Source organism: Microtus oregoni, unplaced genomic scaffold (assembly GCF_018167655.1).
Source record: "Microtus oregoni isolate MIOR12 unplaced genomic scaffold, Mior012 000046F_ref0000063, whole genome shotgun sequence".
Taxonomy (NCBI): Eukaryota; Metazoa; Chordata; class Mammalia; order Rodentia; family Cricetidae; genus Microtus; species Microtus oregoni.
Genome location: NW_024543220.1, coordinates 6,143,355 through 6,215,443, shown reverse-complemented (window position 1 = coordinate 6,215,443; position 72,089 = coordinate 6,143,355).

The window sequence follows — 72,089 nt, the reverse complement described above, 5'->3', positions numbered from 1 at the left end:
AAAAATAAAGTAATTATAAGTATTGTAACTGTGATTCTTGTTAGGTAACTGTTTTGTTATATGTAATTTTAAAATGATAAGGTTAAATCTTCTTTTTTGTTTAAACAAAATGGGGAAATGGTGTGGGAGGTCCTTCTGTTTATGTATAGCTTTTATTGGTTAATAAATAAAGAAATTGGCATGGCCTACAGGAAGGTAGAAATTAGCTAGGTGGGGAAAACTAAACTGAATGCTGGGACAAAGAAGGGTGGAGTTAGGGAAAAGCCATAGAGCCACCACTGGAGACAGATGTGCTGAAACTTTGCTGGTAGGTCATGACCTCATGGTGATGCACAAATTAATGGAGATGGGTTAAATTAAAATGTAAGAGTTAGCCAATATGGGCCAAGCAGTGATTTAAATAATTTAGTAGCCTGGCAGTGGTGGCACACGCCTTTAATTCCAGCACTCAGAAGGCAGAGGCAGGCGGATCTTTGTGAGTTTGAGACCAGCCTGGTCTACAAGAGCTAGTTCCAGGACAGGCTCCAAAACCACAGAGAAACCCTGTCTCAAAAAGCCAAAAAAAAATTAGTTTCTGTCTTATTATTTCAGGGCAGAGCAGCCGGGAACAAAACAAGTAGCCTCTTCCAACATTTTACTTTTAATTTTATCTTGAATCCATTCCTCCAAAGATGATGACCTTTCCTTTAATGGTCTAATTATCCTTTTTCATAGATAATTGTCATTTTTAAATGCCAGAGATTCATTTATTATTTGTCTAGCTTCTGAATTGGGTATCATTCCACTTACTGCTGAAGCTGATCTTTGTAAGAAATCCATAAAGGCTTTTTTTGGGCCCTATATAACTTTAGTAAATGACTCAGTTTTCTTTCCTATTTCTCCAATTCTGTCCCAAACATTCAAAGCTGCTGAGGGGTAAAATCCAGAGTGTGGTCATCATATCCAGTTTGCCTTTCTAAAGTAGAATAACTTCCTTCTACAATTTGATCGTGAGAGATTTTCCTACCCCTCGCTTTATTAAATTGTTCTATAACCTTACCCTCTTCTCTGAATGAGGTACTCCATTGTAATTTTGAACCAGGCTCTAAAACACCTTTAACCAATTCTATTACAAACTGATCACAAGATTAACATTTCTTTTACAAAAGGTGCATGCATGCCATATGGGACTATTGTTTCATTGAATCTCCTTAAGTCTAACATTGCCACGGGAGTCTAGTTAGCTGTAACAGACCTTCTACCATTTGGCAATTTTTGTAAGGTTACTGGATATACTAAGGTTGTTTGTTTGAATACCTCTTTATTCTTATAATGGAACACTGAAATTGGTTCTCCTTTAAATTCCTTTGTCCAAATTTGAATATCTCTGAAATTTTTTATTATATTTCTTAAGGCCTGTATTTTAGCACTCAGATTAACCAATGTTTTTAGTGATAAGAGAAAATGATAAAGCTGATATTTACAATTGACATTATATAAACCTCATCTAAATTATATATCCTCTCATTTAATTTTCCCATTTTTAAACTGTCTAGCATATTATCATACAGAGACCCAAATCCCTCCATTTTAATGTGCTTTCCCATTTTTTAATGTGGGGTGAAAAAAAAAAAAACCTTTCCCTAAGAATTTCTTATCTTGCCTAAGCTACCAATGATGTTGATGAAGATGTGAGGCTTATTACTGCTGTGTAGACCAGTAAAAGCCTGACTGGATTTCAAGGTAGCTACCTAGTTTGTCAGCAGTGGGAGGAGGGGTTCAGGGACAGCCCAAACCACATGAGGAGAGATGGAGAGAGAGAGAGAGAGAGAGAGAGAGAGAGAGAGAGAGAGAGAGATCTGGCTGTTTGAAAAATGCAAATGGGATTGTTGGGGGGGAAGCACTGTGGCAGGGGACTGCCTCAAGGCAGGGCCAGTCAGTATAGGACAACTGAGTCCTGTGGAATTCAGAGTCCTGGTGCTTCTGGAATTTCTCTGTTTCAGAGAAGTTACAACAGGAAAATCCCAAACTTTATCAGAGACTTGGGGAAATTAGAAAAAAAAAGCCTGGAGCCCCACGTGCAGCTCTGGCCTGTGCTAGTAGCCAAATGGCTTTTTCATATATTTGTGTCCCACATATTAGGCTCCAAATATAGTTTGAATAACAAAAACCCAGAAACATATTAGGGTTCAGTCTGAAGACCAAAAAAACAATGCTACCAAGCCACTAGTGAGCTCGTAACTTTATGAAATCCTTAGGCTGAAAAAGAGCGAGTTCTTGTCTCATCCCACCTTATATTTCTCTCTAGTGCTGGGATTAAAGGTATTCAGCACTACCACCCAGCCTCTATGACTAGCTAGTGTTGCTGCTGTGGTTAAAAGTGTGTGCCAGCACCACCTGGCCTATATGGCTGACTAGTGTGGCTGTTTTGTGTTCTGATTCCCAGGCTATTTTTAAATTCAAACATAAATAAAATATCACACAAAAGATGATCATCATCTCCAGATAAGTATTAAACAAGGCAAACCAGTAAAGGGATAAGGAGATGAGGGTGCCTATATTGGTTTGCCATACAATTAGGATCTTTAGAAAATACCTCATTAAGAATGTGACATGTGTTGAGCTGGAGAGATGGCTCAGTGGTTAAGAGCATTGCCTGCTCTTCCAAAGGTTCTGAGTTCAATTCCCAGCAACTACATGGTGGCTCACAACCATCTGTAATGAGGTCTGGTGCCCTCTTCTGGCCTTCGGGCATACACACAGACAGAATATTGTATACATAATAAATAAATAAATAAATAAATAAATAACAAAAGAACGTGATATGTGGAGAAAAGGAGTTAGACTGCTTGCAGACCTGCTCCTTTCTTTGTTCCCCGAAACCTAATCCCTAGGCTTATCCCAAGGGCTGTAATAAAATTATAGCTACAGCTTTCTCTCATTCCTCCACACATCTCCTAGAGATCCCAGAGACCAACCCTTTCTAAACTCAATCCTCATCCTCATTTTTCTACCCTCGTTCCAAATCTAGCAGACATCCCATGATAAATAGAGACTGCACCTGCAAGAAAATTGGTAGGCTGCTGGCAGATATTCTACTCTCTATGTTCCCACAGACTTAATACCCTAGTCTTGTCCCTTGGGCTGAAATAGAATACCAAACTGCCATTCCTTACTCCTGCCAACATCTCCTGTGGATACCACAAACCATTGATTCCTATCCTCTTTCCCTCAATATGTTGCTTTGTCCAAGACACCAACTCCAGCGGGCACTCCCTGCTAAATCAAGGACAGCTCTTCCCAAGACAATAAATAGAAAGAAGACAAAAACAATACATCTTCTGCTCCTGAGATTCAATACCCTCACTCTCATCCCCAGTTCTGTAGCAGAAAATTTTCTGTGGTCTCCATTTCTTTTATGACTTTATTCCAAGCAATAACAAAGACCATCTCCTCCAACCTTTCCTTCCCCAAATCATCCCAGTTACTCAGTCTCCAACATCAGCAGGCATTCCCTCTGAATATACAAGGTGACTAGGCCAAGTAAACAGAGAGCAAACAGCCACCAAAAATCCATTCCTAAAAATCCAAATAGGAAACAGAAAGAAGGAACAAAACACCCACCAACAAAGACAAATCTAGAAATCAACACATAGATCTTAAGTCATTCAAAACCCAGATGCCACAAGGCTAGTATAAAAACACAAACAATAACAGGCAGGGCAATATGACCCACTAGAGCCCAGCTAGCCTACCACACCACAGTAGGATTTGAATATTCCAGCACTGCTGAAGCACAAGAAAAAGACATTCAAACTAATTATATGTAGATGTTTATAGGTCTTTAAAGAGGAAATGAGTAAATCCTTTAAAGAAATCCAGGAAAAAACAAACAAATTTTTGGAGGAAATGAATAAATCCCTTTTTAAAACACAGCAAAACAAAAGCAAACCCTTGGGAGGAAATGCATTAATTCCTTAAAGAAAGCCGTGAAAACAGAAAGAATTTCAAGAAATGCAAAAAAATTCTTCAAGTCCTGAAATTGGGACTAGAAGAAGAACAACAAAAAACAAACAACAACAACAACAACAACAAAAAAAAAAACAGACAAAACAAGTAAAATTATGGAATTGAAAAATTTAAGGATTTAAACAGGAGCTGCAGAGGCAAGCTTTATCAAAAGAATATATGAAATGAAAAAGAGAATCTTAGCTATTGCTGTTGTAATAGAAGAAATTCACATATGAGTCTAAAAAAAGCATTAAACCAAAAAAAAAAAAAAAAAAAAAAAAGAACTTCTGGGAACCAAGAAATCTGGGACCCTATGCAAAGACTAAACTTAGGACTAATAGAAGAAATCCCGTTCAAAAATAATGTGGGATTCCCCTCAGTATGCTGTAAATATGTTTTATTGCCATTTGTTAATAAAGAAGGTGCTTTAGGCCAATGGCTTAACAAAATATATCCAGTCTGGAAAGGATCTATATAGAAAGTAGGTGGAGTCAAAGAGACACCATATAACTGCCACAGGAGACAGATACACCAAAACTTTACTGGCAAACCATGAGACTCATGATAAAATATAAAATACTAGAAATGAGGTAATTTAAGGTATAAGAGCTAGTTAGAAATACATTAAAGCTATTGGCCAAACAGTATTATAAATATAAATTTTATGTAATTATGTTGGGTCTGAGCAGCTGGGAATGGATGAACAGTCTCTGCCAACACAAAAGTCCAGAAATATTTTAAACAGAGTTATAGAAGAAAAATTTTATAACCTAAAGAAGGACATAACTATAAATGTACAAGAAATATACAGAACAAAAAACAGATTAGACCAGAAAAAAGTCACTTCAACACATAATAATCAAAACACTAAACATACAACATTCAGTCCGGAGTCACTGAACTCCCACTAGTCCAGGTGAGCTGCTTCTGTGGGTATCTTTATCACAGTCTTGACTCCTTTGCTCATATTATTGCTCCACACTTTCTTCCACTAGACACGGGAAGTCTGGCCCAGTGCTAGCTGTGGTTCTCTGCCTCTGCTTTCATCAGATGCTGGATGAAGTTTCTATGATGACAATTAAGGTAGTCATCAATCTGATTACAGGAGAAGGCCAGTTCAGTTATGTTCTCCACACTGCTTAGGGTCTTAGCGGAAGACATCCTTGTGGATTTTTGGGAATTTCCATAGTGCCAGGGTTCTTGCCATCATCCCCATAATGGACACCTCAATCAAGATATCTCTTTCCTTGCTCTTCCTCTCTGCCTTTCCCCCATCTCAGTCATCTAGCTCCCTCATGTTCTCCTCTGTCCTCCTCTTCTTTTTCCTTCCTCCAATTTGTATTCTACCCCCATGCTCCCAGTTTTCTCAGGAGACCTTATTTGTTATTCAGAACAAGATTATCTGCCTAGGAACAGCACTTTTCACAGTGGACTGGACCCTTCCACATCAAAGATTAATGAAGAAAATATCGTACAAATTTGCCTAAAAGGCAGTCTTATGCAAACATTTATTTCAACTGAGGTTACATCTTCTCTGATGATTCTAGCTTATGTCAAACTTACAAAAGATCCAAATGTCACAGTTAGATACAGTGGGTGAATAACTGACCATATAAAGTGCTAAAGACAGTGCAATATAATCTGGCTCTATACCTGCAGCATTCCAAACCCATAAGGATTGAAAACTTTTTTGAATGTTTGATATACACAGGTTCTTCCTACCCTTGGTCTTGGGAATCCAGTTGCCATAGAGGTATTTTAGCCTTTTTTCTTTATAGCTCTACTATGTTAAGGCGACTCTTTCAAATGGACCATTGTTCAGTGCATCAAATCGTTAAAGAATACAATAAAAGCATCAAAGCCCATGGTTCTTGTTAAAAAAATAATCTTAAAACAGTAAGAATAAAAAAAATGAAATAGAATAAAGATATTGTAAAGTTTCTAAAAAAGTTGCAAATGCAGGCATGTTATGATAAATTACTGAGAAATATCATCCCATAATTTGAATTGCAATGTACAAACAATGACTAGAAATCTGCTGAAGGAGAGAGCCACTTGTTGGGTGCCAATTTGTAGTAGGGAGGCCGCTCATTAGTTCCTGGCAGCTCAGACCCAAAATAACCACACAGAAACTGTATTAATTAATTCACTGTTTGGTCCATTCGCTCTAGCTTCTTTTTTTTTATTTATTTAAATTTATTTATTTATTAAGGATTTCTGCCTCGTCCCCGCAACCGCTTCCCATTTCCCTCCCCCTCCCCTGATCAAGTCCCCCTCCCTCATCTGCTTGAAGAGCAATCAGGGTTCCCTGACCTGTGGGAAGCCCAAGGACTGCCCACCTCTATCCAGGTCTCTTAAGGTGAGCATCCAAACTGCCTAGGCTTCCACAAAGCCAGTACGTGCAGTAGGATCAAAAACCCACTGCAATTGTTCTTGAATTCTCAGTGTTCCTCATTGTCTGCTATGTTCAGCTAGTCTGGATTTATCCCATGCTTTTTCAGACCTAGGCCAGCTGGCCTTGGTGAGATCCCAATAGAACATCCCCATTGTCTTAGTGTGTGGGTGCATATCATATTTGGTTTCTAGCCATAAATAAAGGACATTGAGCTTATAATTCATGTTCCTAGAGAAGCTAAATAAGAAGGTGAATCCAAAGACAAACACATAGGCATCCTCATGAATATTAACCTTCATCAGGCGATGAAAGGAGACAGAGACAGAGACTCACATGGAAGCACCGGACAGAAATCTCAAGGTCCAAATCAGGAGCAGAAGGAGACGGAGCACGAGCAAGGAACTCAGGACCACGAGGGGTGCACTCGCTCTAGCTTCTTATTGGCTAACTCTTACATCTTAATTTAACCCATCTCCATTAATCTGTGTATCGACACTTGGCTGTGGCTTACCAGGTAAAGTTCTAACTAGTCTCAGATGGCTCCATGGTGTTTCTCTGACTCTGCCCTTCTTTCTCCCAGCATACAGCCTAGCTTTCCCCTTCTAATTCTGTTCTTCCCTGCCATAGGCTCCAAGTGTTATTTATTCATTAACCAATTTAAGCAATACATAGACAGAAGGACCTCCTACATCATAAATCAAACTGAAGTAAGCCATTGATGTATACAATAAGAAGCAAATATGGTGTAATTACAAAAAATTATTTGTTAAGTAGGGGTTAAGTAGAATTAAGTTTTATGCCATAAATACACCCATAGGGTTTTCAGTTATGAGTTACAATTGACTTAATATAACTTCTTCCAGTTTCATAAATTTAAACAGAAGTATAACCACATAATGCATGATGGAGCCAAATGAATTTTAGTACTGGGATTTTAAAGATAACCAAGCCTATGTGATAGGCTATTAATAAACTGTATACTAAAAAAAAATCACAAGGAAAATCATAAACAGCAAATCCAAAAGAGTGAACAACAAACAATATTACAATGTTGGGACTTTACTAAATTTTGTCTTCCTCTTTGATGTGCTTTAATATATTTTTTTAACAATGAGTATTTTAAAAAAAAATTGTAGCAACCAGAAAAACAATAAAAGCAAATTTTGTTATACAAATATTATGATCAACTCCTTTAGCCTTTCAAGCTATTATCTGAATCATTTTAAAAGCCATAACCAAAATTCACGGGCTTCTTTAAAATACAAAGGCCAGATTCTTTTTGAAATCCTCCATGTCTCTAGTTGTTTGTATATCCTTTGATCAAGGTCTTGTACTGTCTCTGAACCCATCTCTTTGTTTTTATCTCCTGATTGTGTTTTGACAGTTTTATTCCATAAGCTGTCTTTCACCTTCCCAGATCACTCATTCTATTTCTTTCAAGACTATCATTCTCTTTTCTGATACCCAGCACTTGCTGAACCTGTTTTTCATATCTGTCTCCTTGTACTTCTTTTAAGTATGATATGTCCTCTCTTATACTGCTGTACTGTCTATCTTTCCACTAATCCAGAGTATCATTTTTTCTGCGCCTACATTCACCATCATATCACAAAAATAATCTGCTCATGCTACTAGTAAAATAATATTTAATTACATGCTTTTGAGTATGGAATATAAGGTAGAGAATGGAAACTGGAGACTTTACAGAGAGTGACAAGATAGCCTAAGAGGAAAACCAATCAGCAAAGAGGAGGGTTGAAAGCATCCTGCTATGGATGACTAAATCCAACCACTGTCCCAGAAACATGCACAAATATCCCACATATTAAGGTGTGCTACCTATTTTAATACTACAACTAATCACATCCCTGGGTGGCTATTTAAGATGCTAATGAGACATAGTAGAAACCATTTCACAGAGAACCACATGCAACAGAATGTGTGGAAAAGCCTATACTATGTAAATAAGCCTGAAAGCTTCTACTAAATGACATAAAACTCCCAATGTTTGTGTTTTAGGATTGTTTGAGCCACAAAGCTCTTTTTTCGCTTAGCCTGAGTCCTCCCTTAAAAGTTCCCCACATCTTAGTAAACTGTCTCTGTTTCTTTTGCAGCTGTGTGTGTCTGTTTAATTCCTTGTTAAGGTACAGAAAAGATAGTAACTTTCTGTGAGTTCCCGTCAAACTCTGACATCCATTTATTCATCTTCTTGGTAGTTCTACATTTTGGCCTTCCAAGCAGCAGAGCTAATCTTCTGAGGTTTAGGAATCCATAGAAAAGCCAAGCAAGGAATAACATTGCCCAGTTCAGTCTGTTAGGCAGTTTTCTCTTTGTGGTTGCAATGAAACACGCTTCCCCGATGTTTTATGTTTGTTCCTAATTCTTTAATAATTCATCCACTAAGTCTTACCATGGTTCTGTGCAAGAGGAAAGTTATGACATTTTGTGATAGGCTTCTCTTTATTATATTTTTTTTCTACCTTTGAAGTCATCTTTAGTGTAAGTAAAAAGAAAATCTTTGCTTAAAACCAGCAAAGTTGTGTTCTGATTTGTTTGATAAGCTTTAGGCTTAGCTTTGAACATCTGATCCTCCTGAATGCTAGGATTACAGTGGGCCCCCTATCAGGCAAAAACCAACAAATACCTCATGTCTTATTGCACTGTTGAGTCTGCTGTGAAAGCAAATACAAATTAAATATAGGGCACTTAAAATAGAAAACATATTTTTCCCTGCTTTAATTCAATTTTTCTCTACCCTCACTTCTCTTAAAATTGTAGCTTTAACAAATTCACTATCGACTTGTTTCTCCTTTGAAATGTATATGCATAAATTTAAAAAGATAAATTAGCAACAGGGATGCTTCCTCAAGGCTCAAGGATCTAGGTTTGAAGTGTCCTGTAGATGAGCACTCCTTTCCCTGTTTTCTTGTACACAGAAACTCAGCTGCTTGTTACTCTAAATTGCCCTTAGCCTGTTAATAAAGTTGGAGAATTTTCTTTCATTTAAATGGACCAGGAAAATAGAGTGATTACACAAAACCTAAAGCAAATCTGGATGTGTGACAAAAAGCACAATATAGTCTCCTGAGTGGAGGACAAGTGACCTGCTTCCTTGAGGACACTTAATCAGTGAGCTGAGGTTTTTTTTTTTTTTCATGATTGAATTAAAGGAGAGAATTTTTTTCTTTTTGATTTCTTGAGCAGATCTCTAGTAAAGCACACTGCCTTAATTATTCATTATTAAAGTAGTTTTCTTTCTTTTTGTTTCTGTGGACAGGTTTTCTGGAGGTGGCAGCAGATTTTGTTTTTAAACATGTTTTCTCAACAGTGCCAAATGGAAATGCATACATCTTTAATTGAATGAATAATTTTATTTACAAATATGATCAGATAATCAGAGTCTATTATTCATGATAGATTATAGAGTTGAAAAATGTTTCCAAACTGCTTTTACATTTTACTTTTAAAACAGCAAGATAATTTATACTGGAGACATTTCAGAATTAGCTAACTTTTTGTATAGCTACTAGCAGTTATTTCTGATAGCTCACTGAAGACAGGCTAATGGTTGAGTTGTCAACACATACATACCGATCTACATGCACACACATGTCTACAAGTATGCATACATGTGTGTATAGATTTCACAACAGTTTTAACATCAGTTTATGCCAAGTACTGGCTACTCTTAGATTTTCTGTATTCTAAAATAAAACATCAGATATTCATTTTATTTGCCAAATAAGAATGTTCTTTAAAAGAAAATCATCAGACCAATAGTGCACATGAAAGGGTTTAGGTTCACAAGTCAAGGGAATGAGGAGTCAGAAATGAATTTGTTTATCTACATGTAGATTTCCTTCAGCAGTATTGAGACAAGTTAAGCCTGGCATTTTTTGTCACTGCATATTTACATAACAAGCAGAATATATTAAGAATAAAATCCTTTTGGGCATCCACATGACACCTGGCTTTCTAATTTGAATGCACATGCATCCACACTAACTTTTTATTAAGAAAAATCAAAATGGTTGGTGATTTATTTTCTCTCCAGGTGTCATGCTCCTTAGGCCAGGAATCAGAATAGATTTCAGGGACTAAGTGGAGAAAGGCATGACATCTACTAAGAATCTAAACATATTGGAGAAATCAAATCACTTAACACCTTTACAATAGGCTCCCAACCTGAAAAATGAATAAAATTTTGGATGATTTGATAGGAAGAGTAAAATAAGGACTCTTAGCTTAGAGAAGAATATGTCTGTTGTGCAGACACAGAAGAGGGAATATATAACATGGTACGTATACAGTTACGTTTCACTCACCGAAAAGAAGAAGGACATTATGAAAGAAACAGAGATCACTGAGTAAAAGTAATAATTAATTAAGATATAAGCAACAGTGGTATTTTGGGGGAAGTATGAAAAAATGAGAAAGTGGCCCTGGAGAGTGAACAGGACAGGACAGTAGATGAGTAGTGACTATGACTGACATGAGCATTCATGAGCATATGCAAGCCCTTATCTTAGGCAGTGAACACTCACTTAAAAAAGGTAGATAGTAGCAAGTTAATTCTGATTTGGAAGGTAACAGAGGCAGGCTAGACAGGAGTGAAAATAGTGTATTTTTACAGTCAGCGTCAACAGCAAGTATGCAAGGTACCGAAGACAGCAAGAGTTTGATGTATTTGAAACATGAAAGAGGGAAGATATTAGTAGAAGATAGCATGTGAGCTCTACATGAATTCCAAAGGAAAGGGGCGTGAACTTCCTTGTGTAGCAGATCAAAGGATAATTTGATTCATGCCATCTATCTTTGTGACAGTGGTTTTCTACTTCATTCATTTTTGAATTTTAATATTAGTCTACTTTCAAATTGTTTATATTTTAATAGTTCACATAACAAATGTTACCTTATTTCATTTGTATTTTATTGCATTAATTCCTCTAAGGACTGTTGATTAAATTTAACAAAAACCTGTTCATTTTAAAAATTAAGTGACTGTTAATGATAATATTAACATTTTGTTCTCTGTTTTATAGATTGTTGTTTTTAATTTTTCTATTGTCCTTCTTTCATAATTCTCTGTATTTACTTTTATATTTACAGTTTTCCTCCAGTACGTTCCCGGGTATGGTTTTTATTTTATTTTTAAACAAAGTTTATATAATTTTTTTTTAAAAAAAATAAAACCTTTTATGTAGTTGTCACAGCTGGAGTCTGGGTTTTCTGAAGGGAGACTCTGGTGTGCGTTTTCACAAGATGATCACTGAATTCTCCATAAGAGGATTTGGTGAATACAGTCCTGTTTCAGAGGCTGGGGATCAAGAATTCACAGGTCTTGGAGGTGGCATCAAAAGTCACCTTGAAGAAGCTTCCCAGGGTGGCAGTGCAGCCACCGGCTATTGTGCAAGTTCTAATGCCAATGAATTTGCCCACCATGTGAGAGCACACAGGCAAAGGGGATGAGCTTCCTTCCTTCCTGACCTTGTGTAGGCTTCCAGCAGAAAACATGGTCCTGATTAGGCTTGGATTAAAGATCTGGATTAAAGGTGTGTATTCCTATTTCAAAAATCCAGGTTAAAGGATTAGAAATAGAGCTTCTCACTTCAAATCCCTCAAAAGCGTGCACGCCTATTATGATTTTTACTTAATTCCAAATGTAGTTAAATTGACAACCAAGAATAGCAGAATCTTCACAATAAGAGGTTAGTGGGAAAAAATGGGCATCAGAACTTATTTCTTTGGATTCCGGCATATACAAGCAAAAAGATAAAATACCCAAGTTCCTGAACTAAGAAACAACTGGATTTTTGGGCTGTCCGTTCCAGCCATTGCTGAATTAGCTGGATGACAGCTTGTAAATCATTCTAGTAAATATCATACATCACATGAGCTTGTGTACTTATGTACCTATATAGGTATATACTGAGAGAGAAAGCTTTGTTCTGTAAATTATGTTAGAGTACACTAACAGTTATCTGATATCAAAGAATTCTCATGTCCCACTAATGGGAATCTAACAGTAGTGTGTCCATTAAGAGAGTGTCATGGCAACACAGATGAGCAAGTCCCCTCAAGCCCATGAGACTGTCTCTGATGTATGGCTTGTGTTTGTTCAGGTACTCAGCATACTAAAAGAATGAGAAATTGTATAACAATTAAGTAAGTTAAACGTGACATTAATATTGCATAGCCAGTTTAGAAGTCCTTTAGTATCCACAAACCAAATATAGACAGCAGGGGTACAAAATATTACAAATGTGGTAATTAACAACAATAGAAATAAAAGAAGCAATTTAAAAATTCACTGAGGTTTAATTAAACTAAAAGAAACACAAGAGAGCATAATTAGGGTGATGACAGAGAGACTGTGAAGGATTTAACATACTGATGATTGTGGTGGAGGCCACTGCTTGTAGATTATGGAGAGGCACTGATGGAGGATAATTTCAGAGCAACGACATGCAAGAACATTTCCTTTTACCTTCATGGTGTAAATTGAATATAAGGAATGTGTTTTGATATAATGGTGATGTTTTTAGATAAGCAGGGGAAGAAAGTTTGAGGTAAAATTAGTAGAAGGCAGTAAGTAAATATAGTATACTTTCCGTGGACTTTAGAAATGAAGAAGGAGTTGAGTGCAGGTGAACTTATAGACAATGAAAGCAGCTCCCTGACGGAAGTCCATGAAGGAAGTTGAGTACTGTATGTAAGCGCTAATGAACACAAAGAAAGTGCATTCTTCTGAAAGATCTCAAGAACAGTAAACCTTGTGGTATTTGAAGTTTATGAAGCACCCTAAATTTCTCATTAGGATCCTGTAGCATTTTCCCTTTTGTTGCATGTAACTTCAGGACTAAGTGGATATTTTGTGTTACTCCCATTTTATTTCCCTTGAGACCCTGGAGCTATTTTTTAGAGTACTAGTTTGCCCCTTGTCATCTTCTTACTTTGCACTCACTATACAGTGTCTGTCTCTGTGGTTAGAATATCTGAATGGTCATATAGAGTCTGGGGGTGAAACAGAATAGTATACAGCACTCCATGTTATAAACTTAGAGAGTCCGTCAAGATTGCAAATAACTACTGTCCTAGTTCCCAAGGGAACCTGAGGTGCCCACTCTAGTCAGAGCATATTCATAGGAATTCCTCATTTCAAAGTCACCATGACATGAAAATGAGTTCAGGCCTGCATGCAACCCTAGAAATTTATATCAATTTACCCACTTTAGGGGGAAAAAAAGAGCCTAATTGTTTTCTCAAAAATGATGGTCACCAAATTACAAAGTCCCACAGATTCTTTCTTACGATTATTTTTTTTCCTAGGAAGATAGAAGGGAAGTTAAAAGTCATTTGTTGTAGAATATTAGCTGAAGAAGTGTTCTATTTGTTCATGCTGTGCAACATTTGTTTATTGATGCAAAGCTGTGTAGCAGTCTTTATATTGCATTTGCTTAGCTCTCTGAAGCTGTGTTACTTTGAATGTCTAAAACACCTCTTTGGTCTAATAATGTGCTGAACTGTCAACCGATAACTAGGCAGGAGAAAGGGTAGATGGGGCTGGCAGGCAGAGAGAATAAATAAGGGGACAATTATGGGAAGAAGGTGGAGGGAGAGGAGAGGAGGACAGCTGGGACCAGTCATCCAGCTAGAGAGTAAGCCAGGGAGTAAGAAGTAAAGAAAGGTATAGAGAATAGAGAAAGATAAATGCCCAGAATCAGAAGGTTTTTTTTTTATTAAAAATGATATTTTAAGTTAAGAAGAATTGGCTAGAAACAAGTCAAGCTAAGGCCGTGCATTCATAGTTAAAAATAAGTCTCTGTGCATTTATTTGGGAACTGGATATCGGGTCCCCTAGGGGAATAAGTCAGAACAAAAATAAATAACAAACAACAGTCATTCCTGCAATCTAAGCTAGATGGATGAACAACTTATGAAGAATTAATGACCTAGAGTCAGCTTAGAGAGCAATTTAATTTTTTCAAGCAAAAATACTGATTTTTGCCTACTAATAATACCAGGTGTGTCTTTCATAATGTGGAGTGGGGATCAAACCCAATCACAAAGTGCTTGGATACTCCCATAACAGTCATGTCACTCTTGTATCAGAGAGCATGTCTCACTGGCATAGTAATAACTGGAGCTCACACAGTTCACATCTGGTCAAAATTAATGACGACTTTTCTCCTGCAGTAGAGTGCACAGCACCTTCCACTATGATGAATTCAGGCAGTAGGGATAATGGTTTACGTAGTGGCCTGGATGCAAGGCCATAGCTTGGGGGAAATTCTGTTCCCTCAGACAATGGCTCTGATGCTGCCACTTAGGGTAGTCCTGACTAAGTCTATATAGCTTTAACAAAACTCAAGAATAAAAAGCTAGGATGAAAATCTGAAAGCTTAAAGAGTTAGAGTAGCAACTGATGATCTTTCTTTCCTTGCTCGCACCCTGGAAGTCACTCCCTTCCACAGGGCTCAATTTAAAAAACCCTAAACTAAGCTCTTCTTGCAACTTCTTGTCAACCAGTTGCTAACCCTGCCTCTCTCAGCCCAGGATAAGTTTATTTAATTAATGCAAATTCAACACATCTTTACATAGTTCTAATAGATGCAACATGAACATAGTTAATAGATGTAGCATAAATGAATGTAACATGTCTTTGCTTGGTTAAACAAATATTTTACAACAGGGTAAGCCACTAGAATTAGTTGATGTTAAGTTGCATGGGAATATTTAAGGCTGTTATTTTATTAATATCCATTAGAAAAAGAGCTAGAATCATTTGGATATATTCAGTGGCCACAAACACCACATTTCTTTAAAAGATGAAATAACGCACAGACATTTTTTCAAAAGTATAAGAAACGGAAAAAAAAAAAACCCACAAATGAATTTGTTCTAAATTACATATGCCAGTATGACACACACCATGAAGTAAATTGGATGTTTGCAATCTCTGAGATATTTTGAAGTCAGAACCTAAACTCAGTGGTCTTCTGGTAACTGTTTAAGAACAGCTCCATGGGAGAGCTGAGTTATCGAGCTTGCCATTTTCTGCAGTATAAATAATCCCACCATGAATTGCGTTTGATTTCAGACTAAGGATATGCTGCCAACTGCTTCCCAAAATTCATGAATATTTAACAATTGATTGTTGTAACATCTGTCAATCAATCTTTCTATCCCATTGTGAATCTCCAGAAATGACATTAATCTCTAACATGCTGGTTCCCATTTTTAAATATAAAGGATCTTATTTACCAGATGTGCATATTATCTTTTTACCATGTGTACAATCAATGTAGAATCTAGCTTTATATGAAGTTTTGTGCTGGAATGTATCTAACAATGTACAATATTTATGGAATATTTTTCTTTTAATAAATACCAACTTTATCATTTAATAAGTAAGAAGCAGATAAAAGAATAATGCAGATTATAGAAAGTCTTTTGTGGAGGCAGATGTTATTGACTTATTGTCTAAGAATGTCAAATGCATAGTGAATTACTCTTTTTATGTTGTTGCTATAACAGCTAGGAAAGGTAATGATTTAATACACCTTGAAAAGATGTACTAATAATCTTTTCAATAATATAAATTTCTTTCTGTTTTGTAATTTCTTTATATGGAATTACTCTATCAGAATTTATTGTATTTATACTCTCAAATATGTGCAACATCTGATGTCTTATCTCAGTCCCGATATACTGAATGAAACTATTATTAGTTTTCAAAATTATTGTAGAAATTCTCTTTGAACTGCATTTTTTTCTGCCACTGAATATGATGAATATATTCAACTCCACTTGGAGTAGAACAATAGTCTGGTCATGCTTGTGTGATTACCATAAGTTCAGTGCTTGGCCGAACAACTTAAGGCTCTGACTCAAAATAAAGCATAACAAAGCTACAGATGTTGCTGGATGGGGGAGTGTTTGCCTACCACACAAGAGAAACGGTAAATGGTTTAATTCTGCAATATATTCTCAGTATACAAATGACAAAACAGAGTTTGTACAATGTTTTAAAAGCATTGTCAATTCCTACTATCAGACTTTATCCCTTAAAACTTACTTGTTTATTTTGCACATTTCTTAGAAAAGTTAAATCAACGTTGTTCCACTCCCAGGTACATTCTTTCAGCAGGCATTTCCGTTATTTGTTTTGTTTTTATTCTAAGCTTATAATGCTGCATCCTTAATTGTAAATAATTAAGGTTTTGTCTACTTCTTTTTCTTCAAAATTATCTTCTCAGTGGTTTTTGTTTATATTTCTTTGATCTTCTCATCTCCAGCCTACTTCTTTTTCTATTTAAAGTAAAAACACTTAAAATTTAAACTTTACATTTCTTACAAAGAAAATGGTTTAATTCTAATAAAAAGTAACTCATTTATGTTCTTAAATTTACATCATTCTATTTTTAGTGAAATTAATAAATCTCTAAAGCCTGAAGAAGGAGTCACCTATAAACCTGGCACAAGACAAAGCTTTAAAGAGAATCCATTTTCTGTGTCTAAGGTATATACTGACATCATGGAAACCACTCACTATTCAAGGTAAGCAACATATGTTCCTATAAATATTTCATCTTAGAAAATAATGGTAATAATATAATGCCTATGGACATCTTATTCATTGTTTCTATCACAAAATTCTGAGATTTGGTAAATGACAATACCAATCACTTATCTCATGTTTCTAGGTGGTAGAAAAATTCAGAATCAGCATGTCATGGTCAGATGATAGTCTGTATTTCTGATATTCCTGTCAGAAAAGATGGGATAGCAAAGAGGAAAATAAGGATGTAGATGTCTGGGAGGGGAGGGAGGAAACAGGCAAGCCTGAACCTCTCCTTTCATATTGAAACTACTTCTGCAAAAAGACAATATTTACTTCTTCACAAAATAAATAATGTAATGATACAATCATTTTTTTTTTAAAAATAATCAACTTCTCAATTTTATTTCATTAAAAAGTAAGTTTACCACGCAAAATCAACCTATTGCATATAGAAACATGTCATAGAGAGTCAAGGTTCCCACTAAACATCTCATGCTACTAAGTAAACCTCCAATGCCACGGATTTGTTACACATTGCAGAGTCATTGGTCAAAATGGTTCTACACAGCCCTCTACAGGCTATTGCGAAGGGTTTAGGTTTTTTTTTTTTTTTAAATCATTAAATACTGTAGCGAGCACCAAATGATATGAAACAAACATTCAAATAATTAAATGTCAAAGTAGGAATTCTGACATTAGTAGCTGGAGACATTAAAATTAACTATTAAAATATATGTAACATCCAGACAGAAAATCAACCATGAAACTGTTTAAGGTGAACATTAACCTGATAGAGTGGATATCTATCTATCTATTGATCTATCTGTCTGTCTGTCCGTCCGTCCTTCCGTCTGTCTGTCTATCTATCTCTGTCTGTCTATCTATCTATCTATCTATCATCTATCTATCAATCATCTCATTGATCTTTCAATCTTTCCATCTAGTCATATATATATATATATATATATATATATAATAGCTGTATCTATGTACATGTAGGTATAGAGAAATATAAGATAGATGATAGATGATAGATAGATTGATAGATAGATAGATAGATAGATAGATAGATAGATAGATAGATGATAGATAGTTTTGCACGCACCAATCACTGAATGTACATTTACCCAAACTCACAGGTAATACTTTGTAAGATAGAATATGCTAGATCAACAAATAAGTTTTAATAATTTCAAAAATAATACTGAAATTATAAAAAATATCACTCCACTTCACATGAAATAAACCCAAAAGCAAAAATTATTCAAAAATCTTTAAGTTCTTTTAATTAGGAAGTAGTTCCTTCAACAAACGATTCTAGAGAAACTCTGTATCTTTGTACAAAGCAACAAAGAGGTTCCCTCTCTCATTTCACTTATAAACAGGAATTGATATTGGTCAATAACAAATAGTAAAAACTAAAACCATAAAATTCTTAGAGTAATAATAGAAGTAAACAATTAGCGTTTAAATTTGACAGTAAATTCTTAGATATAAACCCCAACCTTAGATTTAAAACTGGAAATTTAAAATGTTTCTATATGCATAAATGAGTGTCCAGTTCAAAGCTCATTAGAGAAGCTTCTTCTGGCAGGTGATGGGAGTCAGTACAGAGATCCTCAACTGAACAATGTGCAGAGAGCAAGAAACTTTAGAACACTCAGTATTTAAAGGATGTCTTTATTAAATCCCTTCACTCAAGGTGTGTGGGTCTATGAGGAAGAGGAGGTAAAATGTTATAGTTTATTTCTGACATTTTCTGTGCAAAAACTAAGAGAGGCCTTAAGTCCCAATTCCCAAAATTGATATCGGAGAAACAAAAGTAAAGGTCCAAGAATATTGGAAATCGTTCATCTATACATGATAAATGTGTTTAGTCACTACAAATTAATCTTATTATGCTTTGGCTTAATAAACTATATACTTAATAAGCTGTGATAGCAATAGAATCACTCAATTGGCTTAACAGGAACCATTTATCTTTTTTACTACAAAGAAATTAGGTGTAGAAAATGGAGGTAAAGATCCACGATTTGGAGTCGAGATATTGGGAGTTTCATTCCGGTTCAACTCCTACTAGGGACTTCAGTTGCCCTGTGTATCCAGGCTCTTAACATGCAGAGCAATAAAGTTTTGTTCAGGGTTTGACCTGAGATCGTAGATAATATGCAACATGCCTAATTCAGTCAATGGATGTAATACATTATTAATGTTTCTTGTTTCATTTACTTATATGGAACAGGCCTCTCATGGACCACCTAAAGCAAATATGCAGAGAAGATTGTAGCATACTTCATGTGGAGGCTCATGTGGTCTCAGATTTCTCTCTTGTAATTTAGGATTCTAATAATACCTTCCCCCATGGCCATGATCATTACATTAAGAACATAAATTATGTGAAGTAATGTGTAAACTGTAAAAGCATCGCTGATGTGAAATGTTCAATGGATTATTCGGATGAAAAAAAGTACATAAAATATTTACAGCAGTTAAACGCACTGCTCAAGCCGGAGGTAAGGTATATCATTTTTGGAGCTATGTGTAAAGGCAGACTGTATTTCTCTCTAGGTGAACTCATTTATGCTTCCAATAGTTTAAACAAAGTCCTGTGAGAAAATTAACTGCGAACAAATTAAGAATCCCTATCTCTTTTAGAAAAATATCAGACCAAGAAAGGCAACTAAATAGTGCTAGGCCAGGGTTCAAGAAGGTAACACTCAGCTCCACAAAGGGTTCCTTTCTGCTGTACGCATGTGTTAGAAATCTTTCTTCCATGTGGAGGAATGGAAAAGAAATTCATTTATAGGTCATACTTTCCTAGCTCGTCCAGAAGACTGTGTTTTGTTGTTTAGTCGTCTAAGACATATTTCAGAATTTATTCTCAGGTATTTTATTAGCATATTTACTTCCACATTCTATGCCCCGGAGTAGAAAATCCTGAAAGTGAAGGACAGAGTGGAATACTATTCTCTGAAAGGAGACCTAGCTCACTTTGACTATTAATATGAAAAATGGAAATTCTCACTTTGAATACATATGTATTTATAAATATAGTTTTCATGAAACTGACATTGAAGGAGTTAATCTCAGAGAAAGCACACAGGAGAGTTCATGTTATGAGCAGATGATACTGTTCTGCGCCTGAAATAAATCGCAACTCGGAGACTGTCACGACTGTATCATGAGGAATAGGATTCATTCCTTTGGAGTTTTTAAGGCAGTTGTGAACTGTCATTTGTTTCTAACAGTGTAAATCAGGTTTTATTTTTCTTTCTCCATCTTTTTGATGATATAGCTGTAACCCTGAAAGACAAATAAAATTATTAAACTTCTCTGACTAAAATATTTCCCAAATCCATTTTAGGGTATTGATAAACTTCAATAAGCAGGGCCTAAATCAGGAGGAAGAATGACATTTTGCAAGTTCTCAGAAATGTCTTGCTGAAAGTTAGGTAGATATTCAATAATACAAGGCTGTTCAAGAAACAAAAAATCTTATATTAAAAATAAGGGCACATCATCTGGGGTTAATGCCAGTAAGCTGATAGCCACTCTGTCAAGCAGAACTGCCCCATGACACTGACAGGCAAGGTCATTGCATTTTTGGTGCTATAACCACAATACTTCCTTGGAGAAATATGTCACCTAAAAACAGTCAACAACATTCTCCAGTTTATCTCTGCTAGGTTTTTTTTTTTTTTTTTTTTTTTTTTTTTTTTTTTTTAAGTAAGCATTCCTTTTTCTAAGGAGGAACAAATTCATAGTCTTAAAAGAATCCTGACTTATTTCAGTGCTTCTCAATCTGTTCCACACTGGGAAACCTTTTGTCAAGAAAGGACTAATTGATCTTGGATTTCTTAATATATAAAATAGGTATACTTCTTTTGTTCCAGACCCCAAATCCAGCAGGCATTCTCTGGGAACCCAGCAGCCATGCCAACAAGGAACCAGGTAGGTCAAGAGCAGATCTTTACTTCGCCCTTCTCTCCTCTAAATCCAATCCTGAGTCTCACACCCAACTCTAGCAGAGCACCTGATGCAGCCTCCTTATTCTCTGCCACATTTCCAGAAGATAGCTTAGATGTAACTTAGATCTTATAGTGCAACTTTCTTCCAGACACATCCCATTGCCTCAGCCCCAACTCCAGCAGGAGTTTCCTGGAAACACACTGGCCAAGCCTTTGAAACAAGCAAGTAGGCTAGCAATGCAGACAGACAGGCTTAAGATTTCTAAGCTCTGGTAAGGTGTGCATCCAAACTGCCTAGGCTCTTTGAGCTGACGAGGGAGGGGGACTTGATTGGGGGAAGGGGAGGGAAATGGGAGGTGGTGGCGGGGAAGAGACAGAAATCTTAAATAAATAAATAAATAAATAAACAAACAAACAAACAAATAAATAAATAGATTTCTAAGTTCCATGCATCCTTTCCTCCCAAATTTAATCATCCTGTCTTATTCCAAGCTCTGTAGTAGACTACCTGTTGTGACTTCTCTTCATCCTTTGCTCCCAGTCCCAGGGACTAAGTAAAACATGATGAATAACCTTGCATCCTCCCACCTGTGGAACCCCCTCAGGCCCTATTCCTCTAGTCTATTAACATTCCTAAGTGTCAATTTCTAGTACCTGGAAACACAAAAAATTTGTGAGAATTCCCAGTGGCTCGACATGTCAAGATCCCAGAAACATTCCTCACTAGGCAACATACAGTCACAACACTCCTAAGAATAATAGTTCCAGGACAACCAGAGCTACACAGAAAATTCCTGTCAAAAAAGAAAAGAAAAGAAAAACTAAAACAGTGAAAAACAATAACAAAACCAGTAAAGAAACAAAGCACAGGCCAAGAGAGTCAAGACCAGATATCAGTACCTACAATTACAATATTGTCAAACCCAGGTGCCTAGACACTAGTGTAAAAATGCAATTACTAATAGTCAGTAAAATATGCCTCCACTAGAGCCCAGCAACCACACCAAAGTAGGCCCTGACCAAGATGAATGGAGCAGAAGACATGGATCTTAAAATAACCTTCATGCATATATGATAGATGTTTTTATGATAGAGAAAAATGAATCAATCTATTAAAGAACTATCCATTAAAGAAAATACAAACAATGGATCAAAATGATTAAAACAGTTCAAGACCCGAAAGAAGAACTGCAATCTACAAAGAAAGCTCAAAGTAAAGAAAACTTGAAAACGGAAAATTTAGAAACTTGAACAGGATCCAAATGAGGAGCAGAAGGAGGGAGAACATGAGCAAGGAAGTCAGGACCACGAGGGTGCACCCACCCACTGTGACAGTGGAACTGATCTATTGGGAGCTCACCAAGGCCAGCGGGACTGGGACTGAATAAGCATGGGATGAAACCGGAGTTTCTGAACGTGGCAGACAATGAAGGCTGATGAGAAGCCAAGGACAATGGCACTAGGTTTCGATCCTACTGCATGAACTGGCTTTGTGGGAGCCTAGCCTGTTTGGATGCTCACCTTGCTGGACCTGGATAGAAGTGGGAGGACCTTGGACTTCCTGCAGGGCAGGGAATATGGACTGTTATTCAGACTGTAGAGGGAGGGGGAATGGAGTGGGGGAAGGGGGAGATGGATAGGGGGTAGTGGGGGGAAGGGGCGAGGTGTGGGAAGAGGGGGAGGGAAATGGGAAACGGGAAGGAGGCGGAATTTTTTTTTTCAACAACTAAAAAGAAATAAACAGAAAAAAAAAAAAAGAAACTCGAACAGGAACCTCAGAGGAAAGTCTCACTGAGAGAATTCAAGCAATGGATGATAGAATTTCAGACATTGAAAACAGGATAGAATGAATGGATATTTTTATTGAAGAAAATCTTGAATCTAAAAATCTCCATGCACCGAACAACCAGAAAATATGGAACACTATTATAAACCACATCTTCAGAAAATAGAAATAGAGAAAGGAGAAGAAACTCAGATCAAAGGCACAAAAATATTTTTAAAAAATAGAAGAAAACTCCCCTATCCTTAAGAAAGAGATGCCTATAAAGCTACTAGAAGCATATAAAACATCAAATATATTGGACAATAAAGAAAATTCCCTTTGCACATAATAATCAGACGACTAATCATACAGAAAAATAAAAATATTAAAAGTTTCAAAGGAAAAAGGTCAATTAACATATAAAGACAGGCAGACAGACATATTCAGAATGAAACCAGTTTTCTCCAAGAGACTTTATAAGCTTCAAGAGTCTGGGCAGATGTTCTACAAACTCTAATCGATCACAGATGCTCTCTCAGATTACCCTACCTAGGAAAAATTTCAAAGTAAATGAGGAAGAAAGACACCCTGTGTTAAAAAAATTAAGCATTATCAGTCTGCAAATTCAGTCCTACAGAGGGCAAATCAAAGGAAACTTTCAATGTAAGGAGGTTAACTACACCCAAGAAAACACTAGGAATAAATAATACCAGACTGGTAAACCAAAAGTGGTAACTACACACACATGAACACACACACACATACACACACACGGACATGTACACACACACACACACACACACACACACACACCAAAACAACAAAATTAACAGGATCCAACAAACATTGTTCATTGATAACTTTCAACATCAATGGTCTCATTTCCCAATTAGAAGACACAGTGGATGCAGAAACAGGATATGTCTCTGTATCTAATAAACATACCTTAACTTCAAGAATAGATATCATGTCAAGGTAAAAAGATGAAAAAAATATATTTCTAGCAAATGGTCAAAACAAGCAAGCCAGTATAGTCATTTTAATATTTAACAAGATACATTTCACAGGACAACTAATCAGAAGAAACAGGAAAGGATACTACACACTCATCAAAGAACAATTCCACCAAGAGGACATTGCAATTCTTCATATCATGGACCCAAACCAAGAACATCCAAGCTCATAAAAGAAACACTGCTACAGTCTAACTCATGTATAAACTCTGACACACTGATAGTTATTGGCATAGTTTCCAATAGACAAATCATCAAGACAAAATCTAAATAAGAAATGCTGGAACAATGAAGATGGTTCTAAGAGGCAAATTCACAGCACTAATTGTGTACATTAAAAAAGGGTGAGCTTTCATAATTGCAAATTAACAACACACACAAAAGTTATAGATCAAAGAGAAGAAATCATACCCAAAAAATAGATGGCAAAAAATAATCAAACTCAGAGATAAAAATCAATAAGATAGAAAAAACAACAATTAAACCATACAAAGAATTAATGAAACAAAGAGTTGGTTCTTTGAGAAAATCAACAAGAATGGAAAAAACTTTTAGCCAAATAAGGTAGATAAAGAAGATCAAAATTAACGAAATCAGAAATGAAATGAGGAACGTAACAACAGACAATGAGGAAATCCAAAGAATCATAAGGATATACTTTAAAAGCCTGCAGTCCACAAAACTGGAAATTCTAAAAGAAATGAATATTTCTCTCAATATATAAAGAGCATAAAAATTAAACCAAGATTAGATAAGCAATTTAAACATACATATAGCCACTAGTGAAACAGAAGCAGAAAGTTAAAGTTTCCTCACTAAAAATAAGCCTAAAGTCAGATGGTTATAGCACAGAATTCCACCAGACTTATAAAGAACTGTTAATGGCAATATTCTTTAACTATTCCACAAAATGAAAACATGATTAACATTGCCTAGTTCATTTGAGGAGACCATGGTTACCCTGATACCCAAACCATATTAAGATGTAACAAAACAAGATAGTTAGAGACCAATTGCCATTATGAATATAGATACAATTATTATGAATAAAATACTTGTAAACTCAATCTTAGAAGACATTAAAACGATCATTCTACATGATTAAATAGGCTTCATGGCAGAGGTTCAGGGATTCAACATATATAAATATATAAATGTAATCAACCACTTAAACTGAAAGAAAAAAAGTGAAATGATTTTCTTATTAAATGCAGAAAAGGTTTTGACAAAATCCAATATCCCTTCATGAAAAAGATCTCAGAGAGATTAGGGGTACAGATATATACTGCAACATATTAGAGGTGATTTATACTAAATCCACAGTCAATATCAACTTAGATGATAGAAACTCAAACAAAGTCAACTAAAATCTTGAACAAGATAAGGCTGTCCACTCCCTAAGCCGACTCAACTATAATCTTGAACAAAATAAGGTTGTCCACTTCCTATTCTTATTCAATAGAGTGCTTTAAGTCTTAACTCGTGCTAATAAAGCTAAGGGAGATCAAGGGGATAAGAATTGGAAGGGATATTATAGCACTAATTCTAATTGTTCTTAATCATAAAAACCTGAACTCAGCTATCAGCGTGCAAGTTGAAGGATCAGAGAAGCAGAACAGTCAGCCACTAGAGAGTTCGTACCTCTACCAATTCTCAGACTGAACTTGTCTTTGTGAATCTTCAGATTGAATGTCTCTCCACCAAACCTCATATTGCATTTCAGATTGAATCCTCAGACTATGTTTGAGCCCCTGTCTCCTTCAGCTTACATTCTTCTCTCTGCCCAGCATTATCACTTCCCATCTCTACCTCCCTGGAGCTGGAATTAAAGGTGTGATGACAACCACTTGGCTCTGCTTCTCTTTTAGACTGATCCAATCTCACGTAGCCCAGGGTGGTCTTGAACTCAGAGAGATCCCTCTGCCTCTGTCTCCTGAGTGCTGTGATTAAGGTGTGTGCCACCACTGTCTGGCCTCTATGGTTAATTAGTGTGGCTAGCTCAGCACTCTTATCTTCATGTGAGTTTTTTTGTTAAAGCACAAAAAAAAAAAAATACCACAGGATATAAAATTGAGGGAGGACCAAGTTACCCCCTGCCCCCGTATCAAGGCTGAGAAAGGTATCCTTCCATAGGGAATGGTCTCCAAAAAGCCAGTTCATGCACTGGGGTTAAATCCTGGTTCCACTGTCAGTGTCCCCACAGACTGTCCAAGCTATAGAACTATCACCACTTTCAGAGGGCCTAGTTTGGTCTTATGTAGTTTCTACGGCTATCAGTTGAGGGTTGCGGGGCAGGGAGGTGGGTTGGGATTGGAGGAGGGAGGGAGAACTGTGGTTAGTATGTAAAATAAAAAAATAAATAAAAAAGTAAAAAAAAAATCACAGCCAAAATAAAACATGCCATGAAGGTGGAAAAAAGATAAAGGTAAATGAATGTCTTAAAAAAAAATCAGAGGGGAAGAAGTAGAAATAAATTTGTTTGCAGAAGATATAATGGTATGTGTAAATAAAACTAAAAATGATACCAGTAAATGTCTACAACTGATAAATACTTTAAGCATACTAGCTGGATAAAAAATTAACTCTCAAAAATCATAGCCACCCTATATAAAAATGACAAATGGACTGAGAAAGAAAACAGAGGGGAAAAACACCTTTCACAATATCTCAAACAATATAAAATATCCTAGGGAGTCTTTACCCAAGAAAGTGAAAGACTTGCATGATAAAACATTTAAGACATTGTAGAAAGAAATTAAAGAAAATATCAGAATATGGAAAGGTCACCCATGCTCATCAAAAGATAGGATTAACATAATAAAAATGACCATCCCACCAAAAGCAGTCTACATATTTAATATAATCCCCCTCAATATTCAGACATACTTCAAAATATTGAAAAAATAATTTCCAGCTTTATATGGAATATTAAAAAAATCCAGGGTAGCTCCAGAAATCGTAAATAATAAAAAAAATCACCATCCCTAACCAGACACAGTACTTAGGGCTATAGTAATAAAAACAACATGGTATTGCAACAAAAACAGACAAGTTGGTCGATAGATTAGAATTAAAGTCTGAGATATAAATCACATATGGACACATGATTTGTGATTATGAAGCCAGAACCACAGACTGGAAAACAGACAGCATCTTCAGCAAATGCTGCTGGTCAAATTGGATGCTTACATGTAGAGGAATGCAAAAAGAATCATACTCATCATCCTACACAAACCCTAACTCCGAGTGAATCAGATACTCCATCATAAGGTGAGTATGGAAAAGAAGTGTAGTATATTCTTGAACTCATGGCACAGGAAAAAATGTTCTGTAAAGAACATGGTTAGCATAGGCATTAAGATCAATGGTTTATCAAAAGAATTATATGAGTGAAACGGAAGATTTTTAACATCAAATGACACCAGTATTCAGACAAAATGACAGTCTCCAGAATGGGAAATGTTTTTATCAACTATTCAGCAAGTAGAGGACAAATATCAAAACTATATAAAGAACAACAACAAAAAAACCCTAGATAGCAAGAAAATAAATAACACATGGAGTGCAGATCAAAACAAACAAACAAAAAATATCCAAAGAACAAACCAAAATGGTTAGTAAACAAAGAAATGGTCAACATTTTTAGCCATGAGGGAAATGCAAATCAAAACTACCTTGAGATTTCTATATTGCATTCATGATAGTATCTATGTTCAACAAAACAAATGACAGCTCATGCTGGCAAGGATTTAGGGTAAGTAGGACACTCATCCATTGCAGCTGGGACTGTAAACTTGTACAGTCACTATGAAAATCAATGTAACAGCTCCCAAGCAAAATAGAAACCAATCTTCAAGATCCAGCTATATCACTTTTAGGCATATGCCCTAAGAAACTTCACTCTACCACAAAGATAGTTGCTCAAACATGTTCATAAAAATATCCAGAAAGTGGAAACAACCGGATGTCCTTTAACAAATAAATGAATGGACAAAGAAAATGTAGTTTTACAGGGAAATATTACTCAGATAGTAAAAAAAAAAAAAAAAGCAAACATGTAATTTGAAGGAAAATGTATGGAACTGAAAAAAATCTTCCTGAGTGAGGTAATCGAGAAACAAAGAGACAAACATTGTATGTATTAATTTTTGTGTGGCTATTAGCTATTAGGTCAATGATAACCAAGCTAAAATCCATAGAACTGCAAAGAATAGGTATAGGAAGACAGTGATAGAACTCCTTATGAATGGAAAATAAGATAGTAATATTGGGCATGTGTGTGACAAGACATGAGTGGGAAGATTAAGTATAGAGTAGGAAGGAACAGCGAGTTGAGGGAGGAAATATAGGAAATATGGAGAGAGACAGCAAAAATTAAGGGTCATCTGAGTGGTAGTTTGGAAACTCAATATATTAGAAGCTTCCTATAATGCATACATAGATGAAGGTTATCTAAAAGAATAATGGGGAGATACAGCCCCTATTGGCAATCTCTTATTACCAAACAAGTCTTCCAGGAAGAAAGGGCTACATATAATTGAGTTTTAGGCTACAGGTGTTCCATTAGAACACCCCCTGCAACCCAGACTACTTCAAAAGCTATTGACTACTTCAAACTGATGGCAAGGCCCTATTACTGGAAACAACACCCATATGACTAATGACTTAGAGAGTTTGCTGATGCCTACGAGAGCCTTCCCCTCTGCATTCTAGTGTCTTTGGTACAGGAAGGTATTCTGTAAACTACCAAAGGATAAATGTATACAGGAACCCAGCCATAAATCCTTGGATATGCAATGATGTCCTTCCTGCAAGATATGTTTGTGGAATGGTGGTAGTAATGAACCAATATCTGATTTGACCTAAGGTGTACTTCATGAGTTGAAACATACACCTGACATTGCTTGGGTGACCAAGAACCTGAGACTAGACAGCCATGGGTCCTAGGAAAAAACTAAATACTAACATTTTACTTAAAGTACTTATAGACCAATCCTTTGCTCAGCTATTATCAGAGAAGCTTGCTCCTGCAGTTGTTGGAAACAAAGAAACTCACAGCTAGACATTCTACAGAGAGTGAGAGACCTTTGAACTCAGCTCTAAAGGAGATGTCACCACTAAATTCCTCCCACCCTTGGGGCTCAGGGATCTGAATGTGAAGGAGAAAAGAGTGTAGTATCCAGAAGGAACTGAAGACATGAAGAAAACAATTTCTTCCAAATACAACACTGTCTACACACATAGGAACTCACAGAGACTGAAGCAGCACACACAGGGCCTGCAAGGGTCTGTACTAGATGGGGTCATAGAGCTGAAAGGAGAAGATGACACGTGTTCCAATCCATAATCTAGAAGCATCTCCAACTGATAACCATTTGCTAATGAAAATTCAGTTTTCTGCAAGGGTGTCCCACTGTAGAAACAACCTAGCCATAAGGGTAGGTCATGACTAGAGTTATGACTAACTGGAAATGAACTAAATAGTATCTTTAGAGGTTTCTTGTCTCATATTGTTGTGTTAGTGTTCTTTTTCAAATCTAATTTTAAATTTGTATTATTTTACTCTACTAATACTTTGCATGTATAGTAGAGCTTCTGCTTCTTGCTGTTGCCTCAGGTTCTTGACTGCAACTGAGTGGGTCTGTGAGTTCCTATGTGCACATGTTTTGGTGTTGGTTCTTGGGCACTCTTCCTTCTGGATTTTTGGTTCTATTCTGATTTGTTTACTTCTGTTTTATCTTATGATATTATATTTTAGAATTATTCCTTAGATAGAAATAATACTATTTTCCGAGGAGTGACAGAAAGGGGTGTGGACCTAAATGAACTCAGAAGTGGTGAGGATCTCAGACAAGTAGACTGATAGGAAATCATCATCAGGAAATCAGGATACATTATATGAAAATAAAAACTGATTTTTTAATAAAATTTTAAAAAAACTATTAATTGTTTAAAAAATTCACATTGCATAGTTGAGAAATACTGAACTGAAAGCAGTCCAAATAAAATGTTTAATTTATTCCAAAACGTTCCAGGACATCCAGAGTTACACAGTGAGACCATGTCTTGAAAAAAATAACAAAATTGTTCCAAAAGATAGGTATATAAATCAAATATTTATAAAATTTTAAAGAAAATTATTCTGAAAAATTTCTTAGTATGCATGTAATTTTACTGTTTTTAACTAGATTTGTAATATACCATATACAGTACACACACACACACACACGATTAACTATTAGAAACTAAGCAATGTTCAGAGACAAAGAAATAGTCTTTCCCAAGGAAGAGCATACAAATTGGTTATTTAATACCAAATGGTCAGCCCTGAAAAAAAATATATGTATATATTCATGCACACACACACATATACATACACATACATGCAAATACAAACATACGTGTGTGTGAGTGTGTGAAACATTATATAAAGAACTAAGAAATGTTCAGAGACAAAGAAATAGTCTTTCCCAATGAAGAGCATACTAATTGGTTATTTAATACCAAATAGTCAGCCCTGAAAAAATTATATATATATATATATATATATATATATATATATATACACATACATATATATGTATATATATTCGTGCACACACATATATGCACATACATGCAAATACAAACATACGTGTGTGTGAGTGTGTGAAACACTATATAAACTAAGCAGGTTATTTCTATGCTTTATTTTTATATAAATAAACAAATCTTGGCTGAATATTTGGTGCTGCACATCAGGGTGGATGTTAAATATCTTCATTATTCACTGTTGTTTGCAGTCATCAGTGCTGAGGATGCCTTTTCACATGTGCCTGAATCACAAACTGACAGAGGGATGTTAATTCAGCAAAATTTGCAAATCCTGTTCTAATCCCAATCCAAAATTTATTTATAGATATCTCATGGAATTTTTTTAAAGTAAAATTATTCTAAAACTGGAAAGACACCTCATTGTGTTAGAATGATGGCTGCTCTTGCAGACAGCATGAGTTTGGTTCCCAGAACTCATATTTCGCATCTCTAAACCACCTGTAACTCCAGATCTAGGAAATCAAAAGTCATGTTCTGACCTCTATGGGTACCTACACATACCTTTACATACACTCTCACAGACACATAAATGTTCCCATAAAAGAAATCTTAAAATATATATTCTGATGAAGTCTGAAGATATTCTAACATGTAACTTATGTGTTGAGAAGGATGGTAGGGAAATATTTCATATACCTTTTCCCAATATTAATTTTTATTGCTATCAGGGCTGATATCTTTACAGCTGTAGTGAAAATACTACCTGAGAATGGAGGGATGATTCAGCAAGCAAATATGCTTGACATCTGTTCTGGAGCCCTGAATTTGGTCACCAGAACCTCCATCCAGGTAGAAGTAGAAAACTGACCCCTCCAAGCTAGTTTCTGATCAGCATGTGTATACTATAACACACACACACACTTGTACACAGATGTATTCATGCAACACACACACAAATATACGGAATGTAAAAAATAAATTTTAAGGGTGTATCTCAGTGGTAGAGGGGTAGAGGCTTACTTAGCATACTTAAAGTTCTTGATTTAATCTCTAATACAGTGGAAAACAAACAAAATAAAAATTAACAACAACCAAAGTCTAGCAACTGGACTGAAATCTGAGCTGAGCTATTTCAGATTTTTTTAGAGTTATGTGTCATGATGGCACACACAGTCTAAAGTGGGCACGGTTGCTGTTCAGAATAAAGGCTGTGGTAAAGGCCTGGGATACAACATGGGTGAATACACCATAAAATCACCTTGGACATGTTAATGGATGTTTTGCTATTGCATCTTTAGAAATATTTCACTGCTGTTAAGACCATAGATCTCTACAGGACCCCAGTGAAGGCAGAGATAATGAAGCAATTACTACCTAGGAGAGAAAAGAAAGGTCCTTACTGCAGGGTAAAGCTTCCAGTGAACTGCTTGTGTCTATCAGCAGCATCCATGGATAACAAGAGCTAACAGCAGTATTTGTGAGTAGCAAACCAAGCCTTTGTTGGGACCTTTAGTGAAGAGAACATCTCCAGGACTCCATTAGGCGTGAATGCTTCTACCCAGAAGAATTACCAAAGTGCATGTTGCCTCATATGCTCTGACATTTTGGTAGAAGAACACACATAAGAAAAGTGAGGAAGAAGCAGAGAAACTGAAAAAGTCTAAACTTTTAGCAAGTGCCATCCAGAATTGACTTTAAAAAAAATCTAATCGGTTAACAAAAAACAGAAACAGACATCACCAGAAACCAAATGACCAGAGCTTGGAGTCCCAGAAATAATATAGAGGGGGGTAAGGGGAGATGGGGAGAGAAAAGTGAGAAGGGTAGGATGGGGAGAACTTGGGGCAATGGGATGATTGGGATAAAGGAAGGTTGGATAGGGGAGCAGGGAAGCACATATCTTAATTAAGGGAGCCATCTTAGGGTTGGGAAGAGACTTGGACCTAGAGGGGCTTCCAGGTGCCCAAGGCGAGGTCCCCAGTTAGTTCCTGGGGCAGCTGAAGATAGGGAACCTGAAATGACCCTATCCTATAGTAATACTGATGAATATCTTGCATATCATCATAGAACCTTCATCTGGCGATGGATGGAGATAGAGACAGAGACCCACACTGGAGAACTGGACTGAGCTCCCAAAGTCCCAATGAGGAACAGAAGGAGGGAGAAGATGAGCAAGGAAGTCAGGACCAAGAGGGGTGCACCCACCGAAAGAGACAGTGGGGCTGATCTATTGGGAGCTCACCAAGGCCAGCTGGACTGTGACTGAAAAAGCAGGGGATAAAACCCGACTCTCTGAATATGGCGGACAATGAGGGCTGCTGAGAAGCCAAGGACAATGGCACTGGGTTTTGATCCTACTACATGTTCTGGCTTTGTGGGTGCCTAGCCAGTTTGGATGTTCACCTTCCTAGACCAGGACAGAGTGGGGAGGACTTTGGACTTTCCACAGGGCAGGGAACCCTGACTGCTCTTCAGACTTGAGAGGGAGGGGGAGAGCAGTGGGGGGAGGGGAGAGGGGTGGGGGGACGGGGAGAGGAGTTGGGGGAGTGGGGGAGGAGTGGGGGGAGGGGGGAGAGTGGGAGGTTGGGAGGAGGCGGAATTTTTTTTTTCTCAATAAAAAAAAAAAAAAAAAAACCAAACTGCTAGGCTTTGGCCTTCCTGCAATGCTAGTACTCTGAAGGGATTACCCAGGAGCAAATTGGCTATATAGACTGGCTGAAATGGGCCAGATACATATTAACATAAAGAACATGCCTCAATAATGTGGACAGTAATCAGGAAATACACATGATATAGACTTCAGGCCTCCATAGCCTTACCATACACAGGCATGTCTACAAACAAGCATGTGCCACATTCACATAAAAGGGAGGGGGAGAAATGAAAGAGAAGTTGCAAAGAGGCTTCATACATTAAAATAACATTTTGCTGAAAGTTCTAAAATTTGGCAAAATACATTAATATGATTCCTGAGGGTTCTGAACATCTTGAAGTAGGATATGCTTACAGAATCAGAGAGAGAGAGAAGAAAGTAAACACTGAAAAACTGACAAGACTCTTGAGTACAGCAAGGGCGAAATGACCCTGGTTCAAAGGAACCACACTCTCAAGTAAATTAAAGTCATGACTATCGAGAAATGGTACGGTGAATGTTCAAAACAAGATCGTTTTTAATAACCAGAAAAGGAAGACAAGTCAAATACTTACTCACTAGCAACTAAAGACATACAATTTGCATATTCCTATGATTAGATTTTTAACTTAGTTCCTTTTACTATTATTCTAGTTCTGTCTTCTGTGTGAATTGAGGTGGAAATCATACCAAATGCATCTTTCTTTGGTTTGGCCTCATTCACTTAGTAATAATACATAATTAGGATTTTCCTCTTTCCTTCCCCTTCACACTCCACTTTTGTTTCTACATCCCTCTTTAAGATATGGGTGTCTTATTTGCACACATCAATTGTGTTTCTGGTACTGTGAAAGCCAAGAGAGTGTGTCAGATCGCTTTGAACTGGAATTAAACATGGTTGTGAGCTGTCATGTGTGTGATGTGGGTGCTGGGAATCAAATACATGTCCTGTGCAGCCTCTTATCCACTGAAAAATCTCCCCACCAGTCCCCTATGTTTTTGTCATGGTTTATTAGCTCATTTATTTTCAAAATCTATTGCCAGCCTGTACCAAAGTTACTTATCCATCAATCTACATAGGGAATACATAGTTCTTTGGGTGAATGTAAGTTATCAGTTCCTTTAGGCAAATGATTAAATGATAAGAATAAGCAAGAAGATACCCATTACTTATCGTCCCAAATGCCTCTACCACTTGACTTCCTATCAACAGCGGATGTGAGCTCTCCAGGTCCCATATCCTCCACTGAATTTAATATACTCATTGTCTGCACTTGTTTTCTGTGTTATTTGTAGAACAGTATTATCTTAAAAGCAATAAAATGTGTTAAGTTCTGTTTTGACACTTCAATGGGACTGTCTTTACACCCCAGATCCTCCGAATTTGACTGACTTTACTTTTATGGTTCCATTTGCATGGAAGTAAGTATCTTCCAAGGTTCAGTCATCAGAGCTGAACTATGTTCTGTCTTCCCGTGCTTCTGAGTGAAAACAAACAAACAAATGACAACAACAGCAACAACAAAATCCAAACAAAATAAATCTCAGTCTTTACCTTCTTTCTGAATAGACTGACAGTATGGTGCATATCCTCCTTTAAATCTGAGGTCACAGGAACCACTTCCATGAGGACTTCTTTTCTATTACTTTTTTTAAAGATCAAAGACAAACATAGAGCTTTTAGCATAAAACCAAAGCAAATGAGTCACCAAGGGCAATCACCAACAGCCCATCATCAGTCTGGCGCTTCACCTGGGTGCAGGTGCAAGCACAATCAGCCCATGTGGTTCATATGCTCAAGATGCCACAAGCTGTAATCTGAGCAGTGTTGGAGACTGTTGCAGCCCAGACTTTGGGGGGAGAGCAGTTCCTGGCTCACCCAAAGTGGCTGGTAAGCACACTTTAGTCACCTGTCAAAGCTGAGATTCTTATTCCTTTGCTTGCTTTGATATAGAAGTTATTTATTGCTTCTAGGTTATTCCTGGCTTATCTTCTCAGCTAAACCGAACTGACTTTCTTACCTAAGTTCCAAATTCCCTTGATATTGGTTTTGTATCTCTCTGAAGAACTCTTTGGGATGCTTTTTCTCATTTTATGCACTCATAAGATTAAACCGTGTATGGTTAGCAATCCTAAAATATCTTCCTATTTTAAATCAGATCATAAAGTCACAGCATCTCCTAAGTCACTTTTAATATATAAAGTTTTTCTTTTTTTTTTGCTTTTCTTGTAAATTTTTATTTCACTTTTATTTTATTTTATTTTTCTTTATTTTATTTTATTTTAGTTGTTGCAAAAAAAAATTTCCGCCTCCTCCCCATTTCCCATTTCCCTTCCCCTCCTCCTACACCTCGCACCCTCCCCCCACTCCCCTACCCCTCTCCCCCTCCCACCACTTCATTCCCCCTCCCTCCTGAGAATGAAGAGCAGTCCAGATTCCCTGCCCTGCAGGAAGTCCAAGGTCCTCCCAATTCTATCCAGGACCAGGAAGGTGAGCATCCAAACAGGCTAGGCTCCCACAAAGCCAGTTCATGTATTAGGATCGAAACCTAGTGCCATTGTCCTTGGCCTCTCATCAGCCTTCATTGTCTGCCATGTTCAGAAACTCCAGTTTCATACCAAACTTATTCAGTCCCAGTCCGGCTGACCTTGGTGAGCTCCCAATAGATCAGTTCCACTGTCACAGTGGGTGGGTGCACATTTCATGGTCCTGACTTCCTTGCTCATGTTATCCCTCCTTCTGGTCCTCATTTGGATCTTAAGAGCTCAGTCCAGTGCTCCTATTTGGGTCTCTGTCTCTATCTCGATTCATCGCCAGATGAAGGTTCTAAGGTGATATGCAAGATATTCATCAGTATGGCTATAGGATAGGGTCATTTCAGGTTCCCTCTCCTCAGTTGCCCAAGGTACTAACTGGGGACATCTCCCTGGACACCTGCAAGCACCTCTAGAGTCAAGTCTATTGCCAAACCTAAGACAGCTCCCTTAATTAGGATATATATTGCTCTGCTCCCGTGTCCACCCTTCCTTTATCCCAACCATCCCATTCCCCCAAGCTCCCCCCATTCTCCCCTTCTCACGTTTCTCACTCCATTTCCCCTTAGCCCCATGACACCTCACCCCAGAGTTCCCAGGGTTTGCCCTGCAATCTTGTCTACTTCCCATATCAAGGAGGATGACTATGTTTTTCCATTGGTTCACCTTCTTATTTAACTTCTCTAGGATCACAAATTATATGCTCAATGTCCTTTATTTATGTCTAGAAACCAATTATGAGTGAGTACATCCCATGTTCATCTTTTGGGGTCTGGGATACCTCACTCAGGATAGTGTTTTTATTTCCATTCATTTGCATGCAAAATTCGGGAAGTCATTGTTTTTACCTGAGTAGTACTCTAATATGTATATATTCCACACTTTCTTCATCCATTCTTACATTGAAGGGCATCTTGGTTGTTTCCAGATTCTGGCTATTGCAAATAATGCTGCTATGAACATAGTTGAAGAAATGCTTTCGTCAAATGATAGGGCATCTCTTGGGTATATTCCCAAGAGTAGTATTACTGTATCTTGGGGTAGGTTGATCCGAATTTCCTGAGAAATCACCACACTGATTTCCAAAGTGGTTGCCCAAGTTTGCATTCCCACCAGCAATGGATGAGTGTGCCCCTTTCTCCACAACCTCTCAAGCAAAGGCTATCATTGGTGTTTTTGATTTTAGCCATTCTGACAGGTGTAAGATGGTATCTCAAAGTTGTTTTAATGATGGAGGAAGGTCATTGGCTAATAAAGGCACTGCCCTGGCCCATTTTATTGGTTAGAAGATAGGTGGGAGGAGAAAACAGAACAGGATACTGGGAGGAAGAGGAAGTGAGCTCAGAGACTCCACAGCTCTGCTCTCCGGAGCAGACGCCTCAGCAGAGACGCCATGCCCCGCTCCCGGGATGAAGCTCGGACCCAGGATGGACTAGGCTAGAATCTCCCCGGTAAGCACACCTTGGGGTGCTACACACAGATGATTAGGAATGGGCTAAATTAATATGTGAGAATTAGCCTAGAAGAGAATGGGCCAGGCAGTGTTTAAAAGAATACAGTGTCCGTGTAATTATTTCGGGGCATAAGCTAGCCATGTGGGCGGCCGGGTGTGGGGGACGCAGCCCTGCAGCCCCATACTACTTCATTTTAATTTGCATTTCCCTGATCACCAAGGAGGATGAGCATGACCTTAAGTGTCTTTTGGCCATTTGAATTTCTTCTATTGAGAATTCTCTGTTCAGTTCAGTACCCCATTTTTTAATTGGGTTAATTAGCATTTTAATGTCTAGTTTCTTTATTTCTTTATATATTTTGGAGATCAGACCTTTGTCTGTTGCAGGGTTGGTGAAGATCTTCTCCCAGTCAATGGGTTGCCTTTTTGTCTTAGTGACAGTGTCCTTTGCTTTACAAAAACTTCTCAATTTCAGGAGGTCCCATTTATTCAATGTTGTCCTTAATGTCTGTGCTGCTGGGGATATGCGTAGGAAGTGGTCTCCTGTGCCCATATGTTGTACAGTACTTCCCACTTTCTCTTCTATCAGGTTCAGTGTGTTCAGCCTGATATTGAGGTCTTTACTCCATTTGGACTTGATTTTTGTGCATGGCAATAGATATGGATCTATTTTCATTCTTCTACAGGTTGACAACCAGTTCTGCCAGCACCATTTGTTGAAGATGCTATCTTTCTTCCATTGAATACTTTTAGATCCTTTATAAAAAATCAGGTGTTCATAGGTTTGTGGGTTAAAATCTGGGTCTTCTACTCTATTCCATTTATCGACTTCTCTGTTTTTATGCTGATACTAAGCTGTTTTCAATACTGAAGCTCTGTAATAGAATTTGAAGTAAGGGAATGTAATGCCTCCAGAAGTTCCTTTATTGTATAAGATTGTTTTGGCTATCCTGGGTTTTTTGTTTTTCCATATAAAGTTGATTATTGTCCTCTCCAGATCTGTGAAGAATTTCGATGGGATTTTAATGGGGATTGCATTGAATCTATAAATTGCCCTTGTTAGAATTGCCATTTTTACTATGTTAATCCTCCCAATCCAAGAGCAAGGGAGATTCCTCTATTGTCTGGTATCCTCCTCAATTTCTTTCTTCAAGGACTTAAAGTTCTTGTCAAATAGATCCTTCATATCCTTGGTTAGAGTTACCCCAAGATATTTTATGCTGTTTGTGGCTATCCTGACAGGTGAAGCTTCTCTGATTTCCCTCTCTGCTTCCTTATCCTTTGTGTATAGGAGGGCCACTGATTTTTTGGAATTGATCTTGTATCCTGCCATGCTACCAAAGGTGTTTATCAGCTGTAGGAGTTCTTTGCTGTAGTTTTTGTTGTCGCTCATGTACACTATCATATCATCTGTAAATAATGAAAGTTGAACTTCTTCCTTTTCAATTTGAATCCCTTTGATCCCCTTATGTTGTCTTACTGCTATTGGTAGAACTTCAAGCACTATATTGATAAGGTATGGAGAGAGTAGACAGCCTTGTCGTGTTCCTGATTTTAGTGGGATGGCTTTGAGTTTCTCTCCATTTGATTTGATGTTAGCTGTCAGCTTGCTTTAAATAGCTTTTATTATTGTTAGGTGTGACCCTTGTATCCCTAATCTCTCTAAGACCTTTATCATTAAGGGATGTTGAATTTTGTCAAATGCTTTTTCAGCATCTAATGAAATGATCATATGTTTTTTTTTCTTTCAGGTTATTTATGTGGTGGATTACATTGATCGATTTTCGTATGTTGAACCAGCCCTGGATCCCTGGGATGAAGCCTACATGATCATAGTGGATAATTTTTCTGATGTGTTCTTGGATTCGGTTTGCCAGTATTTTATTGAGGATTTTCGCATCGATGTGCATGGGTGAGATTGGCCTGTAATTCTCTTTCTTGGTTGAGTCTTTGTGTGGTTTTGGTATCAGGGTAACTATAGCTTCATAAAAGGAATTTGGCAATGACTTTTTTGTTTCTATATTGTGAAATACATTAAGGAGTATAGGTATTAGGTCTTCTTGGACGTTCTGGTAGAATTCTACATTGAAACTGTCTGGACCTGGGCTTTTTTTGGTAGGGAGGTTTTTTTATAACATCTTCAAATTCTTCGTGACAAACAGGTCTATTGAGATTGTTCACCTGGTCCTGGTCTAACTTTGGTATATCGTACTTATCTAAAAAAGTGTCCATTTCTTTAACATTTTCCAATTTTGTGGCATATAGGCTTTTGTAGTAAGATCTAATGATTTTATGAATTTCCTCTGTGTCTGTGGTTATGTCTCCCTTTTCATTTCTGATCTTATTAATTTGTGTATTCTCTCTCTGCCATTTGATTAGATTGGATAGGGGTTTATCAATCTTGTTGATTTTCTCCAAGAATCAGCTTCTTGTTTCCTTGATTCTTTGGACTGTTTTCTGTGTTTCTATTTTGTTAATTTCAGCCCTTAGTTTGATTATTTCCAGTCTTCTACTCCTCCTAGGTGAGTCTGCCTCTTTTTTTTTCTAGAGCTTTCAGGTGGGCAGTTAAGTTTCCAATGTGTGCTTTCTCCGTTTTCTTTAAGTGGGCACTTAGTGCTGTGAACTTTCCTCTTAGCACTGCTTTCATAGTGTCCCATAGGTTTGAGTATGTTGAGTCTTTATTTTCATTGAATTCAAGAAAGAGTTTAATTTCTTTCTTTATTTCTTCCTTGATCCAGGTGTGGTTCAGAAGTTGATTGTCCAGTCCATGAGTTCGTAGGCCTTCTAGGGGTAGCATTGTTGTTGAATTCTAACTTTAATCCATGGTGAACCTATAAACCACAGGTGGTTACTAATATTTTTTTGTAACTGTGTAAGTGAGCTTTGTTACCGAGTATGGGGTCAATTTTCGAGAAGGTTCCATGAGCTGCAGAGAAGAAGGTATATTCATTCCTCTTTGGGTGGAATGATCTATAGATGTCTGTTAAGTCCATTTGATTCATTACCTCCCTTAATCCTCTTATTTCTCTGTTAGGTTTCTTTCTGATTGACCTGTCCATTGGTGAGAGAGGAGTGTTGAAATCTCCTATTAGTGTGTGTGGTTTGATGACTGCCTTGAGTTTTAGTAATGTTTCTTTTATGTAAGTGGGTGCTTTTATATTAGGGGCATAGATATTCAGGATTGAGACTTTGCCCTGTTGTATTGTTCCTGTATGAGTAAAAACATGTCTGTCTCCATCTCTTCTGTTTGATTTTAGTTTGAAGTCAACTTTGTTAGAAATTAGTATGGCCACACCTGCTTGTTTCTTAGGTCCATTTGCTTGATAAACCTTTCCCCAGCCCTTTACTCTGAGTAGATGTCTGTCTTTGTGTTTGAGGTGTATATCTTGTAAACAGCAGAATGTTGGATCCTGTTTTTGTATCCAATCTCTCAGCCTGTGCCTCTTTATAGGTGAGTTGAGTCTATTGGTATTAAGTGATATTAATGACCAGTGGTTGTTAACTCCGGTCATTTTTTTTCTTTTTCTTTTTCTTTTTCTTTTTCTTTTTTTTTTTTTTGGTAGTAGAGTTTGTGTGTTTCCCTTCTTCGAGTTGTGCTGGTGAAGGGATATTAGATGTCTGAGTTATTGTGGGCATAGTTGGACTCCTTGGGTTGTGATTTTCCTTCTATTACTTTCTGTAAGGCTGGATTTGTGGCTACGTATTGTTTAAATTTGTTTTTATCCTGGAAAATTTTGTTTTCTCCATTTATAGTGAACGAAAGCTTGGCTGGGTATAGTACTCTGGGCTTGTATCCATGGTCTCTTAATTTTTGCAGTACATCTATCCAGGACCTTCTGGCTTCCATGGTTTCCATAGAGAAGTCAGGTGTAAGTCTGATAGGTTTGCCTTTATAAGTATCTTGGCCTTTTCCCTTTGCAGCTGTTAATATTCTTTCTTTATTCTGTATGTTTTGTGTTTTGATTATTATATGGTGAGCAGATTTTTTTTTTGGTCCAGTCTATTCGGTGTTCTGTATGCTTCTTGAACCTTCAAATGAATATTTTTCTTTAGGTTGGGAAAGTTTTCTTCTATAATTTTATTAAATATATTTTCTGGACAGTTGAGCTGTACTTCTTCTCCTTCTTCTACCCCTATAATTTTTAGGTTTGGTCTTTTTATTGTGTCCCAGATTTCCTGAATGTTTTGTGATGAGGATTTGTTGGTTTTGCTGTTTTCTTTGATCAGTGTGTTTATTTTTCTATGGTATCTTCAGTGTCTGACATTCTTTCTTCTATCTCTTGTAATCTGTTGGTAGTACTTGTCTCTGTAGTTCCTATTTGTTTACCCAGATTTTCCATCTCCATCCTTCCCTCGGTTTGTGTTTTCTTCATTACTTCCCTTTCATTCTTCAAGTCTTGAACCGCTTCCCTTACCTGTTTGATTGCTTTTTCTTGTTTCTCTTGGTTTTCTTGGGTATATTTGAGTGATTTATTCATTTCCTCTACCTCTTTGTTTGTAATCTCTAATTGTTTATGGCAGTTTTACACCTCCTGTTTAAGGTCCTCTATTATTTTCATATAATTCACTTTTGAGTCGATTTCTTCTAATTCTTCTGGAGTAGGGTGTAAAATTCTTATTTCGGTATCCCTGGAGTCTGGTGATGTCTTGTTGCCTTTCAGGTTGTTGGAGGAATTCTTGCATTGGCGCCTTCCCATCTCTTCCTTCAAATGGAGCCAGGAGAGGCCGGGTGTCTTGGTCCAGACTTTGCTGTGACTGACTCTCTGAGTGTATCTCCTCAGTGTAGAAGCAGGAACAGTTCCCGTCAAGATGAAACTCGTCAGCATGGAAACATTGATGCCTGGTAATCCAATGACCGGCGGACAAAGGGGCGAACTTGGGGGGCAGGGCCGGGACGAATAGAACACAGGAGACCCTGTCATGCAAGCTGAAGGTGCCAGCACTCCCTTTGGGGGTCCTTGAGGTTTGCCCGGTAGGCAGGCACTTACCTCTCTGGGTGGGTAGCCTTAGTGTAGGAGCAGAAAACTGTTCCTGAGTAAAGGACCTTGCAGATCATGCAGGCTTGGGCGGGGAAGGGTTGGGTGCGGGGGGGGGGGGGGGGTGTCGTGTGTAAAAAAGACAGCCCTGCAGAAGGAGCTGTGGGAGGGGGTTTTGTGCTCTCTTCAAGGACAATCTGCCCCTGGATAGCACACACTCACCGGTCCAGATGGAGCTCCTCAGCACCTAAACAGGGACGGCTGGTAGCCCAATGAGCCGGGAACAAAAGCTAAAGTTTTTCATACTAGTCTGATGCTATATTATTCTTATTCACTGAGAGTGAGAAGATTGTTTTATTTTATTTTTAAGTACTTAATGTATATGACTATTTTCCTATATGCATATTTGTATGTCATGTGCATACCTGGTGCCTGTTGAGGATAGAAGAGGCAGTTAAACCCTCTAGAATGGGAGTTGCAGATTGCTATGAGTCTCCATGTGAGTACTGAGGAACAAAACTCCATTATTTTCAAGAAGAGTGAATTCCCTTAATCACCAACCCATATTTCCAGCTTCTAGATAGTTACTCTTCTCTCATTGACCTGGTGCTATAATGTTACTGTTTGGTCACTGTTATATACACTTCAAATTCCAAAGAGCAACTCAAGTGTATAATGCCAAAAATTATAGTCCTGGTTTCCACAGTGTTTATACACAGTGTTTTTTACATTAGTAAGAAAAACCTCTATTGGATAGTTTCTTAAGGTAAAATTATTGGACCTCATTTCTGTGGTAGAATTTATTCAGCCCCCATAATCTGATAGGGAGTGACACTATTAGTAGGAGGGGCATTGTTGGAGTGGGTATGGCTTTGTTGAAGGAAGTATGTCACTTTTGGGTGGGGTAGGTTTTGAAGTTTCTTATGCTCAGGATATAGCCCAGTGTGTCAGTGGCCTTCCTGTTGCCTACAAGATGTAGGACTCTCAGCTATTTCTCCAGTACCATGTCTGCCTGCTTATAACCATGCTTCCCACCATGATGATAATGGACTGAAACTGTAAGCCAGTCCCAAATAAACGTTTTCTTTTCAAGAGTTGCTGTGATCTGGTTAAAGTCCTCTGATTTCTAGCTGACCATCTTCACTGGGCCCTCAATGAAACTCCTTTCTGATACTCTGAGTTATTACCCTGAGTCAGGATATCCTGCTGTTACTTTGAGACATGGAGATTCTGCAGCTATCGTTCTGCCTGACCAGTACCTTTCACACTCTGTGTGACACACCACATCTCAATATGCCACTAGGATGAATGAAGAGGGGCTGGGAAGATGGAAGAGAGAAGTGGATTTTTTAGGGGGAATTTTATTTTTAATTAATTTAGGGGACTTATTGAGGGGTGAGGGGCAGATATTGACAGACAGGGAGCTGAGTGGGATTGGGTGCATGGTATAAACTTTTCAAAGGACTCATAAAGAATTATATTTTTTGAAGAGTTGCCATCATCACAGTGTCTCCTAACAGTAGTAAAATCTTACACTAAGACAGACTCCCACTTCATTGTCTTTTGCATGTACTCATAGTACTAAATTGCCTGGGATTCTAACATTCTCCCCCAATGAACATTTTACCCCAGCTAGCACCACAATGACTCTTCCATTTTAATGCAAATTGAGTCTAATAAGACCTGTAATGTTACATTTTCATTGACTGGACATTTCCTTTTCTGGGTTCTACTTCCTCAGATCATGCTATTATCTACTCAACTGTTAAATTCTTGGAGCCATCTCTGATGTTTTCAGTAAAATTTTTCTCTTTCCCTCTTGGGAAAGTCTATAAAAAAAGAACTCTGTTTTTATCTTAGCTACATCCTCATGACATGGTACATGATAGGTCAGCTATATTTTATTCTGTATTTGATGAATGGACATATGTATGATGTAAAGTTTAGAATGCAAAACAACCAGTTTTTTAATTGAAAAAAAAAATCTGCCTCCTCCAAGCCTCCCATTTCTCTCCCCCTTCTCCCACTCCTCCCCTTTCCCCCAACTCCTCTCCCCCCTCCCTCTCCAGTCCAGAGAGCAGTCAGGGTTCCCTGCCGTGTGGAAAGTGCAAGGTCCTCCCACCTCCATCCAGGTCTAGGAAAGTGATCATCCAAACTGGCTAGGCACCCACAATCCAGAACATGAAGTAGGATCAAAACCCAGTGCCATTGTCCTTGGCTTCTCATCAGCCCTCATTGTCCGCATTGATCAGAGAGTCCGGTTTTATTCCATGCTTTTTCAGTCCCAGTCCAGCTGGCCTTGGTGAGCTCCCAATAGATCAGCCCCACTGTCTCCGTGGGTGGGTGCACCCCTCGCAGTTCTGACTTCCTTGCTCATGATCTCCCTCCTTCTGCTCCTCATTGGAACCTTGGGAGCTCATTCCAGTGCTCCAATGTGGGTCTCTGTCTCTATCTCCATCCATCGCCAGATGAAGGTTCTATGGTGATATGCAAGATATTCTTCAGTATGGTTATAGGATAGGGCCATTTCAGGTTCCCTATCCTCATCGCCCTGGGCACCTGGGAGCCCCTCTTGGTTCAAGTCTCTTGCCAAACCTAAGATGGCTCCCTTAATTAAGATATATAAGTCCCTGCTCCCGTATCCATCCTTCCTTTATCCCAACCATCCCATTTCCATAAGTTCCCCCATCCTCCCCTTCTCACTTTTCTTTCCCCATCTCCCCTTACCCCCATCCCACCCTACCCCCAAGATCCCAATTTTTTGCCCGGCAATCTTGTCTACTTCCCATATCCAAGAGGATAACTATGTTTTTCGTTGGGTTCACCTTCTTATTTAGCTTATTTAGGATCACAAATTATAGACTCAATGTCCTTTATTTATGGCTAGAAACCAAGTATGAGTACATTGCATGTTCATCTTTTTGGGTCTGGGTTACCTCACTCAGGATAGTGTTTTCTATTTCCATCCATTTGCATGCAAAATTCAAGATGTCATTGTTTTTTACAGCTGAGTAGTACTCTAATATGTATATATTCCACACTTTCTTCATCCATTCTTTCATTGAAGGACATCTAGGTTAAAACAACCAGTTTTTATAGGAAATATAAAAAGTAAAGTTCATAAAATGCAAAGTTCCTCTATGCTTGAGGAAAATTTTGACAATATAGAACCCTAAATCAATTGATTTCAAATGCTCAAAGAGCAATCCACTATGAAAATCTTTTTTAATCAGAAGATGTATACACACACTCACACACACACACACACACACACACACACACACGGCTAAAACTAAACTGAATGCTGGGAAAAAGAAGTTGGAGTCATAAAAAGAAATGTAGCCTTGCCAGAGACAGATGCCAGATCTTTACCATGTAAACCACAACCTCATGGCACTACACAGATTAATGGAGATGGGTTAATTTAAGTTATGAGTTAGCCAGAAATAAGTATAAGGTATTGGTCAAACAGTATTGCAAACAATATGGTTTCTGTGTCATTTCATGTCTAAGTTGCCAGAACTAGAGGCCACCTATTACACTATATTAAGCCTATTGTAGCTGTGAGATATAACAAATATGCACTAAAAGTTATCCAGATACTCAGAAATTAATTGCATGGAAGGTGATTAATTGAGTAAATAATATCTGATTGCTTATTTCGTCTAAAATAATGTCCTATAGCAAAGAATACATTTTCACTACAGAAATTCATCAGTCTTTAGTTGCTCAAAAGCAATATTTTAATGGAACCATTCTATAATGAAATTCCAAAGGGATGACTTATAAATGAGAGTGTTGTACAGTAGGAGATCAATACATGAGGTTGGGGAATTTAAAAGGCATAAGAAATATTTGAACAAAGAACACTTTAAAAGGCAAAAGGGGGAATATAATGAAATGTAATGTGCATTCTGGATACAGAAATTGTTAGATACAAAAGTAGAAGGTATTATAAATATTGAGAATAGTACCAGTTGGCATGTATGTAATGCCTTTCCTTTTACAGAATAAAATGAGAATATGACCTAAAATGAGAAAGAATTGCCATGCACTTGCTGTGAATTGCTTATGTAGATACAGAGAACATTCATCCCCCACAAACACACAGGCACACACAAACACACACACACACACACACAAATATATATATATATATATATATATATATATATATATATATATATATGAAAATTTTGGCTAAATGCTGGCATATTGAAACATGCTTGTTCAAAATTCTGAATCATTTTTTAAAACATCAGTTCTGATGAGCAATTAGTTGCCTACAGGAGTTTTATAAAATTCAAAACATTTGAGAGGGTCAAAGCATTTAAGACTAGATTATTGTACAATCTTCTGAATGAAAATTAGGTTTATTAGACAATTTAAATGTAATATTTACCTGGACACGCTGTATTTATTTTATAAAATCCCCATAGAGCATAGGGAGACTAGCATGACAGAGAAGAAAAATGCTGGCTTTCCTTTAATATTTTCTGCACTAGACTTCTTTGTGTGATATGTTAAAATGGCCCTGCTAACTATAGTTAAAAATCACAAGAGTCATAATGATTTATGACACCATAATCCTGTCTTACAAGTCAGATTGTAAATTAGGCAGGTGAATAGATTGTGTCATATCCCAGTCTGCTGATGTCTAAGACAGATATTTTTAACTTAAAAGATGATGTTCTGTCAAGTGGTTTTGATGTAGACTGGGATATATTTTAAGTCGCATTAATAAAATTTGCTATTTCACATTTTTAATTTAAGAAATTTTTTGATTTAAAAACAAAACGAGTTTTTGGGAGATTACTTCTAAAACCTGAGAGGTAGTTTTTGTATGCTTGATTTGTTGCATTGGTCTCTGAATATCTTGTTCTTACAGTGAAAAATGATGGATCTAGATAACTGAGAAAAAAAGACATTGTCATAAACATGCACAGCCATTAAAGTGAACTTTGAAAAATTTCGAAGTCAAAACACAATATATGTGGGATTTCCCTCTATGCTGTGAATAACATTGGGGAATAAAGAAGCTGCCTTGGCCTGTTAACGGGGCAGAACTTAAGTAGGTAGGAAAACTAAACTGAATGCTGGGAGAAAGAAAGCCAGAGTGAGAGAGAAGTCATTTAGCCCCATAGGATACAGAAGTTGAAACTTGCCAGTGAGCCACAACCACATAGCAATACACAGATAAACATAAATGGGCTAAATTATGATGTAAAAGCTAGTCAATATGTTAGAGCTAACGAGTCAAGCAGTGATTTAAATAATATAGTTTCTATGTGATTATTTCAGGTCTGAGTTGCTGGGAACCAGCAAGATATAGACTGGGATATATTTTAAGTTGCATTAATAAAATTTACTATTTCATCTTTTTTATTTAAGAATTTTTTGATTTAAAACCAAAACTTGAGTTGGGGGAGATTACTTCTAAAACCTGAGAGGTAGTTTTTGAATGCTTGCTTTGTTGCACTGGTCTATGAGGATATTGTTCTTAACAGTGAAGAATGATGGATCCACATAAGTGAGAAGAAATGGACATTACCATAAAAGTGCACAACCATAAAAGTGAACTTTGAAAATTTTCAAAGTCAAAAGAAAATATAGGCTTCATTCAAACCTTAGCAAGATTCTACTAGGGTTGGTCACCCTTTCTATGGTTATCAAATGTGCCAAGTTATGCACCACTTTAACTTATCTTTATGACTGAGTACTTAGGAATACAGAATCTCATAAAAATTCATTTGGAGAGGTCAAAGAGTATAGAAAATAGCAGTCCAGACCTATAAATGTGTATGAAGACAAAGAGAAAAGATGCAAGTAAACATAAGAAAAATAACATTTCCAAGATCATTGTACATCCATTCTCCTGCCACATATTTAAAAAAATGATTACAAAAGGTGATCTATGGAATATCTAATACATGTCATGAACTTGCAGTATGTCTGGTCTTGAGTTTCAGGGAAGCAATATCTAGTGCAGAGACGGCAGTGAAAACTTAATATGAGGCCATTTTACATGCTTGAAAGTCTGTTGAGAACATTAACATAGAGTTGGGAGGACCTGTTAAATGGGGCAGGGCAAATAATCATGCCACAGGAAAAGGCCTATCATTAACTGGTTATCTGTAAATATGTCTCTCTTAATTCCTATTCATTTATAAATATTTAAAGTGATTAGAACTTCATATTTGCAGGAAATTATAGTGAGAATGTTAGGAAGGAAACAATTTAGGTCCATTTACTTTAATCCATAGAGATCAATACTCATTAGCCAATGATTTAGCTACACACTCTGCTCTGCTGTGATTTGTAGTGAAAAGCAGCAAAATCTCTATGAAATGTTTGTTGGATGACATTCTGAAACAGATTCAAAAGTAGAATCTTAAATATGAAGAGGGAGATAATGGGATTATAAGGATGAGTTCAAGGTCTCCTGTTCATCTTACTGGGAGTCAATCACAAAGCCCTGGCAAAAGTAAGTCTATATTGAGCTCAGAGCAATAGGTCATCCTGAGTCTAAAGTTGTCAAAATGTGGGAAACAGAATAAAATTGAGATCTCCTTTAAGTCCTCTCAGTGTTGAGACTGAAAAAGGACACAGTCTCAACTTATAATGGCATAAACTTGAGATGACAGACAGCGCTAAAGGTCATATTATGATCTGAAGAGAAGAACTGCTTTAGTCCACGGATGATTGGCAGGATTTGGAAGGATGATTACACTGAAGACCAAAGCAAAATCCTATGCTTCAAAATAGCATTTGTCCTTTGAAAGAAACAGATTGATAGAGAGTAAAGTAGTGAAGGACTGAAGACAGCTATAATTTACTAAGCACCGAAAAGACACAGAATAAAAAGACCATGGTTGACCATGAACTTGGATTTTCACCTTGGAAAATGAAACTCAAGACTTTAACCCCATTAAGTTCATTCAGTGTAGAAATCTCTGTTTATAACCTCACTCTCCTGTTTTAAGGGGAAAGGTGTATGCATTAAAAAAATCACCCAGCATGATAATTTATCCTGATGTGAACAAAGTTGGTTCTCTGGAAATTTTTAATAAAAAATATCTTTGGGAAATGAAATTTTTTTAAATTTTGCCTCTTGAAAGCTAGGATTATGGCTGTAATAGAATAAATCAAGGTGGTTTTGTAGCCAGGGCTCTCACACAGCAGTAGAGGAATGACCATCTGTAAATTCACATTATATTCAGGTTTTGATGAAAAGCAGCACCCGAAAACACAACCCAGAACTATCTGTGCATTTTTATGTAACAATTTATATAAATATTTACAGTTGATTTTGGTCGATTTGTAGTTGATTGATGCCAGGTTGAATATGTTTACCAGAGAAAATCATCACCAAATATGAGGCTGAATGAAGTAGCCACCGTACTTAATCTGTTGAGAGTCAACAGCAGCTTCAGCGGATTCTTCAACAAGTGTCCCGGCGTCTATTTTGATGCAGAGACCCTACCAGCAAAGGCTCATGTAGAACTTTGTAGTTTCAGTGCACCCATGCCCACTTTCTCTCTTGTACTGTGGGAAGGTCAAGCCCTAGAGTCCCTCAAGATTCTTTCATCTCCAACACCCTGGAATTTTGTTCTCTTTTCTCCTAGGCACACATTCTCCATTTCTTTGGTTGAAAATAAAATATAGCCACAAAAAAAAGAAATCTCTGTTTAACGTATTAGATGACCATATAAAGAATGCATATAATTTTACCAAATTTCAGACATGATAACTTTGTATTATTTGAATTTGAAAATAGTTAAATATCAACTCCTTAAATTTTTACCCAATCTACAACCCAAACTAATTTACAGTTTGACATGTAAGACTATACAACTCTTATAAATTATTTTTAGTCTTTTGTTTTGAATTATATATAGTAGGATCAATTTCATATGTTGCACACAGACCTTTGAGCAAAACACACCAAAAAAGCAAGCATTTTTTCTTGTTATATTGGTTTTATTTAATCTTGTAGGAAGAATAAAGGGAATGCAAATGCTACATTCTATTTTCAACTAAGGGGCACAGAAAATAACTATTTTGTAAATGTAAGGAAAATAAGAATATATTCAACAAGACTTAAATTATACTTTTATTTTTTTACAGCCAATAATTCAGAAAGATTTTGAGCATTGATATTCCTTTACACAGAACTTAATTAAAGGACATTGAGCCATAATTCGTGATCCTAGAGAAGCTAAATAAGAAGGTGAACCCAAAGAAAAACATATGGTCACCCTCCTGAATATTAGCCTTCATCAGGTGATGAAAAGAGACAGAGACAGAGTCCCACATTGGAGCACTGGACTGAAACCCCAAGGTCCAAATCAGGAGCAGAAGGAGAGAGAGCACCAACAAGGAACTAAGGACCGCGAGGGGTGCACCCACACACTGAGACAATGGGGATATTCTATGGGGAACTCACCAAGGCCAGCTGGACTGGGTGTGAAAAAGCATGGAATAAAACCGGACTCGCTGAACATAGCGGACAATGAGGACTACTGAGAACTCAAGAACAATGGCACTGAGTTTTGATCCTACTGCATGCATTAGTTGTGTGGGAGCCTAGGCTGTTTGGATGTTCACCTTACTAGACCTGGAAGGAGATGGGAGATCCTTGGACTCCCCACAGGGCAAGGAACCCTGACTACTCTTCATGTTGATGAGAGAGGGGGTGTTTTTGGGGGAGGGGGAGGGGGAGGGAAATGGGAGGCAGTGACGGGGAGAAGACAGAAATCTTTAATAAATAAATAAATAATAAAAATAAATAAATAAAAGAATTTCATTATTTGAACACAAAATTAATGGAAAAATAATTTGTGATGAAAAATAAAGATGAATTGTTATTACTTTTAAGCTAATGTATTTTATTATAACTTGTATTAGAAAATAAGGATACACATTTATAATCCAATCATTCTATTGCAGATCTTTCATCTGTAATTCTCATAACTAAACTTACATGTACCTTGATATTTTGTTTATCAAACTACACTGGCCTGAAAAATACACAGGTCCTCCTCTTCTGTGGAAACAAAAGTGTAATCACATTTTCATAGTGACATATCCTTAGACTCAAACTTTTGAAATCAAGATACCTTTAAAAAATGTATGTTGGTTTAGCTTAGCAACCCTCAGAATTAATGGCTCTCTGCAATCAAAGAATTTAAGAAAACACAATAGTATATATAGTCTAGATTCTCTTTGTATTTTTCATCTTTATGTGCATTATTTTTTACTCTATTACTTTTTAATATTTAATTATCTTTACTTCTTTAATCTATGACTTTCTGTACTATTACTTCTTTCTCATAAGCCTATGAACATTTATCTATCACTGTGACCTATTCAGAGGTATTTTTCTTCTGAATCTCTATTGCATATCTGTAATCATTTTCTTACTGGGAGTGCCTTTGTTTTTTTTTTTTTTTTTTTTTTTTTTTTTTTTTTTTAGTTTTTCGAGACAGGATTTCACTGTGGTTTTGGAGCCTGTCCTGGAACTAGCTCTTGTAGACCAGGCTGGCCTCGAACTCACAGAGATCCGCCGGCCTCTGCCTCCCAAGTGCTGGGATTAAAGGTGTGCGCCACCACCGCCCGGCTTATGCCTTTGTTTTTTAAAATGCTAAGCAGGCATGGCTAGAACCAACTCTGCCTGTTTACTTCACCCCATCTAATAAGGCCAAGGTATGTTCATTACCAGTTCTGCCAGCATACTTACTGCCTCAGCTCCAGAACGCAGTGGTTCTATGTTGCCATTAAGCAAGTTGTAACTATCTGCTCACAAACTCCATTTAAGTGTTCCATAGCCAGATCTCCCACAAGAGCCAGAACTGTCCATCCCAGTATTAATCAGGAATCAGTTTTTTAAAGGGACTGCCCCTCTGCTTGGGGCCAACAAACAACTCCTTTATAAAAATAATGCAGCTACCAAGAAGATGCACTTGACTCTTATTTTTGTGTGTAGAAGCCCTCTTTTTAAGTTTTCTTAGCCTTTATGTGGATGCATATTGCCAAATGTTAGGGCACCATTTGTAAGCAGAGGCTGCTTTTTCCTTTCCTGATCATTCAGGACCAAATATGATATAATGTAAATATTAGAAATATATATATATATATATATATATATATATATATTAAATATTTGTGAAAAAAGAGGTCATGAATTTCAAAAAGAGCAAGAGGGCATTTGGTAGGATCTTCAGTGAAGTAAAGAAAGGGATAAGTAATGTTATAAATATTATAATCTCAATAAAAATATATCTTAAAATCCAAATAAAAATTCCAATATTGTGTGAGTGGGCATATTTTTCTTGGAAGGTCAGTATTATAGTACACAGTCTTCACACCTTGCTTTGATTGTTGATGCTCCTTCTCCTCCAAAAACTTGTACAGCACCTTTTGGCACTGTGGTAAATGTATGTTATCATCAGTAATAGAGTCTTACTTTTGATTCTATTGGGAAACCAAGAACAGTAATACTAACCTGCACTGTTTTGGAAGTCTTTAGGCACTCTCTGGTGAAGAACTAAAAAGGAGGCATTTCATACCTGGAACTGGGGTTTGATTAAAAAAACCTATGACTTCCAGGTAGAGTGCTATCCATCCATGCAATACCCCCACCAACTCAGTAAAACAATTACAATGTATTGACTAGCTTTTTGTGAAGTAGTGGGTTCTTATGTAGTTTTATTATACTTCCTTAGTTTGATTTACCCTTTCCTTTACCCCTACTTTTATTGTCATCCCCATATTCCCATTAAATTTTTCCATTATAGTTTGTCTTTTGTTTTATTGAGGCTCAGTCGGTTTCTTCATTAAATAATGAATACTTCCCTTCCACCCAAGTCTTTCATTTTCGTGTGTTATCCTGTTAACTGTGGGATCTTGTTAATTCTGTGTTATTCCTGGTTAATATAGCCTCATATTCTATGTTTCTAGCTTTATATTTGGAACGAGATCTATTTCAGGGAACCCTTTTATATTTCAGAAAAACTAATACTCAGAATTTGCAATTTGGATGTGAGACTTGATTACCAAGTCATGGATTGTTGTCAAGTATTATTCTTATTATAAATATATGGATAATTTTATCATTCTAATATATGAAACAAGTTAATGATGACAGATTAATATAAAGTGAGAACTTTTAAAATGCCTTTTTGGGGGGGTATGAGAGCTGACTCAGCTATAATGAACAGGTACTCTTCTTGCAGAGGACTCAAGATTGATATCCAGCATCAAATGGCAGCTCACAACTATCTATAACTCAAGTTCCAGGAAATCAGTTGCTCTCTTCTGACCTTCATGGGCACCTGACCACATTTGGTGTATATGTGTGCATACAGACATAATATTCATACACAGAAAATAAAATAAGTAAGTCTAAAAATTAAGAAAATTACCTTTTGATCTTTGTTTGATCCCTTTTGCATTCATTTCACTTTTTTTCCAAATTTTACACAACTAGGATTAATGAAATAAAAATGCTTACTCCTTAGCTTTCAACTCTTTTGAATAAAAATTCCACCAAATATTGAACCATTGGAATATGATATGGATGAGAGTTACAGTTATTACATTTAATAAAAAACATATTAAAATGTTTAGTTATGCTATTATAAGATATAGTCTGAAATTAATAAAATAATGTATCTAAAATACAAGACATATGGTATTTTTTGGCTAGTTTGCTAACAACTAGACAAATATGTTTGTTTATAAATTTCATTTTTGTGGATTGCTGTTTATTTATGCAAGAATATACCTTTGAGTCAGTGCCACACTTTATATTGTTACTTATTTTTTTTCTTTATTTATGTGTGTGGGGGTAGTAGCATTTCTATTGTATTTTAATAAATAAAGACTGCCTAAAGATCTGAGGGTAAAACAGTCCCACTGGTCAGCCTTACTGACCATGTTATGGTAACATACACCTTTAATCCTACTATCCATAATGACATGCACTTTAGTCCCAGTAGCCACACTAGTTGTCGTAGAGCCTAGGTGCTGCACATCTTTACTGCCAGTGGTGCAAATCTTCAGGGTGCACATTTTTAATCCCACCCAGCCCTAGAGAGGATTATAGAACTGGAGAAAACAGCGCTCAACACATTCTCCTAAGATTCCTGGAGGTAAGATCATCATTTCAGATTGAGGTCGAGGTAAGAGCCAGTGACTGGCTGTTTTGCTTTTCACATCAGCAGGGTGATCTCCAATTTCTGACCTTGAGTTTTTATTACTTGTCCTTTGTGTGTGTGTGTGTGTGTGTGTGTGTGTGTGTGTGTGTAGCTCTTCACTGATTCTTTCAGAGTTTTCATAATTTTCTTTTCTAGCTCTTCTATTTTATATTTTTTTTGCCTTTCTGGTATTTTCTAAATAGAATATATGAAACATTCTTTCATCTGCTATTGTCTTTTAAAAGTAGGATTTTATTTAGTTTTAATTATGTGTAGTTTTGTATGTCTCAATGTGGGCACATCCATGTGACTGCCGAGGCCAAAAGAGACAAAAAGAAAGTTTCAGATTTTTGGAGCTGGACTTAGAGATGACTGTGGCATACCAAGGACTTAGCTGATAGGAACTGTACTTCTATTAAAATAACAGTACTGTTTTCCTGAAAAATAACAAGGACACTTAACTGCTGTGCTATCTCTAGTCCCCTTCTGTTGATGAGTTGGAAGTAATTAGCTCAATTTAATTTGGTTCATATTTTTTCAATAAAGTCTTCCTTTGTGTCCACAGATTTTAACAATGAAACTTTAACTACATATGTAACTACACACACACACACACACACACACACACACTACTTATGTAGGTATACACACATGTGATATATATATATATGTGTGTGTGTGTACATATATATATATATATATATACATATATATGTACACACAACGTATATTATAGTGAGGAGGGCGGCAGGCTGCATTCTGGCTCACTTTTCCTGAAATAATTACATGGAAGCTGTATTCTTTTAAACACTGCTTGGCCCATATCTCCAGTCTCTTACTGGCTAACTCTCACATCTTGATTAACCTATTTCTATTAATGTGTGTAGCACCACGAGGTGGTGGCTTACCGGGAAGGATCTTAACCTGAGTCCATCTTGGAGAGGAGAGCTATAGTGTCTGCCCACTGCCTTCTTCCTCCCAGCATTCTGTTCTGTCTACTCCGCCTAGCTAAGTTCTGTCCTATCAAAGGCCAAGGCAGTTTCTTTATTAACCAATGAAAGTAACACATAGACAGTAGGCCCACCTACATCAGTATATGTATGAATAAACACAATATATGCATTGTGTATACTCACAATACATATGTGTATATGTATACACACAGCATGAATTTATGTATACATATAGATACTATGTATGTACCTGTTTATATATGTATATGCGCATATACATTTCACAGCTTATTGTTTGCTCATGGACATTAATGTTTCCCAGAAGGCTGGGAAGTCCAAGGTGAAGATTAAAACAGACCCAGTGTCTGGAGCTAGAAAACACAACTATCTCCTCCAGTCTCAGCTCCTAGCATGTGGTAAGGCTATGGTGTCACTCTGACATCTTTGTAAATTCATTAGTCTCAATTTTGAGGATTCTACCTACAGAGCTTAATCATATCTCTGATGTCCTGTTTCCTAATCACATTCTTCTTGGGGTTATTTTGCACTCATTGATTCTGAGGGTCTCAAAAGTTAAGACTATGGTAATCTGTGTCCAAATTAATGTGCTCAAATTTGTTTCTTGATATAATTCATTATGAGGTTTGATTGTATCATTTACTATCTTATACTTTAAAGCGATTATTCTCCCGACCAAAAACAAAATAAAACAAACAAACAAAAACAACAATTAAAAGGACACTAGACAGGGAGTATATCACATTACTGTGCTTAGCCTGTTTTTTACAAATTATTCTTTCCTGTGATTCATTTCCATAACATCCTTGTGATTTAGCACCTATGGTCCTTTTTCTGCATCTATGCCTCACCCTTTATGATTTTGAATTTGTTCCAAGAGCTATCTTCCAGTCTACAAGGAACAGATATGTTTGCAAATTATTCTTACATTCCGTTCACCCACCTGAAGTGAGATTCAGGTATTTGAAAACAAGGTTTTGTTAGAAAATATGTAAAATAGGAGAGTAATAATAAGGTGCAAAAGAAGTTAACCTATGTTAGTTGTTAGGATATTTTTGTGAGATTTTAACTTTTCTCCTGACTCATGTCTCTGGTATACCCTTAATAAATCACTGAGAAACACTCTGTAACCACCCTGGGAGTTTGAATAGTAAAACACACTCTCCATTATGAAAGAAAATACTGACTTAATTAGGGATAATTGACCTTTTTTAATGTACATTTTAGTGGATAAGTGAAACACATTGAAGACTTATTTATTGACACCATATGGCACTTCCTCACAGTGATATCCAAATTATGTAGAATAAGACCAATAAAGCTAAATAGGTCATCAAAGGACTTTTTTGTCTAAGATACTGGTTTAATTCAGGAAACTTTGGGATTCCTCACTGGATCTTAAAATACGTTATATATTATCTTATTCAAAGCATTCCAATTATCTGCAAAAGTAAATTGTAATAATTATCAGAAAATTTAAATATATAACCTCCATTTGTTGTTTTTTTTCACTATGTATTAGTTTGTTAAATAGACTAAGGAGCAACCGTACAACTCATGTTCCGTTTTGTACTCAAGCTTCCAAAGGTAAGTGCTAAGACATCTGCTCTCAAATAATGGATTCACATTGCAATAAAGGTCTGATTTGCAAGCAATTGAATGCCTCTATGTTGAATAGATGCAGAAACTGGATGTTTAAAAAGACCATGGATGGCCGGTAACATGCTGAAAACTTCCATGTTGGGAATGTGGTTGCAAAGGAGAGAGGCTTCCTGGATAGAACCACAGTTACCAATCAAAGCTCAGAAGTTTACAGTGTGAGCCTATTCAATTCCCTCACAGACCACAACTCTCCAGATGATAAAAAATAAACAGCAGCAACACTGATATTCCTTTGTTAAAATCATGTGCTAGCCATCAGGGACATTCAAACCAAAATACCTCTGAGATTCTGTTCTATACTTGTCAGACTGACTAGCATCAAAAACACAAGTGACAGGTCATGCCGGAGAGAATGTAGAGGAAGGTGAACTCTCCTTTATTGATGAGGGAAGTGCAAACTTGTAGACCAACTTTGGAAATCAATATAATGCTTTCTCAGAAAATTGGGAATAAATCACCCTCAAGACCCAGCTATATAACTCTTGGGTATATATTCAAGTGATGCCCATTCATACCACAAGGACATTTGCTCAACTATGCTTTTAGCAGCTTTAATCATAATAAGCAGAACCTGGAATAAAACCTAGATATCCTTCAATGGAAGAATGTATGAAGAAAATGTGGTATGTTTACACACAATGGAGCATTGCTCAGCTTTTATAAATGATGACATCATGAAATTTACATGAATGGAAATAGAAAAAAATAATCCTGAGTTAGGTAACCCAGACCAAGAAATATAAACATAATGTTAACTCACTCATAAATATATGTTAAATGTAAAGGATAACCGTGCTATAATCCACAGACCCAGAGAGGCCAGGAAACAAGGAGGGTCCAAGGTGGCATACACAGGTCTCCCTGGGAAGGAGAAATAGAAGCTATTTTGTGGATGGACTGAGGATGGGTAGGTATAGGAACATGACTGATTAGGGGTGGTGAAGAAGAGTAATGAAAGGACATGACAAGAAATGGGGTGCATTTCAGGGTCAGGCAGAAACTGAGTACAAAATAAAGTCCCAGCAATCTACAAAAATAACCCCAACTCTGACTCCTAGCAATTGTATCTATATAGCCTGAACTGGCCATTTCCTATGACCAGACAATGCTTCCAGTATAGGATGTAGGAAACCTACCTAGCCACATAGCCTATAACCTACAGTCTGTACTGCCTACAGAATATTCTGGGATAAGGGTGGCACAGAGATTATGGTCATGACCAATTAATGACTGGTCCATTATGTGATCCATGCCATCAGAGTGGGCTTACCACTGACATTGACTGGACAGCCAGAGCCCAGAGACAGATGGCTCAGAGATCTGGGAAAGAATCAAACATGACTGGAGAAAAAAAAATGTCTATACAATTATGGCTAACAATATTCTGCTATACTCATATATTAGTGCTAGCCCACTTGTCATAGAGAAGCTTCATGCAGTAATAGAAGAAAACAAATGCAGGGAACTATAGCCAAACATTAGGTTGAGGTAAAGAAATTCTGCTGGAAGGAGAAAGGATTGCAGTAGCCATAAGTGTCAAGGACATCACAATAAAAGCCACAGAATCAACAAATCTTGTCTCATAGGGTCTCAAGAGACTGCACTGAAAACCAAAGAGGTTGCAGGGGAATCACCTAGGCCCTCTGCATTTATGTGACATTTGTGTTGCTTAGGCTTTTTGTGGACTCCTAACAGTGGGAACAAGAGCTCTCTCTAACTCTTTGGCTGGCTTTTGGGACCCAATTCCTCATACTGGGTTCCCTTGCCCAACCTTAATACACGGTGAGGTGCTCAGTCTTACTGCAACTTGATGTGCCATACTTTGTTGATATCCATGGGAGGGCTTTTTTTTGAATATAAATGAAGGAGGCATCAATTGGACAGAGGGTAGAGGGGAGGTTGGGGGAAGAACTGAGAAGAAATGAGGAATGTGTAACTGTGGTCAGGATGTAAAATAAATAATTTTAAAAGAAAACAATACATCTCTGTTCTTATATTCCTCCAGTTAGGTAACTGATTTTATATGTATTATTGTGGAAAGATACTTAATCCACAGGTGATTCAAGTCAACCAGATTAGCGATTGGTCTACAGGATGAAAGAACTAAGAACTTAAGGACAAAATTTTCTGAACATCAGCAGACTGTTCATGTAACCCAGATAGGAGACAAGCAGCATGCACTGGAGCTTCTGTCACAGAGAAGCAAGACCTCTTAGTGACCCAGGACAAAATGGGGAACTCAGAAAAGTGCTTCAGCCTAGTTTCAATGTGTTTGATGCAATATATGCTTAAACTTAATGATATTCATTATGTTTCATGGCTTATGTTCATGTAGGTACAAATGCATATTTACCCAGTTATTGAAACTTCTTTTAATTCTAGAAGCTGTATAAGCTACTATAAAACACTGTATCATTGGTATTAGTATAATTATCACAAATCATTTTACATTCTTACATATTGGGTATAGGTGTTATTATGTATTTTTCTATATTATAGTATCCAAAGACTATTTGTGCTGCATAGTTTGTCAAATTGTTGCAAGCGAATGTCATCTATCAGGAGAGAACCTTAATTAAGAAAATGCCTCCATAAGTTCAGGATGTAAGAAAACCTGTAAAGTCTTTCCTTAATTAATATTAGGTTGGTGTGGGAGGGCCTCTCCTGTCATTGTTGTTTCCATTCCTAAACTGGTGCTCCTGGGGACTATAAGAAACCATGATGAGCAAGCCATGTGGAAAAAGACAGTAAGCAGCACCCCTCAATGGCTTCTGTATCAGTTCCTGCCTCCAAGTTCCTGACCTGTTTAAAATCCTATCCTGGATCTCTTAAATGATGAAGTTTAAGTCTAATAAACTCTTAGCTTCCCAACTTGTTTTGGTCTTGGTGTTTCATCACAGCAATAGCAACACTAACTAAGACACTATTTAAAAGTTAGGGTTTTTAAAATGTTAGCTGCTTTTTTATGCTTAAAGGACATTTTTATTTTGAATTTTAGCTACTTAAATATACATAAATACACAAATCAAACACTTATGTTACTGTCAATTAATTGTTTATTATAGTTTGATAAACAAGGACTTCAGTATATTAAATTGAGTATATTCTGAAATATAATGAAAATCTTTATTTGCTTTAAAATGTGCCTTCCCATTATTTCTTTATTTAACTTTCAGTTGAAAATGAATGTTCACTAGCTTGTAATCGCAACACTTGCCAGAATGACACAGAATTATAAGTTTGAGATCATCCTAGGTCATACATGAGTTTCTATGCAGCTTCTGCAAAACAGTGAAGCCATGAATATAAACAAAAGTAAAATAATAAAATATAATTTTGTTGGTTATTTAATCTGCCAAGTGATGGATATGTCACTAAAACCTGTAGAGTTCTTTGATCATATTCCTCGCCTGTCCCTCCTTTTGCTCTCTCCTTTCTTACATTTAGTTTAGTGTTCAGGGTGAACAGAATAGGAGATTTCTGTGAAGAGGAAAGGATCAGTATTCAGTCATCACCCAGATGCAGAGGAAGCAAGATGAGAATGCCTCATTGAAAAAAGGTATCAAGCCACATGGCTAACACAGACAAGAATTATGGGTTGATTTAAGAAAGAAAAGTTTGTTAAAAAAAATTCCTAAACTACTTGCCAAACAGTGTTGTAATTAATATACTTTCTGTGTTATTTTGGGGGTCTGGATGATTGGGAAACAAAAAATGGTATCCTCTTACAAATGGTGACAATGTGGGCAACTACATCCACATAAAACCTGAGAGAGCTTTGGGAGTATTTTTAGACACAAAAGAACAGAGTTAGGAATGGCTTCTTGGCAACAGCATTTTCTTGGGTGGGCTTTCTTTGCTAGAGGCAAGCAGGTCTCATTTAAGAGAAGCTTCCAGACTCAGCTTTAGCTGCAAAAACCTTGCAGCTCTTTTAACAGGCCCTGCTACCAAACTTAAGATGGTGTTTAGAATAGCTGACAGAATGCTCTTTGGTGGGGACAGGGACTTTGAAACTCCGTAGAGTTGTGGCAATAAACATGGCTCCTGCCAGTACTTTTGTCATGAAACTAAACTCTCAGAAAGATAAAGAATGGGTTGGAAAGTAGGTCAGTGTGGTTCACACACATTTATTTCCCGCACTTGGAAGGCTGAGGCAGGCAGATCTGTGGTGTGGGAGGACCTTCTGTCTATGTGTTCATTTGATTGGTTAATGAATAAAGTAACTGCTTTGGGCCTATAGCAGAGCTATAGAGGAAGAGAGCTAGGCAGAGAAAACTAAATGGAATACTGGGAGGAAGAAAGTGGATTCAGGGGACACCATGGAACCACTGCCACCAGAGATAGATGTGCTGGAACTTTGTTGATAGGCCACGACCTCATGGTGATATACAGATTAATAGAAATGGGTTAAATTAAGATGTAAGAGTAATCCAATAAGAAGTAAGAGCTAATAGACCAAGCAGTTATTTAATCAATACAGTATATGTGTGGTTATTTTGGTTTGGGTGGCAGGGATGAAAAAGCAGTTCCCTGCAACAGATCTCTGTGAGTTCTAAGACAGCCTGGTCTACAGAGTGAGTTCCAGGACAGCCAAAGAGATGCAGAGAAACCCTGTCTCAAAAAAAAATTAAAAATAAAAATAAAATAGAGTTTATAATAAAGCCATGTAAAGATGGAAAATACACAGAGAGTCTGGATACTCTATGCTATTGTGTTGTCTTTGAATTGTTTGATGGTTGAGGAAGGAGCAACAGTTGTGAAAAGGCATTTGATTATAAATGCTGCTGGATTAATCCAACATATATATTTTGAAAATGCCTTGACTTCAAAATTTATGTCAAAAGTTATGCTACTTTGGAAAAGAGGTTTGCTTTTGTTTCCACAGGATATGAAAGGTTGTGGATTCATTCTGTGTTAAGAAAAAATAAGGTTTGATTAAGGAAGACCCTCTAAAAAATCTCTAATAGGAGAAGATGACCCAGATGATGCAACATTACAGTGGATCTCTGTTGGAGTTTCCTCTGAGTTCTATGTCCAGAATAGCTTCAAGACTGTTGGCTGAAATGATCAAGCCTTACAGAATGTTCAAATCAGGATTTGAAACATAATTCTAAATTTTCTTTAGTTCCCTATAAGATTAACAGCAAACCCAATCAGCAAGAAGTAGTCGAAAAAACTATCCCACATTCCCAAAATATGGATTGTGGATGTCTGTACTGTGTTTGTTTAGCATGTAATTAATAAATTGTTATGGAAAATAATCAAGAAAAAAGCTAAACAAATTAGATTAGATTAAGAGTTCTTATTCTGAAAAGAAAAAAAAAGGAAAGTGCTGTGGAACAATGGCCTTTTACCATGTAAAGGTTTTTTCAGTTGTGTTGGTTTAATAAAACAGAGATTGGCTAGTAGCCAAGCAGAAAGTATAAGCAGAGTGACAAGAATAGAAGAATTCTGGAAAGAGGAAAGGCTCAGGCTACAGTCGTCACCCAGACACAGAGGAAGCAAGATAAGAATGCTTCACTGACAAAAGGTATCAAGCCACATGGATGACACAGACAAAAATTATGAATTAATTTAAGATGTAAGAGTTAGTTATGAATATGCACAAGCTATTGGCCAAACACTATTGTAGTTAATACAGTTTTTGTGTTATTATTCAGGTATGGGTGACCAGGATATGAACAAACAGTCTACTTATATGGTTCCATTCTTTTCACAGATAGATTATGCCCATGCCATATGAACAAATAATTTAAGCCACATATTTGCAATATATATGACCCATAGATGAGGCACAATATGCAATCTATCTTTTTAGTCCCAGTTTGTATAATATGATGCTTTTTGTTATATCTGCTTCCTGAGCATAAAAGTTCCAATTTGCTTTCTGTCTGATAAGCATGAACATGTAAATTTCTGTGCTTTGATAGCTGAAATTTCTTTGGGTATACATTATTTAGTTTTTAACTCTGTGAAGAAACTCTATATTGATATCTCGAGTGGCTGCACTAATTGATATTACCATTGTAAGCACAATCCCCCTACACACACACACACACACACACACACACATACATATACATACAAACACACACATTAACACAAACATACTACTAGTGTTTAATGTTAATTGCCTTTAGTTACTAAAATGGCAGTTTGTATGAGAAAAAAAGTCAACATTGATTTCATTGCTAAGGATGCTGACCATTATTTGATTATTGACCATTGTTATCTTTTGAGAGCTGATAATTTCATTTGTTAATCTGTATACTGATTGATGCAGTGATTTGACCTTAACATTTTTCAGTTCTCTGTGATTTGTAAGTATTAATTCTTTGTCATGTTTTCAAGGGCAGAGCTTTTCTCCCATTCAGAACCCAGGCTCTTTACTTGGCCACTTCCTTTGCTGAATAGATGTATGTGAATTTTATAAAATCCCATTTGTCATTTGTCATTATCTTCTGAGCTACCTATCCTTTCTAAAAATGCCTTTATTATGTCTACAACTTCAACTCTTTTCCAGTATATTTTCTTTATGAGTTTATGAGTGACCTTAAAGTCTTTGATTCATTGTAAATTGGATTTGTCTGAAGATTGGGTGAATAAAATCTTGTCTCACTTTTTGTTTGGTTTCAAGTTTTCCCAGTACCATATGCTGTAGAGGCTGCCTTTTATGCAAATAATTGTCCTTTTATTCCTTTTCATTTTTGTTGTTTTGTGTTTGTCAGTTTGTGTATTTTTGTGTGTACACATGTGGGCATGGGATAGGGGTTAGGTAAAATGACTGTGTGCATTTACCTCTGAATCTTCTATTCTATGCCAGTGGTCATTGATTGTTCTTTGTTTATGTTTTATGTTTTCTTGTGACAATACCATACTGTTTGTTTATATGACGCAGTAGCAAAAATTGAAATTAGTTAATGTGGTAACTCAAGTTCCACATAGCATGCTTCTGGATCTCTGGTTTCTGCTTTCTTTTCACAAAATTTTTTGACTCTTCTTTTTGAGGTTTCATGGTCATGAATATATTGAATCTATAGAATGTTTTTTGATAATTTCAGCATATGTTAACAAATTTTATTTCAGTGTTTTAGTTGTTATTTTTCCTTCCTTTCTTAGGTTTCTCACACATATTTCCTTGAAGTTACTGTAAAATAGAGAATTTTCCCGTTTTTTTCAACATGTCTGTTATTGCTATATAAGAAAGTTAATGTTTTATGTTTATGTTTATTTTGTGTACTGTTACTCTGACAAAAGTGTTTAACAATCCTTTCAATTTTCTTAAAACTTCAGGATATCTTCAGTGAAATATCATATTGTTTGTAAATAGAGACAATTTCATTTCTTCCATTCATATTTGTACTCTTATTTATTTTAACTTTTATCTTATTGCTTTATCAATGTGAACTCTAAACTATGCTCGATATGAATTGAAAGTTGAACACTCTTGTCACTGATGGCTATTGAAAAAATGTTTAGTTTTCCCCATTTTGTACCATGTTGAAAAATGATGAATTTCTCTCATGCTTCTACCTACCTCTAATAGCCTCTTATCTGTTTTTATGTCTCATCAGGACTTTTTCTTCCTTTCTTTCTGCCTCTTTCTCTTGGTCTATCTTGCTTCATAATATATCCCCACCCTCATACCCTTTATTTACATGCAGGATATATTATAGTGGGATATGCACAAGTCATTTTTGCCTTAGTCCAAGCCACTTGATTTATCAATATGTTTTCTAGATTCATTTGTTTTTCTGAGAATTTATGATTTCAGTTTTCTTAACAGATGCATATAACTCCATTGTCTATAAGTGTCATACTTGCCTTATCCATTCTTTTGTTGATAGGCATCTAGGGTGGTTCTATTTACTAGATATTGAGAATAATATTTTGAGAGTCATTGGTGTTCATCATTCTTTATAGGTATAGTAAAACTTATTAGTAAATCCACTTGTAAATTGGTACCAATTTTCTGAATTGTGTTTTTGCTTCAAACTCATGGCTTAATTTATTATATTTGTTTAAGTTGCCAATATATCCTTGGTTTAAATTTTTGTGTTGCATGTATTCAGAAATGTCTCTATTTTTTTCTAATTTTCTAGTTTTGAGACAAAATGAAATATATTCCAAACTAGCCTTGACCTTATTGCATAGCCCAGAAGACCTTACCCCACCCTATTTCTCATGTAATATTTCCATTCTAAACATAATTTTTGCTTTTCCAACTTAACTGCTTCTTTCTTTTTTCCTTTTTCTTTTTTCTTACTTTAAAAAATACCAATGCAGATTCCCACTCCCTCCCCTTCTCTCATTCTCTCCACACATCCTCCCACCCCACCCCCTCCAATCCTGAGAAAGAGTAAGGCACCCTACCTTGTGGAAAGTCCAATGCCCTCCCTAATACATCTAAGCTGAGCAAGGTATAAATCCAAAGATAGTACATGCAGTAGAGTCAAATCCCAGTGGCACTGTCAGTGGCCTCTCACTGTGCCCCAACTGTCAACCACATTCAGAAGGACTAGTTTGATCCTATGCTTGTTCATTTCCAGTCCAGTTAGAGTTGGTGAGCTGCCATTAGCTCAGGCAAACAATCTCAGTGGATGAGCCCCTCATGGTCTTGACCTCTTTGTTCATATTCTCAGTCTTTCCATTCCTCAACTGGACCTTGGTAGCTCAGTCCAGTGCTCTGATGTGGGTCTCTACCTCTGTTTCCATCTCCTGCTGAATGTAGGTTCTATGGTGATATCCAGGATAATCATTAGTCTGACTACAGGGCAAGGCCAGCTCAGGAACCCTCCCATCTATTACTCAGGGTCATATCTGGGGCCATCTCTGTTTTCTGGGAATATTTCTAGAGCCAGGTTTCTTTCTAACCCCACAATGGCTGCCTCACTCAAGACATCTTCCTCCTTGCTCTCATATCTATCTTTCCACCATCTCAACTCTCCCATTCCCCCAAGTTCTCTTCAACTTATCCCCTCCATTTCCCTTATCCACACCTCTTCCTTTTCTCCCCTTCCTTCTACTTCCAGCCTCCTGCTCTCAAATTTGTCAGGTAATCTTGCCTGCTTCCAATTTCCAGGTGGGTCTATATAAGTTTTATTTTGGTGTGGGGAGGTTCACCTTATTACTCAGCTTCTCTAAGATCATGAACTATAGTCTCAATGTTCTTTGTTTATGACTAGTATCCACTTATGAATAAGTACATACCATAATCATTTTGGGGGAGTCTGGCTTACCTCACAGGATATGTTTTCTAATTCCATCCATTTGCATGAAAAATTCAAGTTGTCATTTTTTTTTTTAAAAAACTGCATAGTACTCTAATGTGTAAATGTGCCACAGGTTCTTTATCCATTCTTTAGTTGAGGGACATCTAGTTTTTTTCTAGATTCTGGCTATTCCAAATAATACTGCTATGAACATAGTTGAACAAATACTTTTTTAGTATGATTGAGCATTTTTTTGGGTATATTCCCAAGAGTGTTATTGCTGGACCCTGAGGTCGGTTGATTCCCTGTTTTCTGAGAAACCACCATACTGATTTCCAAAGTAGTTGTTCAAATTATCATGCCCACCAGCAATGTATGAGTGATCACCTTACTCCACATACTTTCTAGCATAAGCTATCATTAGTGTTTTTTATCTTAGCCATTCTGACAGGTATAAAATGGTATGTCAGAGTTATTTTGATTTGAATTTCCCTGATAGCTAAGGAAGTTGAACATTTCCTTAAGTATCTTTTGGTCATTTGAAATTCTGTTGAGAATTCTCTGCTTAGAGAATTTTTTAATTCTTTTTTTTTTTTTTGGGATAATAAAAAGGGCTATTTATTTGAGGGGAAAACTTACAGATCACTGTCCCAAACAACAGTCCTCTCTTCGCAAACTGGAAACAGACTCTAGCTGCCTGAAAGGGAGCCAGGAGCAAGAGAGAGCAAGCCCAATTCCCGCTGCTTTTTTTTTTCTTTCTTTTTTTATTGAGAAAAAAAAAACAAGTTTCCACCTCCTCCCAGCCTCCCATTTCCCTGCCCCTCCTCCCCCCTACGCCCCCTCCTCCCACCCTTCTCCCCCTTCCCCCACTCCTTTCCCCCTCCCTCTCCAGTCCAAAGAGCAGTCAGGGTTTTCTGCCCTGTGGTAAGATCTAGGACCTCCCACCTCGGTCCATATCTAGGAAGGTGAACATCCAAACTGGTTGGGCTCCCACAAAGCCATCACATTACGTAGGATCAAACCCCCGTGCCATTGTCCTTTGCGTCTCATCAGCCCTCATTGTTCGCCATGTTCAGAGAGTCCAGTTTTATCCCATGCTTTTTCAGTCACAGTCCAGCCGGTCTTGGTGAGCTCTCAATAGATCAGCTCCACTGTCTCAGTGGGTGGGTGCATCCCTCGTGGTCCCGACTTCTTTGCTCATGTTCTCCCTCCTTCTGCTCCTCATTGGGACTTTGGGAGCTCAGTCCAGTGCTCCAGTGTGGATCTCTGTCTCTATCTCCATCCATCACCACATGAAGGTTCTATGATGATATGCAAGATGTTCGTCAGTATTGCTCAAGGATAGGGTCATTTCAGGTTCCCTATTCTCAACTGCCCAAGGAACTAACTGGGGACCTCAGCTTGGGCACCTGGGAGCCCCTCTAGGGTCAGGTCTCTTGCCAACCCTAAAGTGGTTCCCTTAACTAAGAATTGTGGTTCCATGCTCCCCTGTCCAACCTTCCTTTATCCCAATCCTCCTGCTTTCCCAAGGCCCGACCTCCTTCCCTTCTAACTTTTCTCTCCCCATCTCCCCTTACCCCCAACCCACCCCACCCCAAGATCCCAATTTTCTCCCCGGCAATTTTGTCTACTTCCCTTAGCCAAGAGGATAACTATATGTTTTTCCTTGAGTTCCCCTTCTTACTTAGCTTCTTTAGATTCACCTATTGTAGACTCCGTGACCCTTATTTATGGTTAGAAACCAATTATGAGTGAGTACATCCCATGTTCATCTTTTTGGGTCTGGGATACCTCACTCAGGATAGTGTTTTCTATTTCCATCCATTTGCATGCAAAATTCGAGAAGTCATTGTTTTTTACCACAGCGTAGGTAAAAAGGAGGGAAGTTGAACATTTCCTTAAGTATCTTTTGGTCATTTGAAATTCTTCTGTTGAGAATTCTCTGCTTAGAGAATTTTTTAATTCTTTTTTTTTGAGAATTTTTTAATTCTTAAAAAATTAAGAAACTGTTCAACATCCTTACTCATCAGAGAAATGCAAATCAAAACAACTATGAAAGAATAGCCAAGATAAAAACACTGATGACAATTTATGCCAGAGAGGTTGTGGGGAAAGGGGAACACTTCTGCATTGCAGATGGGAATGCAAGCTGGTGCAAACTCTTTTGATGTCAGTGTGGCCATGTCTCAGAAAATTAGGAAACAACCTTCCTCAAGACCCAGTAACACCACTTTTGGGTATATATCCAAAGGATGCTCAATCATGCCAAAAGAACATATGCTCAACAATGTTCAAAGTAGCTTTGTTTGTCATAGCCAAAGCCTGGAAATAACCTAAGGTCCCCTTGACCAAAAAAAAAAAAAAAAAAAAAAAGGGTAAGGAAAATGTGATACATTTGCACAATTGAGTGCTACACAGCAGAATAAAATAACAACATCTTGAATTTTGCAGGAAAATGGAAGAAGCTAGAAAACATTATTTTGAGTGATGTAACCCAGACACAGAAAGACAATTATCACATGTACTCACTCACAGGTGTTTTTTTAAACATAAAGCAAAGAAAATCAATCTACAAAACACAATCCCAGAAAACTTAGACAAGAATGAAGACACTAAGAGAGACTTACATAGATCTAATCTACATGGGAAGTAGAAAGTAGAAAAAGACAAGATCTCCTGAATAAATTGGGAGCATGGGGACCTTGGAGGAGATTTGAAGGGGAAGTAGAGAGGCAGTGAGGGGAGCAGAGAAAAATGTAGAGCTCAGTAAAAACCAATAAAAAATTAATTGGGTTATTTAGAATTTTACTGTCTAATTTGTTATGCTCTTTATTATTTTGTAGATCAGTCCTTTGTCTAATGAGGGGTTGGTAAAGATCTTTTCTCATTCAATAGGCTGCCATTTTGTCTTATTGACTGTGTCCTTTGCTTTACAGAAGCTTTTCAGTTTCAGGAGGTCCCATTTATTTATTGTTGCTCTCAGGGTCTGTGCTACTGGGTTTGTATTTAGGAAGTGGTTTCCTGTGCCCATGAATTGAAGGCTACTTCACACTTTCTCTTCTATCAGGTTGAGTGTGGTTGAATTTATATTGAGGACTTTAATCCATTTGGACTTGAGTTTTGTGCATGGCGATAAATATTTTCATTCTTCTACATGTTGACATTCAGTTATGCCAGCACCATTTGTTGAAGATGCTTTCTTTTTTCCATTGCATAATTTTAGCTTCTTTGTCAAAAATCAGGTGTTCACAGGTGTGTGGATTGATATCAGGGTCTTCAATTTGTTTCCATTGGTCAGTATCTCTGTTTTTATGCCAATACCAAGCTGTTTTCATTACAGTAGCTCTGAAATAGAATGTGATGACTGGGATTATAATGCCTCTGTATATTCCTTTATTAAACAGGATTGTTTTGGTTATCCTGGATTTTTTTGTTTTTCCATATGAAGTTAATTATTGTTTTTTCAAGATCTATGAAGAATTGTGGTAGGATTTTGATGGGGATTGCATTGAATCTATACATTGCTGTTGGTAGGATTGCCATTTTTACTATGTTGATCCTTCCTATCCAAGACCATGGGAGAGCTTTCCATTTTCTGGTATCTTCTTCAATTTCTTTCTTCAAAGACTTAAAGTTCTTGTCAAATAGGTCTTTTTCTTCTTTGGTTAGTGTTACCCTAAGATATTTTATATTATTTGTGGCTATTGTGAAAGGTGATGTTTCTCTGATTTCCCTCTCAGCTACTTTAGAGAATCATTAACATCAACAATTATTTAGCAGGGGAAAATTTCCTTCAAATGCATAAAGTCTTTGGAAATTTGAACTTTTTGTTATTGTTTAGTTGAGAAAGTGAGAAAGATTATTTATGGTTCAGTAGTATACTTTAACACTCAAGTGAGAATAGAACTACTCCAGAATGCACAGGTATGGGTCAGAAGGCCAGTGGGGGGGATATTTGGTTGCATTGGTTATCATCTGGTGAAGTTCCAGATCCACTGAGACTTATTGCCAAGAGGAGCAGAGTCTAACAACTTGTACCAGCATATCAGCTTCCTACAACCCTATTTCTGCTTCTTCAACCTCCAAAGCCACATGAGCTATTTTTTTTTTCTTGGACCTCCTTTGCCCCATTTTTCTTCTCCTGTACTTCAGCCTACACTTGTCTTCTTTCTCCATGTGACTCTCAAGGTGTAGGAAACTCAAGAAAGATGATACTAAGCCTGAGGTAGCCTTGGGATTTTACAATATATTTTCTGTCCCTGTGTCTAGAACAATGTAAACATTCATCAAAAATTATATAAAACATTGGAAGGAGTTACATGTGCTGAGAATGTAAAATGTCCTCGATAGTTCATTTTCTTTTATTTATTTTTCTTTTACTTATAAGATTAATAATGGAGTATTTTCATATTGAAAAAATTGTTAACAAAATAAGGGATAGACAGAATATATTTAGAAAATGCATTGTAATTATAAGACAAAGCATATCTATAGATTTAAATGGCACTATGATGTGGGAGTGTCATCTATCTGTTGCTTTCATGGGTTAATTAATAAAGAAACTGCTTGGCCTTTGATAAGCCAGTCCTGAGGTGAGTGGAGTAGACAGAAGAGAATGCTGGGACAAAGAAGCCAAGGCAGGCAGCCCACCACAGCTCTTACAACTGAGTGGCACCCAGCATGGTAATGAACTCCACTTAAAACCTGAGAGGGCTTAAAAAGAAGAGAGAGAGAATTTAAGACAGCTTTTTGCTGTTTGTGGGTTGTGTGCCGCAAATAAATTTGTCCTGACTCAGCAGCAGGAAAAACTGGCTGTTTTAAAATGCCGGCTTTCTAGGCTGTGTCACCATTGTGATCTCTGTCTGGCTCCTGGGGGAGACAGAGCTTTTCAATGGAGCATTTGGAGTAAAGTGCTATGGCTTGCTTGACGGCAATGTGGACTGCTGTGTGCCTGGAACTGTGTGTGGTTCAGGGGCACCAAATGGCTCTGAGGCAGGAGTGGTTCTGCTCAGCTCTGCCATGCTGAACTGTGCTGGTCTCAGGCAGGAACTACCGTAATTACAGCACAGTTAAGGTTTAGACTGGGCAGGACACAGGCAGTACCATATTACCTGTACATGGTGCAACTTAAGTTTTTAAGAAGCTCTTTAAATTTTAAGAAATGCTCCTGGATAGTAAAAAAATTACAGATTCACAATAGAACAGATTTCAGACATAGAAGACCTATAAATGGATCACGGTGTTGGATGAATGTATGTAGGCTTGAGAGAAAGAAGAAAAAGAATATAGAGAATAAAGTTAGTGATTTAAAAAAAGGGTAAGGGCGGTGGTGGCGCATGCCTTTAATCCCAGCACTTGGGAGGCAGAGGCAGGCGGATCTCTGTGAGTTCGAGTCCAGCCTGGTCTACAAGAGCTAGTTCCAGGACAGGCTCCAAAACCACAGAGAAACCCTGTCTCGAAAAACCAAAAAAAAAGGGTAAAGTCTTTAAAGAGACAGAGTACAGATAGTTATAGATTAAAAGAAATAAAGAAAAATAAGCCACGTAAAAATGGAAAATTCACAGAGAGTATGGATTATGTACATTGTGTTTTCTTTAAAATTTTTGACTATGAAGAAGCTAAGTACAGAAAGACATTTCATTATATGGGCTGCCAAGCTAAACCAGAATGGATATCATAAGACTATGACTTCAAAATTTGGGTCTAAGGATATGATGCTTTGGAGAGGGTCTTCTTTGTTTTCACAGAGGATGAGACCCTGTGGATTGCATCTGTCCCAATATGGTATGATAGACCACGCTCTCCTGAAAGGTTGCTGTGAACACCCTCAAAAAATTGGTTTGCTCAACTGCCAACTGAGATGAAACTAGCACACAGGTTATACCATGAAAGACCTAAATAACAGCGCCCCTATTCAGCAGGAAGCAGTTTGGAGAGAAAAAACTGCACCCATGTTCCCAAATATGGTTAATAAATATTCTTTTACATTTAAATGGGGATATGATATAGATATGAATAATTTGCATTGGTGTGGATTTTAAGGTCAATTTTGTTATATGTATATGTATTTCTGATCTTGATTAAGGTATTGTGATTGTATAGTTCCTTTAAAAATGTAATGTATAATTAGGAATATAGGTTGTTAGTGGATAATCATCAATAATAGTCAAGTTTTTTTTTTTGGTTTGTTTAGAAACAAGATTTTTCTGTGGTTTTGGAGCC